This window comes from Oncorhynchus keta, chromosome 6 (assembly GCF_023373465.1).
Source record: "Oncorhynchus keta strain PuntledgeMale-10-30-2019 chromosome 6, Oket_V2, whole genome shotgun sequence".
Classification (NCBI taxonomy): Eukaryota; Metazoa; Chordata; class Actinopteri; order Salmoniformes; family Salmonidae; genus Oncorhynchus; species Oncorhynchus keta.
In genome coordinates, this window is record NC_068426.1 from 18,883,898 (window position 1) to 18,955,986 (window position 72,089).

The window sequence follows — 72,089 nt, forward strand, 5'->3', positions numbered from 1 at the left end:
CCTTCTGCTGTAGTCACTACAGCCACTCACCACTACCTTCTGCTGCAGTCACTACAACCACGCACCACTACCTTCTGCTGCAGTCACTACAACCACTCGCCACTACCTTCTGCTGCAGTCACTACAACCACTAACCACTACCTTCTGCTGCAGTCACTACAACCACTCACCACTACCTTCTGCTGCAGTCACTATAACCACTAACCAATACCTTCTGCTGCAGTCACTATAACCACTCACCACTACCTTCTGCTGCAGTCACTACAACCACTCACCACTACCTTCTGCTGCAGTCACTACAACCACTCACCACTACCTTCTGCTGTAGTCACTACAACCACTCACCAACCTTCTGCTGCAGTCACTACAACCACTAACCACTACCTTCTGCTGCAGTACAACCACTCACCAACCTTCTCAGTCACTACAACCACTAACCACTACCTTCCTGCTGCAGTTACTACAACTGTGAACCACAACCTTCTGCTGTAGTCACTACAACCACTCACCACTACCTCCTGCTGCAGTCACTACAACCACTAACCACTACCTTCTGCTGCAGTCACTACAACCACTCACCACTACCTTCTGCTGCAGTCACTACAACCACTCACCACTACCTTCTGCTGCAGTCACTACAACCACTCACCACTACCTTCTGCTGCAGTCACTACAACCACTCACCACTACCTTCTGCTGCAGTCACTACAACCACTAACCACTACCTTCTGCTGCAGTCACTACAACCACTCACCACTACCTCCTGCTGCAGTTACTACAACTGTACCTTCTGCTGTAGTCACTACAACCACTAACCACTACCTTCTGCTGCAGTCACTACAACCACTCACCACTACCTCCTGCTGTTACTACAACTGTGAACCACAGCTGTAGTCACTACAACCACTCACCCTACCTCCTGCTGCAGTCACACAACCACTAACCACTACCTTCTGCTGCAGTCACTACAACCACTCACCACTACCTTCTGCTGCAGTCACTACAACCACTCACCACTACCTTCTGCTGTAGTCACTACAACCACTCACCACTACCTTCTGCTGCAGTCACTACAACCACTAACCACTACCTTCTGCTGCAGTCACTACAACCACTCACCACTACCTTCTGCTGCAGTCACTACAACCACTCACCACTACCTTCTGCTGCAGTCACTACAACCACTCACCACTACCTTCTGCTGCAGTCACTACAACCACTCACCACTACCTTCTGCTGCAGTCACTACAACCACTCACCACTACCTTCTGCTGTAGTCACTACAACCACTCACCACTACCTTCTGCTGCAGTCACTACAACCACTAACCACTACCTTCTGCTGCAGTCACTACAACCACTCACCACTAACTTCTGCTGCAGTCACTACAACCACTCACCACTACCTTCTGCTGCAGTCACTACAACCACTCACCACTACCTTCTGCTGCAGTCACTACAACCACTCACCACTACCTTCTGCTGTAGTCACTACAACCACTCACCACTACCTTCTGCTGCAGTCACTACAACCACTAACCACTACCTTCTGCTGTAGTCACTACAGCCACTCACCACTACCTTCTGCTGCAGTCACTACAACCACGCACCACTACCTTCTGCTGCAGTCACTACAACCACTCGCCACTACCTTCTGCTGTAGTCACTACAACCACTCACCACTACCTTCTGCTGCAGTCACTACAACCACTAACCACTACCTTCTGCTGCAGTCACTATAACCACTCACCACTACCTTCTGCTGCAGTTACTACAATCGCTAACCACTACAACCACTCACCACTACCTTCTGCTGCAGTCACTACAACCACTCACCACTACCTTCTGCTGCAGTCACTATAACCACTAACCAATACCTTCTGCTGCAGTCACTATAACCACTCACCACTACCTTCTGCTGCAGTTACTACAATCGCTAGCTACTACCTTCTGCTGCCATTACTACATCCTCTAGCTACTACCTCATACATAAAAAAATAATTGGATTATTAAATGTCTTAAACACAAGAGAACAAACAGAGTGGAACATTCTGAACCTAAATGTTGGTAAATGTAAGCATTTAAAAGAATGTATTTGTAATATTGTGAGAGGGTAATAAGATGGAAAGAGAAAGGGGGATACAGTGCCTTGCGAAAGTATTCGGCCCCCTTGAACTTTGCGGCCTTTTGCCACATTTCAGGCTTCAAACATAAAACTGTATTTTTTTGTGAAGAATCAACAACAAGTGGGACACAATCATGAAGTGGAACGACATTTATTGCATATTTCAAACTTTTTTAACAAATCAAAAACTGAAAAATTGGGCGTGCAAAATTATTCAGCCCCCTTAAGTTAATACTTTGTAGCGCCACCTTTTGCTGCGATTACAGATGTAAGTCGCTTGGGGTATGTCTCTATCAGTTTTGCACATCGAGAGATTGACATTTTTTCCCATTCCTCCTTGCAAAACAGCTCGAGCTCAGTGAGGTTGGATGGAGAGCATTTGTGAACAGCAGTTTTCAGTTATTTCCACAGATTCTCGATTGGATTCAGGTCTGGACTTTGACTTGGCCATTCTAACACCTGGATATGTTTATTTTTGAACCATTCCATTGTAGATTTTGCTTTATGTTTTGGATCATTGTCTTGTTGGAAGACAAATCTCCGTCCCAGTCTCAGGTCATGAGTGATCATGGGCCTCTTGGCTGCATCTCTGATCAGTCTTCTCCTTGTATGAGCTGAAAGTTTAGAGGGACGGCCAGGTCGATTTGCAGTGGTCTGATACTCCTTCCATTTCAATATTATCACTTGCACAGTGCTCCTTGGGATGTTTAAAGCTTGGGAAATCTTTTTGTATCCAAATCCGGCTTTAAATTTCTTCACAACAGTATCTCGGACCTGCCTGGTGTGTTCCTTGTTCTTCATGATGCTCTCTGCGCTTTTAACGTACCTCTGAGACTATCACAGTGCAGGTGCATTTATACGGAGACTTGATTACACACAGGTGGATTGTATTTATCATCATTAGTCATTTAGGTCAACATTGGATCATTCAGAGATCCTCACTGAACTTCTGGAGAGAGTTTGCTGCACTGAAAGTAAAGGGGCTGAATAATTTTGCACGCCCAATTTTTCAGTTTTTGATTTGTTAAAAAAGTTTGAAATATCCAATAAATGTCGTTCCACTTCATGATTGTGTCCCACTTGTTGTTGATTCTTCACAAAAAATACAGTTTTATATCTTTATGTTTGAAGCCTGAAATGTGGCAAAAGCTTGCAAAGTTCAAGGGGGCCGAATACTTTCGCATGGCACTGTACCTAGTCAATTGTACAACTGAATGCATTCAAATGAAATGTCTTCCACATTTAACCCAACCCCTCTGAATCAGAGAGGTGCGGGGGGCTGCCATTATCAACATCCATATCTAATAAACTGTCAGAAGGTTTTGTACTGTCTCTCCATTGCAAGATAAACCAATACAGAATGTGTATTTTATAGTTGCTATACATTTTTTATTTAACCTTTATTTAACTAGGCAAGTCAGTTAAGAACAAATTCTTATTTTCAATGACAGCCTAGGAACAGTGGGTTAACTGCCTGTTCAGGGGCAGAACGACAGATTTGTACCTTGTCAGCAAGGTGGTTTGAACTTGCAACCTTCCCGTTACTAGTCCAACGCTCTTACCATTAGGCTACCCTGACACCCACATGTTCAGAACATGCATACATTTTTTTCTGGGCTAGCTTCTTACATAAAGACAGATCTGTACATTCCTATCTGATAATGAGTGAGATCTAGATGATGGGGAGTGAACACACTGACTGCACAAAGATAAGACATTCCCATAGCGCTACAGCATACAGACCCCAAGGCACAACAGAACTGAACAAATGTACAGAGAGCTGTGTAGAAAGTAGGGGAAGTGCCTGAGTCATATGGGGCGGCAGGGTAGCCTAGTGGTTAGAGCGTTGGACTAGTAACCGGAAGGTTGCAAGTTCAAATCCCCGAGCTGACAAGGTACAAATCTGTTGTTCTGCCACTGAACAGGCAGTTAACCCACTGTTCCTAAGCCACCATTGAAAATAAGAATTTGTTCTTAACTGACTTGCCTAGTAAAATAAAGGTTAAAAAAAATCATATATAAGACATGGTTATTTTAAAGGTCGAGAAGGAAAGGGGATGAAAAATAGAACACCAGGTTCAGAAATGTGGATGGGGAGGAACAAAGTGATGTTGCGGGAGAAGGAGAGGTTCACCAGACTGATAAGAGACCAGTGTGGGTTTAGTTCAATGGGTATTTTTTTTCTTTTTTCCCCCTGTTCTTTTATCAGAGCAAGTGTGTTTTATTTACTTATTTCTTAAAAGGGCAGATAGGCGTTCTCTCTGGAGATAGAGGGGGTGATTGGATGAAGGAGGGACTAGAGAAGAATTAGAAAGAGGGGTGATTAAAAAAAGCCTTTAGGAGTGTGGAAGACCAGCCAGACCAGGAATGTAGGGGGAAATTCTGAGAGTATTCAGAGAATAATGGAGATGTATGTTATCCCTCTATTCGATGTGTAGCTGCTATTACCTCAGTGCTGTGTGTGTGTGTGTGTGTGTGTGTGTGTGTGTGTGTGTGTGTGTGTGTGTGTGTGTGTGTGTGTGTGTGTGTGTGTGTGTGTGTGTGTATGACTGTGTCTGTGTCAGAGAGAGAGAGAGAGAGACTTACAGTGGGACCGAAATGATTGACACCCTTAATAAAGATGAGCAATAATGACTGTATAAAATAAATCATTTTAAATACTGAGCTATATTGTATGCTATAAAAAATAACAGACAAGGGCCCCAGGACCAGTGAAAGCAAAATAGCCCCATAACATCAAAGATCCACCACCATATTTTACAGTAGGTCTGTGGTTATTGTCTGCTCCTGTATTCTGATTTCATGGCCAAAGAGCATAATAATCATGTCATCCAACAAATCTAAATGCCTGGACTTCGCTAAAATGCATTGGCACAGATTGGAAACGTTTTGTTGGTCAGATGACGTGAAAATACAGCTCTTCTGCGACACACACCAGTGGTGGGTTTGGCATTGAAATGAGAATGAACCCAATATACCTACTGTAAATAGTGGTGGATGTTTAATGTTATGGGGCGATTTTGGTTCCACTGGTCCTTGCTAAGGTAAATGTAATATTTGTGTTGTGGAGAAATGACCAGGCAGGAGACGGGAGTACAGTTAGTTTTCGTTTACCCCTCGTGCTTTACAGTTCCCGGCACCCCAGTGCGCATGTGCATTTCCTATTAGGTGTAGTAACGTAACACTGCCGTAATGCATTACTGCTTAGTAACAGCACAGTAACTAATATAAGCAGATGTAGATCCCAGATACTACAGTAAACAGCATCATGAACTCCACCACGCTTCTCACAGGAGGCTGAAATTTGGCCTCAAGTGGATCTTCCAGCAAGACAATAACCACAATGCACACATCAAAATCCACAAAGAAATGTTTCAATGGTCACAAAATCTAAATGTTACAATGGGAATCTGAGTCTCTGGACTTGAAACCCATTAAAAACACGTGGTTTGATTTTAAGAGGATGGTCCATAAGTACAGACAAAGGATATCAAGGACCTGGAAAGATTCTGTATGGAGGAATAGTCTAAGATCCATCCCAATGTGTTCTCCAAAAGGCTCAGTACTGTTATCCTCGGAAGGTGAGGTATTGAAAGGTATTGAAAGCAGGGGTGTCAATCATTTTTACCCTTATATTATTTCGAAAAAATTAGATCACATGTTAAACAAAATCTCTTTCTCTGAGTATAAGATAATCACATTTCCAAATGTGTGAGCATACAATATAGCTTAGTATTTATGTTATTTATTTTATACTGTCATTTTTGCTCATCTTCATCAAGGGAGTTAATCATTTTGGACCCTACTGTATGTGTATGATGAAGAACTAGAGCAGGGGTGTCAAACTCATTCCACGATGGGCCTAGTGTCTGCAGGTTTTTGGCTTTTCCTTTCAATTAAGACGACCAGGTGTGGGGAGTTGTGACCTTAATTCATCCGTCAAGTGCAACTGAGGAATGAGAACCTGCTGACACCCGGCCCTCCGTGGAATGAGTTTGACACCTGCGGTTTAGAGGGTTGTTAGAGGACGAAGGCCAGTCTTCCTGTCCTTGGAACCAGGATATCCACTGCTCTATCCGTTTCTCTAGGATGAGGTGTCCCTGCATCCTCTTTAAACTAGAGCTGTTTTATTCCCATGCCCGTAACAAAGAAAAAAATGGACATTGGCAAAACACAGCAGGATTAGTGGGGGAGAGATACATCTTTACCAGCATGTTAGTAACATTCTCTTCCTTAGTAACTGGGAATAAATAAACCCTTTCAAGTTGCTCTAAATTCACCAGTAATCCAAACAATAACATTCTGTGTGTAATGGAGGACATTATGGTTGATGTACTGTAATAAAACAGGCAAAGCGCAGGAAGAGAAGAATGATATGACAGAAGAAATGATGGGTGGCTTGGCATTAACATCAGCAGGGAATGAAGAGTGGGGTAGATTCTAGGGATGAAATAAATCTCCCTCCATTGAAATGTTTCTCTAAGATAAGTTACCAGCTCAGACACAATATTCAATTCCTATCCAGGCCTCTCGTCAAGGCAGCTACACAAATTCGATGACAATAAACATTTCTCAAAACATTTTTATTGTATCAATAATACTCACAATAATGTCACAGAAAAATCACAGAGTGTTTAAGAAAGGTCTGGTCTATGTAAGATATTTTTGTATTATGTTTTAAAACAGCACAGCTTCAAATAAAAACAGTCAGTGGATGAGGAGCAAGACGACAACCTTGAAATTATACTCATGAGGACAGAACACTGAAGGAACCCAAACCTCACTACACATCAGTCTCATTTAAATGTGGCTAAAACTACAACTACTGCCAATCACAAATGCTTCACAATTTTATGAATTTCGTACAATGCAAAAAAGTTGAAAAAGGTATTGTGTTTATCAGTTAGATACAGTACAAAGACATCATTCTATTAGTTTTCCGGTAATTTTGTAATGACGCGGTTCTAAGCACCATCCTGTCGGTTGAAGTTATATTCATTGACTTCTATTCATAGATCATTTATACACAGTTAATGAGGAGGTGACGAGGCAAGAGGGGGTTGAGCACCATGAAAATCCAACCTCCCCCTGTTTGCTCTTCCCCGTCCACCCACAATAGGAAACCTTAAAAATATCTGGTGTCCCCAGAGAAGCACCATCAATATGCAATAAATACATTTAAGAAAACAAACATATACAAGTATAAATAAAGTCACAATTTACAATTCTTCATTTTCTCTGTAACCCAGAAAAGGAGATAGCAACCAAAAAAAGAGGTAAAAAAACTGGGAGAATGATCCCATTAGAAAAAGAAAAAGATAAAAGGGATCTTCTGTAGGGCGAATTGTAGCAATCACATCTCTCTCTACCAAACATTATTTAGGATTATTATGCAAAAAACTAAAATCACATTAAAACACACCAGATTTCCAACCAAGAGTGAAACCAGATTCGTCCTCTAGTTCTAGTTAACCCGTATTTCAGAGAAATTTTGACAATTTCTTAAATTAATATTCCTAATGCTTTAGAAAGTTGTGCCTGCATGTTTGATTTTCTAATTTCCTTTCATCTAAATACAGTTCACAAGGCCAATGTGGTGTACCTTTAGGCTGGTAAAACTTTTGAAATATCTAGGTCAGAATAAATACAATGGAAATAGCACCCCAAGGAGTATACAGACAGGAATGACAAATGTCAGAGTTCACCTGAATAGAAAACCAAACCAAAACAATGGGATTTCAATGAGACTATCAGCTACTTTGCTTGTGAAGCAATTCCCCTGCTGTTACCATAGCAATACGGTAAATTCATGGACATAGAATAACTAGATTGGTGTAAAAAAGTTCCATTGGATTTGCATAAAAGTACCTGAATTAATGCACCATATACCGGCTACTTGACGCTTTTGAATCACAGCAGTGTCCGTTTTAATTAAGACCTGATTTCCAGTGCTAACAATGTTCACATTTTCTGTAGTTGTCCGACATGTTTAATTAACAAATAGTAGTACCAGTCTAGTCATTCTATCTCAAGACTCAAGTCCAATCAGCAGCTGGTAGGAGGGGAAGACAACAGTGAGCTGGAATTCAATTGGCTGATGGCTGATGGCCGATATCTTATTGTGATGTAAACAATACTGAGTAAACATGGTTGGCTGTTCACCAAGTGTTAGCAGTAGTAGTATTCCTTGAAGACAACGTCTGTTCTGCCACTAAGTAGGAGCTTTGGTTATGGCTGCCAGACAACAGGGAGGATGCTTCACTTGGAGCAGGGTGATGGAGTCTGGAGAGAGAAAGAGGAAGAAAAAGACAGAAAGGGGGGTAAATATGATGGACATAACTTCATAGCACATAGAAAACTTGTATGTGTGTGTGTGTGTGTGTGTGTGTGTGTGTGTGTGTGTGTGTCTCACCACACAGATGCTGTCATAGGTTCTCATCAGCTCCTCCATGCAGTACTGCTCCAGCACCACTACTCCTGCCAGCGAGGGGCTCTTGGACACGGTCCGGGCACAGTCCTCACAGTGCACCATGTAGGTCTTCCTGCTGCCAGACTCACTAGTTACAAACAGCAGGTCAAACACCTCCACCTGCACACAGACACAACACAATCACTCACTGCAGAAGTAACCAAAGGCATACACCAACACTCTGTTGGTAAGATGCTCGAGTCATGGTAGTTCATAGCAGGTCTGATACAAGCATACATCCACAGGCTGTTGGTAAGATGCTCGAGTCATGGTAGTTCATAGCAGGTCTGATACAGGCATACACCAACACTCTGTTGGTAAGATGCTCGAGTCATGGTAGTTCATAGCAGGTCTGATACAGGCATACATCCACAGGCTGTTGGTAAGATGCTCGAGTCATGGTAGTTCATAGCAGGTCTGATACAGGCATACACCAACACTCTGTTGGTAAGATGCTCGAGTCATGGTAGTTCATAGCAGGTCTGATACAGGCATACATCCACAGGCTGTTGGTAAGATGCTCGGGTCATGGTAGTTCATAGCAGGTCTGATACAGGCATACATCCACAGGCTGTTGGTAAGATGCTCGAGTCATGGTAGTTCATAGCAGGTGGGCGGATGCAAGCATACATCCACAGGCTGTTGGTAAGATGCTCGGGTCATGGTAGTTCATAGCAGGTCTGATACAGGCATACATCCACAGGCTGTTGGTAAGATGCTCAAGTCATGGTAGTTCATAGCAGGTCTGATACAGGCATACATCCACAGGCTGTTGGTAAGATGCTCGAGTCATGGTAGTTCATAGCAGGTCTGATACAGGCATACATCCACAGGCTGTTGGTAAGATGCTCGAGTCATGGTAGTTCATAGCAGGTCTGATACAAGCATACATCCACAGGCTGTTGGTAAGATGCTCGGGTCATGGTAGTTCATAGCAGGTCTGATACAGGCATACATCCACAGGCTGTTGGTAAGATGCTCGGGTCATGGTAGTTCATAGCAGGTCTGATACAAGCATACATCCACAGGCTGTTGGTAAGATGCTCGGGTCATGGTAGTTCATAGCAGGTCTGATACAAGCATACATCCACAGGCTGTTGGTAAGATGCTCGAGTCATGGTAGTTCATAGCAGGTCTGATACAGGCATACACCAACACTCTGTTGGTAAGATGCTCGGGTCATGGTAGTTCATAGCAGGTCTGATACAGGCATACATCCACAGGCTGTTGGTAAGATGCTCGAGTCATGGTAGTTCATAGCAGGTCTGATACAGGCATACATCCACAGGCTGTTGGTAAGATGCTCGGGTCATGGTAGTTCATAGCAGGTCTGATACAGGCATACATCCACAGGCTGTTGGTAAGATGCTCGGGTCATGGTAGTTCATAGCAGGTCTGATACAGGCATACATCCACAGGCTGTTGGTAAGATGCTCGGGACATGGTAGTTCATAGCAGGTCTGATACAAGCATACATCCACAGGCTGTTGGTAAGATGCTCGAGTCATGGTAGTTCATAGCAGGTCTGATACAAGCATACATCCACAGGCTGTTGGTAAGATGCTCGGGTCATGGTAGTTCATAGCAGGTCTGACTGTTGGTACAAGCATACATCCACAGGCTGTTGGTAAGATGCTCGGGTCATGGTAGTTCATAGCAGGTCTGATACAAGCATACATCCACAGGCTGTTGGTAAGATGCTCGGGTCATGGTAGTTCATAGCAGGTCTGATACAGGCATACACCAACACTCTGTTGGTAAGATGCTCAGGTCATGGTAGTTCATACAAGCATACATCCACAGGCTGTTGGTAAGATGCTCGGGTCATGGTAGTTCATAGCAGGTCTGATACAGGCATACACCAACACTCTGTTGGTAAGATGCTCAGGTCATGGTAGTTCATACAAGCATACATCCACAGGCTGTTGGTAAGATGCTCGGGTCATGGTAGTTCATAGCAGGTCTGATACAGGCATACATCCACAGGCTGTTGGTAAGATGCTCGGGACATGGTAGTTCATAGCAGGTCTGATACAGGCATACATCCACAGGCTGTTGGTAAGATGCTCGGGTCATGGTAGTTCATAGCAGGTCTGATACAAGCATACATCCACAGGCTGTTGGTAAGATGCTCGAGTCATGGTAGTTCATAGCAGGTCTGATACAAGCATACATCCACAGGCTGTTGGTAAGATGCTCGGGTCATGGTAGTTCATAGCAGGTCTGATACAAGCATACATCCACAGGCTGTTGGTAAGATGCTCGGGTCATGGTAGTTCATAGCAGGTGGGCGGATACAAGCATACATCCACAGGCTGTTGGTAAGATGCTCGGGTCATGGTAGTTCATAGCAGGTGGGCGGATACAAGCATACATCCACAGGCTGTTGGTAAGATGCTCGGGTCATGGTAGTTCATAGCAGGTGGGCGGATACAAGCATACATCCACAGGCTGTTGGTAAGATGCTCGGGTCATGGTAGTTCATAGCAGGTGGGCGGATACAAGCATACATCCACAGGCTGTTGGTAAGATGCTCGGGTCATGGTAGTTCATAGCAGGTCTGATACAGGCATACATCCACAGGCTGTTGGTAAGATGCTCGGGTCATGGTAGTTCATAGCAGGTCTGATACAAGCATACATCCACAGGCTGTTGGTAAGATGCTCGGGTCATGGTAGTTCATAGCAGGTCTGATACAAGCATACATCCACAGGCTGTTGGTAAGATGCTCGGGTCATGGTAGTTCATAGCAGGTGGGCGGATACAAGCATACATCCACAGGCTGTTGGTAAGATGCTCGGGTCATGGTAGTTCATAGCAGGTGGGCGGATACAAGCATACATCCACAGGCTGTTGGTAAGATGCTCGGGTTATGTTGGTAGTTCATAGCAGGTGGGCGGATACAAGCATACATCCACAGGCTGTTGGTAAGATGCTCGGGTCATGGTAGTTCATAGCAGGTGGGTGGATACAAGCATACATCCACAGGCTGTTGGTAAGATGCTCGGGTCATGGTAGTTCATAGCAGGTCTGATACAAGCATACATCCACAGGCTGTTGGTAAGATGCTCGGGTCATGGTAGTTCATAGCAGGTCTGATACAAGCATACATCCACAGGCTGTTGGTAAGATGCTCGGGACATGGTAGTTCATAGCAGGTCTGATACAAGCATACATCCACAGGCTGTTGGTAAGATGCTCGGGTCATGGTAGTTCATAGCAGGTCTGATACAAGCATACATCCACAGGCTGTTGGTAAGATGCTCGGGTCATGGTAGTTCATAGCAGGTCTGATACAGGCATACACCAACACTCTGTTGGTAAGATGCTCAGGTCATGGTAGTTCATACAAGCATACATCCACAGGCTGTTGGTAAGATGCTCGGGTCATGGCAGTTCATAGCAGGTCTGATACAGGCATACACCAACACTCTGTTGGTAAGATGCTCAGGTCATGGTAGTTCATACAAGCATACATCCACAGGCTGTTGGTAAGATGCTCGGGTCATGGTAGTTCATAGCAGGTCTGATACAAGCATACATCCACAGGCTGTTGGTAAGATGCTCGGGTCATGGTAGTTCATAGCAGGTCTGATACAAGCATACATCCACAGGCTGTTGGTAAGATGCTCGGGTCATGGTAGTTCATAGCAGGTCTGATACAAGCATACATCCACAGGCTGTTGGTAAGATGCTCGGGTCATGGTAGTTCATAGCAGGTGGGCGGATACAAGCATACATCCACAGGCTGTTGGTAAGATGCTCGGGTCATGGTAGTTCATAGCAGGTGGGCGGATACAAGCATACATCCACAGGCTGTTGGTAAGATGCTCGGGTCATGGTAGTTCATAGCAGGTGGGCGGATACAAGCATACATCCACAGGCTGTTGGTAAGATGCTCGGGTCATGGTAGTTCATAGCAGGTGGGCGGATACAAGCATACATCCACAGGCTGTTGGTAAGATGCTCGGGTCATGGTAGTTCATAGCAGGTCTGATACAAGCATACATCCACAGGCTGTTGGTAAGATGCTCGGGTCATGGTAGTTCATAGCAGGTCTGATACAAGCATACATCCACAGGCTGTTGGTAAGATGCTCGGGTCATGGTAGTTCATAGCAGGTCTGATACAAGCATACATCCACAGGCTGTTGGTAAGATGCTCGGGTCATGGTAGTTCATAGCAGGTCTGATACAAGCATACATCCACAGGCTGTTGGTAAGATGCTCGGGTCATGGTAGTTCATAGCAGGTCTGATACAGGCATACACCAACACTCTGTTGGTAAGATGCTCAGGTCATGGTAGTTCATACAAGCATACATCCACAGGCTGTTGGTAAGATGCTCGGGTCATGGCAGTTCATAGCAGGTCTGATACAGGCATACACCAACACTCTGTTGGTAAGATGCTCAGGTCATGGTAGTTCATACAAGCATACATCCACAGGCTGTTGGTAAGATGCTCGAGTCATGGTAGTTCATAGCAGGTCTGATACAAGCATACATCCACAGGCTGTTGGTAAGATGCTCGGGTCATGGTAGTACATAGCAGGTCTGATACAAGCATACATCCACAGGCTGTTGGTAAGATGCTCGGGTCATGGTAGTTCATAGCAGGTCTGATACAGGCATACATCCACAGGCTGTTGGTAAGATGCTCGGGTCATGGTAGTTCATAGCAGGTCTGATACAAGCATACATCCACAGGCTGTTGGTAAGATGCTCGGGTCATGGTAGTTCATAGCAGGTCTGATACAAGCATACATCCACAGGCTGTTGGTAAGATGCTCGGGTCATGGTAGTTCATAGCAGGTCTGATACAAGCATACATCCAGGGGCTGTTGGTAAGATGCTCGGGTCATGGTAGTTCATAGCAGGTCTGATACAAGCATACATCCAGAGGCTGTTGAGAGGGACTTACGTCACACTCGTTGCAGTAGTAGGCTGGTTCGTCCTTCACACGGCTCTGATAAGAGATCTTCTTCCCTGCAGCAACCAGCTGGTCTCTCAGAATCTGAATGTGCTTAATGGACTGTAGGAGACAATGTCTGAGAGAGATAGAGAGAGAGAGAGAGAGAGAGAGGTAAGGTGTAGCAAGAAACAGACATTCATACTAGATAGATGACGAGGGACATTTACACACACACACACACACACACACACACACACACACACACACACACACACACACACACACACACACACACACACACACACACACACACACACACACACACACACACACACACACACACACACACACACACACACACACACACACACACACACACACACTTGACCATCTTGTAGGTTTCTTGGTCGGTGATCTTGATAGTGCGGGCTACATTCCAGGTGACATGGATCATCGGAACGATGGACTTGACCTTCTTGACCTCATTCCACTCAAAACGCTCCAGAGCCAGTTGATACTGGTATGCTGCAAGGGCAAAGACGACACACACATACTTTACAGTAGAAAAGCACACAAAAGGATTTTGATATGAATTTGACTGAGGTAAAGGATAGTGTAGATACAGTAGCTGCACTGTGTATGACCCAGCTCCCATTTCCTATCTATGTCCTGCTGGACACTGCTAGTGACTCACAGTTGAGAGGTCCCACGTTCCAGGCGATGTTGTTGCACCAGCCCACAGCCTGCACCCAGTGGACGGACCCTGCGTTGATCCACACCAGGTCCCCTGGTCTCTGGATGAAGCGGTACACTGGGATGTTGGAGCAGTACAGGTCCTCCAGAACAGGCCACCAGGACCCAGTCAGGTAATCTACTCCATACCTGAAGGAGGGAGTAGAGATGGTAACAAAGTGGTGGTTGCTGGTTCAAATCCCCTTTGAGTCACTGTTGTTATGCCTTTCAATGAGCAGAACAGCTCAAAATGCTTAACTAATTTGAAAACAGACCCTCACACGAAAACAGAACCATGACTCACTTCTCACAGAAATTGTTGATGTGCTCCCAGTAGTGTTCATGGACTGCAAACCACTCACAATCTCCCGGCCCAATGTTAATGTTCACAGAGCAGAAGTTATTATTCTCCTGGTGGCCTGAAAACAGACATACAGACAGACATATTTAAGCCAATGGACAGAGCCATGTAATATGCATATAAACACACACCAATATAACTCAGACACTGACCAGGTGTACGGCTGCCGGGGACCTTCATGTAGAGCTGGACGGTGTTCATGCCCAGGATGGTGTGTCCCACGTGGCTCAGCATGTTTCCATTGTACTCCACACGCATGAAGGCTGGTAGCTTCAGCAGCTCCTGCAGCTGGGGCTTCCACCTGGTAACACATGCCAAACACTTAACACTTCCTCTCTAATGGTGTCCTTAGCCCTGTCTAAAACAATCAACCACATTGTAAAGCTAATCTCACCTCTTAGGATCAGAGATGTCGATATTGGTTCCGAATTTGATAATTTTCCCAGTTGATTTCGCCTCCGGCCTATAGGAAAGAGGAAGTGTCTTTAATAACGGCAGAACATTGTTTTGATTAAAAGTATTGTGTTTGATTTCATAAGGAGTTGACTGCACAGTATGCTGTGGATACTATGAGGTGACCTGAGTGTGTTAGCAATAGGGGTAGGGCCAACTTTGCTAGGAGTTGCTTTGCTAGTAACCACAGTAGGGCTGGTTTTGCTGGTGCCAGATGCAGTGTTGGTTGATGGGTCAGAAGACAGAGTCTTCTTCTCTTCATCCTCATCCTCACTGTCCTTCTCCTCCTGTAGACACATTTAGGCACATGAACTTAGCTGGGCAAAGAGAGGAAGTAGGGAGGGGGGTATATGTAAGCATTATGTGTTTCTGTGTGTGATACTTGTGTGTGTGTGTTCATCCACAACCTGGAGGCTTTCCTGGAAGCTGGAGGCCTGGTACGCAGCGTACTTGGCGATGGTGGTGTGTGAGCGGCTGCTCTCGCAGGGCCAGGTCTGAGCTGAACCAGTAGCGTCCCAGTTCTCATCAGCAGGCTGCTGTACCTGGGTCCTCACCTCCACAGCATGCTCTGCATTGGCCTCCACCAGAGACTTAGTGGAGAACAGACCCAGGTCTGACAGAGAGGGAGGGAGAGGAAAGAGATACAAAAGTATAGTGAGTAGATGATAAATTATGTTGATGTTTTTACGTTTAGCCCTGAGAAAAATTGAAATGTGCAAACTCACTGAGTCGTAGTGATCCAGCCAGGCCTCTGATGACAGTGACAGGGTTCTTGGGGTCGGTACAGAATTGGAGGAGGACTGGGGAGAAGGCATCTCTCTTACTCTCCAACTGGACACAGACACACAGGACAACACAGGAATACATCAACTGGGCATTGCACAAATACAGAACTGATACATGAGTAATGGATATGAGAATGAAGAAGAAAAGAGGGGGGAAAAAGAAGAAGAAGATTACTTTATGGTCATAAGACATAGAGCTGCATGTCTTTTTGTTGTTGCTTTAACACCCCCCCAAGACACCCACAAAGGCAGGTTGGTGCATAGGGTCAGCCGCAGTGCAGCGCCCCCAGAGTGTGGACTCACATAGATGCTTGGTGTGGGGGGGTTGAGCTTCTCTCGTGGGATGGGTGTGTTGGTGCTAAGGACAGGCTTGACAGAGAAAGCAGGGAGCAGATAGGACTCCCGAAACTTCCCGTTCACCTTCGCCCCCCTAAACAGACAGAGAAAGAGACAGATGAAGTGGGAGAATTCAATAAGATTGAATTAAATACACTTTTCATTGTTTTGTGCCACCACCTCTCTTCCTCCAATGAAATGTCTTGGTAGTAAATATACAGTACCAGTCAAAAGTTTGGACACACCTAATCATTCAATGGTTTTTCTTTATTTTTTATTATTATTTAACTATTTTCTACATTTTAGAATAACACTGAAGACATCAAAACTATGAAATAACAAATATGGAATCATGTAGTAACCAAAAAAGTGTTAAACAAATATGTGTCAAAATATATTTTAGATTTTAGATACTTCAAAGTAGCCACCCTTTGCCTTGATGACAGCTTTGCACACTTGGCAGTCTCACAACCAGCTTCATGAGGTAGTCACCTGGAATGCATGTCAATTAACAGGCGTGCCTTGTTAAAAGTTCATTTGCGTCATTTCTTTCCTTCTTAATGCGTTTAAGCCAATCTGTTGCGTTGTGACAAGGTAGGGGTAGTATTCAGAAGACAGCCCTACTTGGTAAAAGACAAAGTTCTATTATGACAAGGACAGCTCAAATAAGCAAAGAGAAATGACAGTCCATCATTACTTTAAGACATGAAGGTCAGTTCATACGGAAAATGTCAAGAGCTTTGGAAGTTACTTCAAGTGCAGTCGCAAAAACCATCAAGCGCTATGATGAAACTGGCTCTCAACGAGGACCGCCACAGGAAAGGAAGACCCGGAGTTACCTCTGCTATAGAGGATAAGTTCATTACAGTACGTAACTGCACCTCAGATTGCAGCCCAAATAAATGCTTCACAGAGTTTAAGTAACAGACACATCTCAACATCAACTATTCAGAGGAGACTGTGTGAATCAGGCCTTCATTGTCAAATTGCTGCAAAGAAACCACTACTAAAGGAAACCAATAATAAGAAGAGACTTGCTTGGGCCAAGAAACACTAGCAATGGACATTAGACTGGTGGAAATCTGTCCTTTGGTCTGATGAGTCATATTAGAGAGATTTTTGGTTCCAACCTCCGGGTTTTGTGAGACACAGAGTAGGGGAATGGATGATCTCCGCATGTGTGGTTCCCACCGTGAAGCATGGAGGTGGTGGTGTGATGGTGCTTTGCTGGAGACACTCTCAGTGATTTATTTAGAATTCAAGGCGTACTTAACCAGCATGGCTACCACAGCATTCTGCAGCGATACGCCATCCCATCTGGTTTGCAGTTAGTGGGACTATCATTTGTTTTTCAGCAGGACAATGACCCAAAACACACTTCCAGGCTGTGTAAGGGCTATTTGACCAAGAAGGAGAGTGATGGTGCTGCATCAGATGACCTGGCCTCCACAATCACCCGGCCTCAACCCTATTGAGATGGTTTGTGATGAGTTGGACCGAAGAGTGAAGGAAAAGCAGCCAACAAGTGCTCAGAATCTGTGGGAACTCCTTCAAGAGTTCCAAGAGTGTGCAAAGCTGTCATCAAGGCAAAGGGTGGCTACTTTGAAGAATCTAAAATCTAAAACCTATTTTGATTTGTTTAACACTTTTTTGGTTACTACATGATTCCATATGTGTTATTTCATAGTTTTGATGTCTTCACTATTATTCTACAATGTAGAAAATAGTACAAATTAAGAAAAACCCTTGAATGAGTAGGTATGTCCAAACGTTTGACATGGTACGGTACATCACATGTACCGTGTACTCACTTGCAGGACCTGACGACCTCGCTGGCTGTGTGTCTGATGCTGACCTCTTTTAGTGGGATCCTGCGCTCCTCGACCTCGGAGGCGATGAACGTCTCTCGGTTTCCACTCTCCACCTTGATCAGACGGATCTTCAGCTCCTTGGGAGAGCCCATGGACAGAGCCTTCAGCTTGAGGAAATCAGCAGCAGCCAGGGGACAGGGGGTCCTCCTCACTGGGGCAGCAGAGGCAGCCGGGGTGGGGGAAGGGGAGGAGGTGTTGATAAAGCTGGTGGTGGATGCTGTTGCCAATATGTCTGGGTTGCTGCCTGGTGTGGACGTCTTGGTTTGAGGCTCACTGCGCCTCTCATTCTTCATCTCTGTTGATTGTGCCCCCTGCTCAGTGTTTCCTGTGTGCGTCTTGTCTTTCTGTCCCTGGATGTCTTTGCTCTGGAGGCCAAGGTTTGCCTGAATGGGACGGCTCTTCTTAGTGTCTTTGTGCTGCTTGGCTAGGCGACTGAGGTGAGGTGTAGATGAGGACAGCGTTATAGAGGCTGACTTTCTGTCACACTTTTCTTCCACGTTCTTCTTTTCATTTCCTCCACTCCTCTGATGACTGCTGACGCTGTTATCTTGTTTTCTTCTCTTCCTCTTCCCTTCCCCATCTCTGTTTCCATCCGCACCGCTTGGCTCCCTCTTTCTGTCTGTCTGCCTGCGTGCCTCCCTCTGTCCCCGCTCCTCCTTGGTGGTGGCAGGCAGCCGGTGTGTGGTGGTCAGTCTAAACTCAGCGCTCAGAGACCCGGCCGTCTCCCCACTGTCTACACCCTTAGTCTTCTCTTTCTTTCTCTCATTCAGTATCTCCTCCAATCTCGCATGCTTCTGTTTTGTGCGCTCCCCCACGGAGAGCTGTGGTTGGTCGAGGTTTAAAGGAGGCCGGGGTTTGGAAAGCGGATCTGAGGTAGTGTGAGTGGATGATTCGCTAGTGAGTCTTGGGGGCGTGGTGGAGTTGGATGTGGGGGAGGGGTTCTGCTGGTCCTGACAATTGGTTTCGGGATCCATGGCGAGGGATGAAGAGTACTTCACTCCTCCCATGGAGCTAGGAGGAGGACGCCCAAACGGACCGCCGCGATATGTGTACCTCTGGCCCCCCAGGAATGAGGCCAAAGACTTGAAGACATCAGCCACTCCTGTCTGGTGAAGGTGTGGCCGACGGGGAGGCAGAGAGCTGAGCGATGTGTCCCCACCACTGTCCTCCTCGTCCTCGTCCTCCTCTTCCTCCACTCCATTGGGAGTATCAGGCAAGCCATAGAGCTTGGCCAGGTCGCTATGGCGAAGGTCATCAGCACCCCTTCCCTCACCGACACCCTCGGCCTTCTCATTGAGCCCCTCTGAGTTCCCATGGGGGGGTGAGAGGGGCGGGCCGTGGGTTGGGCTGGGCTGCAGGACAGGTCTCCTCATCACTCCTCCCTCCTCTTCCTCTTCCTCACTCAGGGCTGATGCTGGGGAGCCTTGCCAACTGAGAACAGGGGGGCTGGCAGGGGGGTTGTCTCCCATCTCCTCTACACTGCCCACTCCCGCCGCAGGTTGGAGATCTGGGGCCCGCAGGACCCCGCCTTCTGGACTAACACCCCATGTCTCTGTCTGGATCTGGATGGATCCCCCTGACCCAGCCATAGGGGGAGCTGCTGGGATTTTGGATGAGAGTGTGGAGGGTGTCAAATCAGCCTTCCTCCCTGGGCTGCATTTAGAATATGTTGAAGGGCTGGTGGGCTGAGGACTGGTATTACTGGTCTTATTGGTCGTGTTGGTGCTGATGTTGTTGTTGTTGGTGGTAGTGTGAGTGGTAGTGAGTGGAGGACAGGCTGGTAGTGGTGAGTCCTTGACTGGGAATTTGGGTTGAGTTGGGTTTGACTTGTTCAGAGTCCCTCCCCTCTCTGACTTTTTGTGTTTGGATGGATGTGGGGAGGGTGTGGGTTGACTGGGACGGGCTGCAGGCGGGCCAACAAGTGGGATTGTCTCTGAGCTATTTGGAGAGCTGTGCTCATGGGACTTTCCACCTCTTTCTTGGGCCTTCTCCCTGTGTATGTGTTTGCCAGGGGTGGATGGTGTATGGGAGGGTTGGCCTGGCTTACCTGGCATCCCTGGAACCTTAGATCCAGACTTAGGGGAGGAAGGACATATTGACGGAGGGAGGGATGATTTACATAGGGACTTTGAGGATCCCCGCTCTGCTTTTTCCATCTTTTTATCCCTAAGGCTCTTCTCCCTTTTCTCTGTCTTCCTCTCTTCCTCTTTCTTTTTCCTTTCCACTTTGTCCCTCCCTTCTTCACCTTCATGGGTTTTATTCTTCACCCCATCCCCACTTTTCTCTTCTTTTTCCTTTCTCCTTGTCCTCTCCTCCATCTTCCTCTCCATCTTCCTCTTCTGTTCCTTCTTTCCCTCCTCACCTCTTTCTGCTCTCCTTTCCTTACGTTTCCTCTCTGTCTGTTTGTGTCTGTGAGGCTGCAGCTCTGGCCTGTTGCCAGGAGGTCTGTTGTTGTTGACAGTAGGAGAGCTGGGTGGGGTCTGAGGCTCTGAGGCCCTGCTAGGCTTCATCTCTAACCTCTGAACGCCTGAGCCTAGCCATGTGGGGGAGGCAGAGAGAGGGGGAGGTGTGGGACTGGGCGAGGGTGTCCTTGGTCCCCGTTTGTGGGGTGTGTCAGTGCCAATGTCAGGGCTCCTATGATTGGGAGGAGGATCTTTCTTCCCACTAGTTTTACTAGGAGTGGTGGAGCTGGAGAGGCCAGAGGGGCTGGAGGAGCTCAGGGTGGTGCAGCATCCATCTCTGTGGTTGCTGTTGCGGTGTGGAGGCTCTGTAGCAGAGGGCTGGGAGGGGGTCTGATCCCTTTGCTGTCTGTGGGAGCGTGGAGCTGGGGGGCTGTGCTGAGGTACTGAGGGGGGTGATGTGGGATGCTGGTGCTGGCTGTAAGGCACGCCGGTGCGGTTTGCTGGTGAGGAGGGGTGCTGGGACTGGCCATCCACCTCCACTCTGGATCCATGGTGGGGGGGTCTTCTGTTACCACTGGGCTGGGCTGGAGGAGGGTGGTGGGCATAGGAGGAAGGAGGGGGTTCTTGACCATTGAAGAGGTCCTGGGGAACTGGAGAATGGGTAGAATGATGTGTTCTGTATTTGAGACTCCCTAATCCTGACTTGGTGGATTCCTGAAATAACGAGAGAGAGAGGATGGTTCATAGTCTTTAATAAAGCATGGCTTTCTTGAAGTTCATTGGCTATTAACTGACTTACTTGTAACTCTATAGACAAGCTCCTCCTGTCAGCATGGGTGCGAGGACAAGGTCTGTCATATGATTGTTTCCAGAAGCCTTGTTCGGAAGGGGGGTAGTGGGGTGGTGATTGGTGCTGGTCTGGGCCGGGTAGATGCATTGATCCACGGTGAGAGGGCTGGTGAGAGAGAACAGTAATAACAGTCGGTATCCTGGTGATGTATATTTGATCCCTGCCAGAAGGTGGTGCTATTGCATAAATATCACTCAGAGTTGCTTCAAACCACTGTTCCAGGATCAGATAGATACAGTGGCGACACATCATTCAGGGCAGGTGGGGCAGATTTCTACTCCAAAATGCAGGTGTTTCAGCCTAGCTCAGTGCTTTTTGTGGTGGTGGGGCAGGCCAGCAGAAAATAGGAGTATTGCACTGTGATTGGCTCAGTGTTCTGTCACTCATGGAGACACTATGTCACCAGCCTTTAGTAAGGGTAGACATCGAAAATGTGAGCCCTTTGGGTCCTGCATAGACTTAGATTAGAAGTCCCCTTCAAGAAGGATTGGCCACAGATTTTATTTATTTATTTATCCGTTATTTTACCAGGTAAGTTGACTGAGAACACGTTCTCATTTGCAGCAACAACCTGGGGAATAGTTACATGGGAGAGGAGGGGGATGAATGAGCCAATTGTAAACTGGGGATTATTAGGTGACCATGATGATTTGAGGGCCAGATTGGGAATTTAGCCAGGACACCGGGGTTAACACCCCTACTCTTACGATAAATGCCATGGGATCTTTAATGACCTCAGAGAGTCAGGACATCCATTTAACGTCCCATCCGAAAGACGGCACCCTACACAGGGCAGTGTCCCCAATCACTGCCCTGGGGCATTGGGATATTTTTAGACCAGAGGAAAGAGTGCCTCCTACTGGCCCTCCAACACCACTTCCAGCAGCATCTGGTCTCCCATCAAGGGACTGACCAGGACCAACCCTGCTTAACATCAGAAGCAAGCCAGCAGTGGTATGCAGGGTGGTATGCTGCTGGCAAGATAAAATGATGGCAGATAAAATGATGTCAAATCACATGATATCTACAGTAGCTTTGATTGGACTGATCATGTCAACATCTTACTTTCAAAATCTTAGCTAGCAGTCATCATCATGAATCAAGTAGACAATCTACTAAATCCTTTTTAATCCTTGTCATGTGAAGAGAAATAATGAAGATAAATTATAGATAAAACGTGTCGGTGCTCATCGGCCATAAACATTACACAACAAGTTGGAAATCGTAAATTCAACAATGAGTTGTTTGGAAGGAATCGGTGACAGTGGCTAACCGCAAGTATTGCAGCTGGGAAGTCAGACTGGAAAAATACATTTTTAACGGTCATCCAACTTGGAATTGTAAATCTTTCTCTTATGACAAAATGTGCCAATGAAGTACGCACAACAAAGTGAGTCCAGAAATGTCTTATATTCTGCTGCATAAATGATGTAATATGCCATGGAGATATAGTCAGCCATATCAGCTATGTTTTTAAAAAAAGGCAGTAAAACAAGGCTGAATTAACTGTTACGCTGCCAGACAAGGCTCCGCTGATAGCCAGGTGTAGCGGCGTTAAGGATTCACTCCATGGGGCTGAAAAGAAAGCTCTGCTGTTGGGACAGCTTTATGTAGGCCTTAACAGTTTGTGGGTACCGCTTGTCACCGTTGTAGTGCAATGAATGTATTGTTTAGTATTGTGATGTGTAGTGGCTTTGATGGCATGCATCAACACATACATTTTTTTTGGGGGGGGGGGGTTGCCCCACCAAGATTTACATGCTAAAATTGCCACTGGATAGATATTACCCTAGTGGTTAAGGTTAGCAGTAGAGCCATCTGATCCTAGATCAGGTTAGAGAAAACATATTTCTCAAGCACTAATAGCAGAACTAGCTGTGGTGGGGGACCTTCCACTCCTGGAAAACACAGGCACAGGGATGGAAGGAAGAGGTGTAATGTCATGATCACTAGTTCAGGTGGCGACTAATCTCCCCTGGGCAGATTCTGTGTGTAGACTGAAGAATCTGCCGAGACTCAATGGGATGCGTGAGATAACAAGCTGCAGTCATTTCGGTCTTTGGGTTTTTACTACTGGTTATATGGACGTATCAGGTTGGGCCAAGGCTGTGCTTATTAAACTGCTGCACTTCGAGTGCTTTGCACGAGTACCCACATGGATCCTTTTGCGAGGGGGGAGACTTCGATTTAGTTTATTTTTGTATTCTACCCCCTTTTCTTCCCAAATGTCGATCTTGTCTCATCGGGCTCAGGAGGCGAAAGTTGAGTCATGCGTCCTGGAAACATGACCCGCCAAACCGCGCTTCTTAACACCCTCCAGCTTAACCCAGAAGCCAGCCACACCAATGTGTCGGAGGAAACACCGTTCAACTGACGACCGAGTTCAGCCTGCATGTGCCCAGCCCGCCACAAGGAGTCGCTAGAGCCCGATGAGCCAAGTAAAGCCCCCCTAACAAACCCTCCCTAACCCGGATGACTCTGGGCCAATTGTGCGCCGCCCTATGGGACTCCCGATCACTGCCGGTTGTGATACAGCCCGGGTTCGGCCATAGACCACTGCGCTACTCGGGAGGCCCAGAGCTCTTGATTTCTAATACGTATAGACCAAGACGTTAATTACACAGCTGACCAAATTAACATATTATGGAAGATTTTACTTCTGGGTTAACAGAGAATAGGTGGTGACTAACCTGCTCAGGACAAGAGCTCCTGCTCCTTTTGGCAGGGCAGTCTTCCCTGGGAGGGGGGGGATGCTGTGAGGGTGGGGAGCGGTGTGGAAGTTGGTCACGGTGGTAGTTGTGATGGTGGGAGGCCGGGCGCTTCCATGGTCCTAGTTCCTGGTCCATCATCCTGCCCGGGAAGGCCCTGGAGCGATCTGAAGGTGCCCACCTCTCTGCTGAGGAGCCCAGGTCTCTGGGGGGGTCTCTGGGCAGATGGTGCTGGTGGGGACCCCCATACTGGGAGAGACAATTATCATTATTAAAGTAATGCTATCAATCATAAAAAGGATGTAATATATTTATGCAATAAGGCACGAGGGGGTGTGGTATATGGCCAATGTGCCATGGATATGGGCTGTTCTTATGCATGACGCAACGAAGAGTGCCTGGATACAGCCCTTAGCCGTGGTTTATTGGCCATATACCACAAACCCCTGAGGTGCCTTATTGCTATTATAAACTGGTTACCAACGTACACTACCGTTCAAAAGTTTGGGGTCACTTAAAATAAAATCAAAATGATCAGAAATACAGTGTAGACATGGTTAATGTTGTAAATTACTATTGTAGCTGGAAATGGCTGATTTTTTTATGGAATATCTACATAGACGTCCAGAGGCCCATTATCAGCAACCATCACTCCTGTGTTCCAATGGCATGTTGTGTTAGCTAATACAAACGTATAATTTTAAAAGGCTAATTGATCATTAGAAAACCCTTTTGCAAATATGTACAGCTGAAAATTGTGTTCTGATTAAAGAAGCAATAAAACTAGCCTTCTTTAGACTAGTTAAGTATCTGGAACATTATAATTTGTGGGTTCGATTCCATGCTCAAAATGGTCAGAAACAAAGAACTTTCTTCTGAAACTCGTCAGTCTATTCAAGTTCTGAGAAATGAAGGCTACTCCATGTGAGAAATTGCCAAGAAACTGAAGAGCTCGTACAACGATGTGTACTACTCCCTTCACAGAACAGCTCAAACTGGCTCTAACCAGAATAGAAAGAGGACTGGGAGGCCCCGGTGCACAACTGAGCAAGAGGACAAGTACATTAGAGTGTCTAGTTTGAGAAACAGATGCCTCACAAGTCCTTAACTGGCAGCTTCATTAAATAGTACCCGCAAAACACCAGTCTCAACATCAACAGTGAAGAGGTGACTCCGGGATGCTAGCCTTCTAGGCAGAGTTGCAAAGAAAAAGCCCTATCTCAGATTGGCCAATAAAAATAAAAGATTAAGATGGTCAAAAGAACACAGACACTGGACAGAGGAAGACTGGAAAAAAGTGTTATGGACAGACTAATCTAAGTTTGAGGTGTTCAGATCACAAAGAAGAACATTCGTGAGATGCAGAAAAAATGAAAAGACACCATCTGTCAAGTATGGTGGTGGCAATGTGATGGTCTGGGGGTGCTTTGGTGGTGGTAACATGGGAGATTTGTACAGGGTTAAAGGGATTTTGAAGAAAGAAGGCTATCACTCCATTTTGCAACACCTTGCCATACCCTGTGGACAGCGCTTACTTGGAGCCAATTTCCTACTACAACAGGACAATGACCAAAGCACAGCGCCAAACTATGCAATAACTATTTAGGGAATAAGCAGTCAGCTGCTATTCTGTCTATAATGGAGTGGCCAGCACAGTCACTGGATCTCAACCCTATTGAGCTGTTGTGGGAGCATCTTGACCGTATGGTAATGTCGTGTCTTTGGCTATGCCGGATTAAGTGATATGACATGCTATTCTATAAAATATATATATATATTTTTGTTATATTACCTGATTGAGCTAATCCTGTAAATGTAATTAACTAGAGAGTCGACACCACAAAATAATATTTATAGAGCTGTTCTCTTCCGAATAAACTCTTAAAGACCTAGTAATATTTTACATCAATAGCAGTCAATATTAATCGTCATCTTAATTCAGTCTCATCTGAAAGTTGTAAATTCTTAGTTATCTGCACGAACCCTGGCTAACAAGTTGAATCAGCAATACAAAAATTGGGTTAAATTATTTATTTACTAAATACCTAACTAATCACACAGAATTACACATACACATAATTAAATCATAACTTGATTACAAATTACGTCATAAAGGAAAACGTCCCTAGCAGGCGGAACAGATATAACAGCTTGTTACAAAAAGGAAAAGGGCTGGGTTTGAGTGAAAGAGCGAGAAGACTGAGGGACACAGGGAGAAGCTGTGCTATCGTAAATACAGTATCTTATGCATTCTAAATTACCGCCCATTTGGAAAAGGAAAATGCAATAAATATTTACTCTGAGCTGCGCTTCGGTAGGTTGGTGGTAGATGGAAGGCCGTGTTGCCAAACCGAGTCTTTGACCGAGTCTCTGGTTGTCAATTGGATACGTTACAGTAACGTGGTTGGGTGATAGACGGGATACTCTGTCTGTTCTTTCCTAACCCTTGTTGCATCTGCTGTTGCTAACTCAACGGCTAGGAGGTGCCGCTTATATAGGGCTTATATAGGAAGGGAGAAGAGGGCATGTTTGAAAAGTTTTATTGCCCATGTCCCTTCACAGGGGCGGGCCACTGATTGAGCAGCCCTATCTTATGAAAACCCAAATCTCACATTTTAGAAGCTAAAATCACATTTCATCTAATCACGAATAATTTAATATTCAAACATTTAAATTGAACAACAATTCCATGTGAATCCGATAACTCTGATGTGTAGACTTTCCACTGTAGAGTTTATGTCATCTTATCATAGATGAGAACGTCTCAGATGACAACCGAACTGACATCATATTCATTAAGTACCACCGCGTACGTTCAATTGATCGGATTACCAGAATATAGTTAATTTCCCCCCACCTTCTGATGTTCCCAGAATCTCTATGTTAACCAAGGGGTTTGCAAATGTAACCTCAGTAGGGTAGAGAGAGGAAAAAGGGGGGGAAGAGGTATTTATGACTGTCATAAACATACCGCCCAGGCCAACGTCATGACAGTAAGTAAGAAGTGCCCATCAAGCCGATCCAATTTGTGGGAAGTGCTTCAGGATGCTTGGGGTGAAATCTCTTCAGATTACCTCAACAAATTGACAACTAGAATGCCGAAGGTCTGCAAGGCTGTAACTGCTGCAAATGAAGGATTCTTTGACGAAAACAAAGTTTGAAGGACACAATTATTATTATTATTTAAATTAAAAATCATTATTTATAACCTTGTCAACGTCTTGACTATATTTCCTATTCATTTTGCAACTAATTTCATGTATGTTTTCATAGAAAACAAGGACATTTCGAAGTGACCCCAAACTTTTGAACGGTAGTCTAATTAGAGCAGTAAAAATAAATGTTTTGTCATACCGGTGGTTTATGGTCTGATATATACAACGGCTGTCAGCCAATCAGCATTCAGGGCTCGAATCGCCCAGTTTATAAAAATAGTTAAGTACAGTATTTATAGAGTGCTGCCCTCTTCCCATCTCACCCTGGTAGGCTGGTTTTTGTAGGAGTCCCAGCTGGTGAAGGGTTCTTCAGGTCCTGCTTGGTTGCCCCCTTGGTTGCGACCATGATTGTGAAATGACCGTGGGGAGGGCTGGTGCCAGCCATGGGTCTCATAAGCCTGGTCCTTCTGGTCCCAGGGTCGTGGTGCTAATCTCTGGTCCTGCTGAGGGCCCCTGCCCTGGGCATGGAAGGGTGGCCTGCCCCCCCTACGTTCCAGAGAGAAAGAAGGAATCACTACATTAAGGTGACTGTGGACTTTCTACACACAATGTAAGATCTGAACAATTGAGATGTTTCACTCACCTGTCTGAATAAATCTTGTTTAGGTGGTGAGATTGGTTGATTCCTCCATTGAATCTACAGTAGAGAAAGGAGGGTTACCATTGGCTCAGCACAGACTACAGAACAAGAAGAAGAGTTGTGATTGGGTCAGTAGGCAGTGGTGCAAGAAGAGAGCTCACCTATTTGGAGGGCCCCAGGGGCGACTGTTGACGAGGGCCCATGTTCCTCTGGAAGGTCCTCCAGCAGGGTAGGAGTCCCTGGTGTTACGGCCAGAATACTGCTCTGCTGGGTGATACATCCAACCTGGGAAAGGACAAGCACACACTTAACACACACCATGCATACATAATATACACTCGCACAACTGCTTTAGATACTTCAGGGAACAGAATTTCAGAAGTTAATCATTGGAAATACTGTATCTATAAACACAGCAACGAATCTACATAATAATGAGTTAAGATAGAACATGAGCAAACATACATGAACACACACTTTAGTATACAAGCAAGACGAATGACTGACATGGACACAAACACACAAACAGTAAAAAAACAACTGTAAAATAAACAAAAACATACAATTGTTTTTTCCTGCTAGCACTAACTTTATTGAGAAAAAATGTACTTACTAGCTGTGATATGTGGTATGTGGTTGTCTCACTTAGCTATCTTAAGATGAATATACTAACTGTAGACGCTCTGGATAAGAGTGTCTGCTAAATGAATAAAATGTACTGTACACAGGTACAAGGTAGAAATACTCCCCACACTTGGTCTGTGTCTGGAAAGCCCTCCACTATAAAACTGAGGGTTACACAACCCGTCTGTCTTTCTTATACTAGCTCTAATTCACAACCTAGAGAGAGAGAGAAAGGGTGACAGACTGTTCAGTGTTCAGTTGCTAAACTATAAAATAATGTTCTGTTTCTAAACCACAAAAACAACATGTAGAAATCAATCACGAGCCACATCATGCTTGACAATCAGTCTCTGTACAGAGTCTCTACACCAGGGGTACTCAACTCTTACCCTACGAGGTCCAGAGCCTGCTGGTTGTCTGTTCTACCTAATATTTAATTGCATACACCTGGTGTCCCAGGTCTAAAGCAGTCCCTGATTAGAGGGGAACAATGGAAAAATGCAGTGGAACTGGCTTCGAGGTCCAGAGTTGAGTTTGAGGGCTCTACACTGTCAGTGGTGGGAAAAGCACCCAATTGTCATACTTGAGTAAAAGTAAAGATACTTTAATAAAAAAAGTGAAAGCAACCCTATAAAATACTAAATGAGTAAAAGTCTAAATGTATTTGGTTTTAAATATACTTAAGTATCAATGAATATGATGTCAGTTCGGTTGTCATCTGAGACATTCTCATCAATGATAAGATGACAAACTCTACAGTGGAAAGTCTACACATCAGAGTTATCGGATTCACATGGAATTGTTGTTCAATTGAAATGTTTGAATATAGAATTATTGGTGAAGAGAGGAAATGTAATTTTAGCTTCCAAATGAGAGATGTGGGTTTTCATAAGTTTATGGCTCTGCTCAATCAGTGGCCCGTCCCTGTGAAGGGACATGGGTTATAAAACTTTTCAAAACACGCCCTGCTCTCCCTTCCTATAGAAAGCCTTGACGACAATATAACCTCCTGTTCCGAGGATGTAAGGACGACGGTCCGATGTCAGAATGGTTGAGGTAATAATTACAGAACGAAGCCAACATCAGCGTGAGCTTTGGTTGTGAATGGTATGAACTTTGAACTCTTATTCACTACAGAAGTGATACCTCCTAGCCATTCAGTTAGCAACAGCAGCTGCAAACGAGGGTTAGGAAGGAACAGACAGAGTATCCCGTCTATCAAAACAACGACGTTACTACAACGTATCCAATTGACCACCAGAGACATTCTTCAAAGGACAAGGGACTCGGTTTGGCAACACGGCCACCAACCTACCGAAGCGCTGCTCAGAGTAAATATTTATTGCATTTTCCTTTTCCAAATGATACTGTATTTACGATAGCACAACTTCTTCCTTCAAACCCAGACCCTTTTCTTTTGTGTAACAAGCTGTCATATCTGTTCCGCCCGCTAGGGACATTTTCCTTTATGACATAATTTGTAATCAAGTTATGATTAATTATGTGTATGTGTAATTATGTGTGATTAGTTAGGTATTTAGTAAATAAATAATTAAACGCAATTTTGTATTGATGATTCAACTTGTTAGCCAGGGTTCGTGAAGATAACCAAGAATTTACAACTTTCAGATGAGACTGAATTAAGGTGACGATTAATATTGACTGCTATTTCTGTAAAATATTACTAGGTCTTTAAGAGTTTATTCGGAAGATAACAGCTCTATAAATATTATTTTGTGGTGCCCCGACTCTAGTTAATTACATTTACATGATTAGCTCAATCAAGTCATCTTAATTACGGAGAAATGATTTTATAGAATAGCATGTCATATCACTTAATACGGCATAGCCAAAGACACGACAGTATCTTAGATGAATAAGGTGCCCAGAGTAAACTGTCTGCTACTCAGGCCCAGTTGCTAATATATGCATATTATTAGTAGATTTGGATAGAAAACACTCCGAAGTTTCTAAACTGTTTGAATGATGTCTGTGAGTATAACAGAACTCATATGGCAGGCAAAAACCTGAGAAAATATCCAACCAGGAAGTGGGAAATCTGAGGTTTGTAGTTTTTCAACTCATTCCCTATCGAATGCACAGTGGCTATGGGGTCAAATTGCACTTCCGAATGCTTCCACTAGACGTCAACAGTCTTTAGAACCTTGTTTTATGCTTCTACTGTGAAGTGGGGGCGAATGAGGGGAATGAGTCAGAGGTCTGCAGAGAGCCACGAGCTGGCCACGCGCGTTCACGTGAGAGTTAGCTTGAGTTCCATTGCATTTCTGAAGACAAAGGAATTCTCCGATTGGAACATTATTGAAGATTCATGTTAAAAACATCCTAAAGATTGATTCTATACTTCGTTTGACATGTTTCTATGGACTGTAACTGAACTTTTTTACTTTTCGTCTGGACCTAGTGATCGCGCATCATGAATTTGGATTACCGGGCTAAACATGCAAACAAAAAGGAGGTATTTGGACATAAATTATGGACATTATCGAACAAAACAAACATTTATTGTGGCACTGGGATTCCTGGGAGTGCATTCTGATGAAGATCAAAGGTAAGTGAATATTTATAACTATTTATAACTATACATTTCTGACTTCTGTTGACTACACAATATGGTGGATATCTGTTTGGGTTGTATTGGTCTCTGAGCTCTGTACTCAGATTATAGGATGGTGTGCGTTTTCAGTAAAGCTTTTTTGAAATCTGACACAGCGGTTGCAAAGGTTAGTGATTACTTTTATCTATATTTCTGCTTTTTGTGACTCCTCTCTTTGGCTGGAAAAATGGCTGTGTTTTTCTGTGACTTGGCTCTGACCTAACATAATTGTTTGGTTTGCTTTCGTCGTAAAGCTGTTTTGAAATCGGACACTGTGGTGGGATTAACAAGAAGTGTATCTTTAAAATGGTGTAAAATACTTGTATCTTTGAGGAATTTTAATTATGGGATTTCTGTTGTTTTGAATTTGGCACCCTGCACTTTCAATGGCTGTTGTCATATCGATCCCATTAGCGGGATCTCAGCCCAAAGCAAATCAGACGGTACGATTTTCTTGTGTTTTTAATTTACGGATAGCCAGCGGCAAACTCCAACATGTATAATTTACAAACAAATAATTTGTGTTTATTGAGTCTGCCAGATCAGAGGCAGTAGGAATGACCAGGGGTGTTGTCTTGATAGGTGCATGAAAAGCATTAAAAATGTAACGAGTACTTTTGCATGTCAGGGAAAATGCATGGAGTAAAAAGTACATCATTTTCTTTAGGAAGGGAAGGGAAGTAAAAGTAGTCGAAAATATAAAATAGTGATTGTGGAAGGACCAAGCTAACCCGTCTTCAGCCGTCAACATGGGAGTTGTTAAAAGTGGACAAAGAGGCCCGAAAGGACTCTGACAAGCCCGTTCCCTGACTAATCCCGGCACGTCCGCCACCAAAATGACCGAATCCACTCCGGAAGAGGGAGAAATCACACAACAGGGTCGGTGCTATAAATGCCAGTCTCCGGACCATTACGCCCCACAATGTCCCAGAAAGGACAAGTCCATGGCCACCGAGTCAGCGCTGGCCATCCCCGCGCATCCTGGTCAGAGACGGCAGGATTACCCCTGTTGGTTAGCAGAAATAGCCCCAGCCCCAGAGAATCCGGCTCGAATAGAAGGACGAGACGTGGTAGCCATTCTCGACTCGGGAAGTATGGTTACTTTAGTGGAGGAGCAGGTGACCATAGCAACACTGCTGCCAGACAAAGTAGCCGCCTCCTGCATCCATGGAGACACCCACTATTACCCCACCCTGAGTCTGTCCATTCTCACCCCGAAAGGAAGGTGTACAGTCAGGGCGAAAGTACCCCAGCTGAAGGTTCCATTATTGATCAGGAGAGACTGTCCCCTATATAAGGAGCTTCGGCAGGTGACGTTACGCACCGGACAAAGGGGATCAGGTCTTCCTATCACACTCCAAGAGCCGGGCCACCGCAGGGGGGCAGGAATGCAGAGAAAGAACAAAACCAATCCAAGCCTGAGATGATAGTCCTACAAGGAAACCTCGGCCTCGTCCTCTGGAGCAGAGGAAGAAATACAGACACAACGCCATCTCTACGTTCGGTACGTATCCCATGCCCCACGTGCATAAACTCCTGGAGTGCTTAGGAAAGCCAAGTTCATCACCATCCTGGATTTGATGAAGGGCTATTGGCAAGTGCTGGTGGCTCCCAAGGACAGTCCAAAGACTGCCTTCGCCATACCGGAGGAGCTTTTTCAGTATGAAGATGCCCTTTGGACCGCATGGGGCTGCAGCAACTTTCCAACGCCTCATGGATGCCATTCTACAACCCCATCAATAGTACATGGTGGCGTACATAGATGATGTGGTCATCCACAGCGAGGACTGGGATTAGCCACCTCCTGCGACTACGGGCAGTGCTCGTGAGCTTGGAGGGTACAGGGCTGACTGCCAATCCCCAAAAAACACTGCCTGGGTCTGTCTGAAGCGGAATACTTGGGATACACTGTGGGGAACTGAAAAATACACCCACAGGCCATTCGGGACTGACCTCGGCCCCAGACAAAGCGGGACGTCTGGGCATTCTTGGGGATAACGGGATATTATTGCCGTTTCATCCCAAGATATGCAACCATTGCCAACCCCCTCACAAACCTCACCAAGAAAAACCTGCCAAACCGGTTAGTGTGGAAGGACGAGACGGAAATGTCTTCCAGTTGCTAAAAGAAAAAAAGCCTGTGCTCTGAGCCCGTCCCGCATACTCCTGACTTCTCCCAAGAGTTCATTGTGCAAGTAGACGCCTCAGATACGGGGATCGGCGCAGTCTTAGCTCAGGGTGAAGGCGAAGCAGAGAGGCCTATCTCTTTATAAGTTGGAAGCTCAGTGATCAGGAACAGAGATATGTTACCGTAGAGAAAGAGGCCTAGCCATTAAGTTCGTTACTGACCATGCTCCCCTCGCGTGTATGGCCAGCAAGAGAAACAATAACAACAGAATAGCCAGATGGGAATGCAGCCGCGCGACCAAGATGGTGCATCTGGTGCCCGACGCTCCAGTCCGGTCCTGAGGGGGGAGGTATGTGGAAGGACCACCAGAGGGCAGGCTGCTCCCACTGACAGTAGCCCAGCCCGGCATGTGAGTCAAGGTGATCAGAGGCAATTATGCACAGCTGATGGTACTAATGAGCTATTCTCTCCCCCCTACAAGAGAGAGGAGGGAACTGGCAGAGGGGGGAGAAAGAAAAGAGTGTTTGCTTCTCCAAGGGAGAGGACGTACCTTTCAGAAGGGAGATGAAGGGGACAAACTACCTCGATCCGGACCACCACCCGAAGGGACCTCTACACGGACGGATCGTTAAGGCGGTGACACACCCATGATTTGTGTTATAGTTTAAAGATACTGTCCTTATGTTCCTTATTCTTGTAAAGAATATGTATGTTTTCCTTGGGAGATAATCCTTGATTGTGTTGTAGTGTTTAAGAAGAAAGAAATACCTCAAGAGAACTTTGTTCAATTAAGAATTAATTAATGAACAATTACCTCTACCTGACTTGTTTATTCCACCTTTCCGCTTTAGAGAAACCTCAAGGTACTTGGTCCGCTTACATAATGTAAAGTACAGATAGCCCAAAAATATACTTAAGTAAAAGTCATTTACTTCCACCACTGTACATGTTAATGCACCTCCAACACTGCACTACAACTCCCTACAATGGTACACATTATAACTGCTATCGTCCACACGCCTACTTACCTTTAGGCACTGGTCCAAGATCAGCTTTACTTTAACAACAACAAAGAAATTAGTTGCAGCTACACACACAACACTATCCTCTCCTCTCTCCTTTTCTGTTTCACTTTCTCTCCGTGTCTGCCTCCTAATCTGCTTGGAACAGTAGTTTGTTTGGGGTGAGCAGGCAGGCAGTTTATCACCAGTCAACCAGACCTGCACCCTGCATCCAGCCCCTCTCTGATCACCAACTCCCAGCAGCAACTGCAGCCTGTGGCCAGCCACTGATAAAGGCCTGTGTGCCTGGTTCTCTGAAGAGAACGGATCATAGCAACCGCTTTAGTCTCCAACCATTCTAGTCTGGACATAAAGAGGGCCACAGAGATAGCAGGGAGGGAGAGAGAAAAGGGGGCAGAGCTGATTTGCAATTTATAGATGGAATATGCATGTGTGAGACAGCAACAGAAATGGAGAACGTGTGTGTATGAATGTACTTTATCTGACAGTGAAAATGACTTTCCCATTTTTTAAATCTTATTTTTATTTCACCTTTATTTAACCAGGTAGGCCAGTTGAGAACAAGTTCTCATTTACAACTGCGACCTGGCCAAGATAGAGCAAAGCAGTGCGACACAAACAACACAGAGTTACACATGGGATAAACAAAGGTACGGTCAATAACACAATAGAAAAGTCTATATACAGTGTGTGCAAATCTAGTAACATTATGGAGGTAAGGCAATAAATAGGCCATAGTGGTGAAATAATTACAATTTTGCAATTAAACACTGGAGTGATAGATGTGCAGAAGATGAATGTGCAAGTAGAGATACTGGGGTGCAAAGGAGCAAAATAAATGAATAACAATATGGGGATGAGGTATTTGGGTGGGCTATTTACAGATGGGCTATGTACAGGTGCAATGATCGGTAAGCTGCTCTGACAGCTGATGCTTAAAGTTAGAGAGGGAGATATAGGTATTCAGCTTCAGTGATTTTTGCAATTTGTTCCAGTCTTGGCAGCAGAAAACTGGAAGGAAATGCGACCAAAGGAGAATTTGGCTTTGGGGGTGACCAGTGAAATATACCTGCTGGAGCACGTGCTACGGGTGGGTGCTGCTATGGTGACCAGTGAACTGAGATAAGGCGGGGATTTACTTAGCAAAGACTTATAGATGACCTGGAGCCAGTGGGTCTGGCGACGAATATGTAGCGAGGGCCAGCCAACGAGAGCATACAGATCGCAGTGTTGGGTGGTATATGGGGCTTTGATGACAAAATGGATGGCACTGTGATAGACTACATCCGATTTGCTGAGTAGAGTGTTGGAGGCTTCTTTGTAAATGACATTACATTTTACATTTAAGTCATTTAGCAGACGCTCTTATCCAGAGCGACTTACAAATTGGTGCATTCACCTTATGACATCCAGTAGAGCAGTCACTTTACAATAGTGCATCTAAATCTTAAAGGGGGGTGAGAAGGATTACTTATCCTATCCTAGGTATTCCTTAAAGAGGTGGGGTTTCAGGTGTCTCCAGAAAGGTGGTGATTGACTCCGCTGTCCTGGCGTCGTGAGGGAGTTTGTTCCACCATTGGGGGGCCAGAGCAGCGAACAGTTTTGACTGGGCTGAGCGGGAACTGTACTTCCTCAGTGGTAGGGAGGCGAGCAGGCCAGAGGTGGATGAACGCAGTGCCCTTGTTTGGGTGTAGGGTCTGATCAGAGCCTGGAGGTACTAAGGTGCCGTTCCCCTCACAGCTCCGTAGGCAAGCACCATGGTCTTGTAGCGGATGCGAGCTTCAACTGGAAGCCAGTGGAGAGAGCGGAGGAGCGGGGTGGCGTGAGAGAACTTGGGAAGGTTGAACACCAGACGGGCTGCGGCGTTCTGGATGAGTTGTAGGGGTTTAATGGCACAGGCAGGGAGCCCAGCCAACAGCGAGTTGCAGTAATCCAGACGGGAGATGACAAGTGCCTGGATTAGGACCTGCGCCGCTTCCTGTGTGAGTCAGGGTCGTACTCTGCGGATGTTGTAGAGCATGAACCTACAGGAACGGGCCACCGCCTTGATGTTAGTTGAGAACGACAGGGTGTTTGTTGTCCAGGATCACATCAGGTTCTTGGCGCTCTGGGAGGAGGACACAATGGAGTTGTCAACCGTGATGGCGAGATCATGGAACGGGCAGTCCTTCCCCGGGAGGAAGAGCAGCTCCGTCTTGCCGAGGTTCAGCTTGAGGTGGTGATCCGTCATCCACACTGATATGTCTGCCAGACATGCAGAGATGCGATTCACCACCTGGTCATCAGAAGGGGGAAAGGAGAAGATTAATTGTGTGTCGTCTGCATAGCAATGATAGGAGAGACCATGTGAGGTTATGACAGAGCCAAGTGACTTGGTGTATAGCGAGAATAGGAGAGGGCCTAGAACAGAGCCCTGGGGGACACCAGTGGTGAGAGCGCGTGGTGAGGAGACAGATTCTCGCCACGCCACCTGGTAGGAGCGACCTGTCAGGTAGGACGCAATCCAAGCGTGGTCAGGAGGGAGGAGAAGGTGGCAAAGAGCTTCCTAGGGTTAGAGGCAGATGCTTGGAATTTAGAGTGGTAGAAAATGGCTTTAGCAGCAGAGACAGAGGAGGAAAATGTAGAGAGGAGGGAGTGAAAGGATGCCAGGTCCGCAGGGAGGCGAGTTTTCCTCCATTTCCGCTCGGCTGCCCGGAGCCCTGTTCTGTGAGCTCGCAATGAGTCGTCGAGCCACGGGGCGGGAGGGGAGGACCGAGCCGGCCTGGAGGATAGGGGACATAGAGAGTCAAAGGATGCAGAAAGGGAGGAGAGGAGGGTTGAGGAGGCAGAATCAGGAGATAGGTTGGAGAAGGTTTGAGCAGAGGGAAGAGATGATAGGATGGAAGAGGAGAGAGTAGCGGGGGAGAGAGAGCGAAGGTTGGGACGGCGCGATACCATCCGAGTAGGGGCAGTGTGGGAGGTGTTGGATGAGAGCGAGAGGGAAAAGGATACAAGGTAGTGGTCGGAGACTTGGAGGGGAGTTGCAATGAGGTTAGTGGAAGAACAGCATCTAGTAAAGATGAGGTCGAGCGTATTGCCTGCCTTGTGAGTAGGGGGAAGGTGAGAGGGTGAGGTCAAAAGAGGAGAGGAGTGGAAAGAAGGAGGCAGAGAGGAATGAGTCAAAGGTAGACGTGGGGAGGTTAAAGTCGCCCAGCACTGTGAGAGGTGAGCCGTCCTCAGGAAAGGAGCTTATCAAGGTATCAAGCTCATTGATGAACTCTCCGAGGGAACCTGGAGGGCGATAAATGATAAGGATGTTAAGCTTGAAAGGGCTGGTAACTGTGACAGCATGGAATTCAAAGGAGGCGATAGACAGATGGGTAAGGGGAGAGAGAGAGAATGACCACTTGGGAGAGATGAGGATCCCGGTGCCACCACCCCGCTGACCAGAAGCTCTCGGGGTGTGCGAGAACACGTGGGCGGACGAAGAGAGAGCAGTAGGAGTAGCAGTGTTGTCTGTGGTGATCCATGTTTCCGTCAGTGCCAAGAAGTCGAGGGACTGGAGGGAGGCATAGGCTGAGATGAACTCTGCCTTGTTGGCCGCAGATCGGCAGTTCCAGAGGCTACCGGAGACCTGGAACTCCACGTGGGTCGTGCGCGCTGGGACCACCAGATTAGGGTGGCCGCGGCCACGCGGTGTGGAGCGTTTGTATGGTCTGTGCAGAGAGGAGAGAACAGGGATAGACAGACACATAGTTGACAGGCTACAGAAGAGGCTACGCTAATGCAAAGGAGATTGGAATGACAAGTGGACTACACGTCTCGAATGTTCAGAAAGTTAAGCTTACGTAGCAAGAATCTTATTGACTAAAATGATTAAAATGATACAGTACTGCTGAAGTAGGCTAGCTGGCAGTGGCTGCGTTGTTGACACTACACTAATCAAGTCGTTCCGTTGAGTGGAATAGTTTCTGCAGTGCTGCTATTCGGGGGCTAGCTGGCTAGCTAGCAGTGTTGTTCACGTTACGTTGCGTTAAAAGAACGACAATAGCTGGCTAGCTAACCTAGAAAATTCCTCTAGACTACACACTTATCTTTGATACAAAGACGGCTATGTAGCTAGCTGTGTAGCTAGCTACGATCAAACAAATCAAACCGTTGTACTGTAATGAAATGAAATAAATGTGATACTACCTGTGAATGCGACCGGGTTGTTGAGTCCTATTCGGTAGCCGTTGGCTAGCTGTCGGCTAGCTGTCGGCTAGCTGTTGGCTAGCTGTTGGCTAGCTAGCAGAGTGGAGCGGACATCGCCGAAGTCAAGGATCTGTAGGATAGTCAGTTTTATGAGGGTATGTTTGGCAGCATGAGTGAAGGATGCTTTGTTGCGAAATAGGAAGCCGTTTCTAGATGTAATTTTGGATTGGAGATGCTTATGTGAGTCTGGAAGGAGAGTTTACATTCTAACCAGACACCTAGGTATTTGTAGTTGTCCACATATTGTAAGTCAGAACCGTCCAGAGTAGTGATGCTAGAACGGCGGGCGGGTGCGGGCAATGATCGGTTGAAGAGCATGCATTTAATTTGACTTGCATTTAAGAGCAGTTGGAGGCCACAGAAGGAGTGTTGTGTGGCATTGAAGCTCTATGATGTTATGATGTTTATAATAATACTACTCTGTACTAAAGCACAATGCAAACACACATGCACATAAGACATTTGTCTCTTATACGTTCCATATGGACAGCTGTACATTGCAATTTATTACATGTCCCAAATTATCTCTCTGACTAAATTGTGGTTTGCAAATCAGCTCCATTCCATTCAGATGTTTGGTATAGTAGTTACAGTGACAAGGGAAAACAAGGCCAGTCAGCTGTGTGTGGCCATGCCCATGTCTGACCTACCTTTGAATGAGTCTCTCCTTTCTCTCTCTTAATCCTCATCCTTTTCTCTTATCCCTAGATACTATGAGGCTAAACTGAAACGCCAGTTTTGCCTGTTACGGTTTCACTACGTTTCTTATACACTGAATAAATAACTTCAAGCGCTGCCCATCCATAGGATCTGCTCAATTCATACAATTGTGTGTGTGAGTGTGTGTGTATGCTTGCATGTGTGTGTGTGTTTGCGAATGCGTGTTTGGAGTCAAGTCAAATTGAGGTAAACATGCTGCCTTATTATCAGGAAAACCCTAATATTCTGACCCAGGGAACTGGCCTGTGACTCAGTGAATCAGAGTAAACACACATTGTACTCATTGTGTAAAGCAGCCAGAAACACTAATTCCTTCCTTCCTTCCTTCCTTCCTTCCTTCCTTCCTTCCTTCCTTCCTTCCTTCCTTCCTTCCTTCCTTCCTTCCTTCCTTCCTTCCTTCCTTCCTTCCCTCTCCACTGCTTCTTCACTTGTCTGGCCACGCAATCTCACACACCCCTCCCCCAACTTCTGTGCACTTCATTCTGATGAATGGACAATCGCTCTTTCAAGCTGGGGGGCTGCTCAAAGTAGTCCTTGTGCATAGAGTTGTATGGTTTGTTAAACTCTGAAATCAATGGTTTTTGTTTGACATACATTTTAAAGTGAAAGATCTGAGTCAAAGTGTATTTCAGTTACCGTCAAATTGCCCAAAGCGATATAAACTTTAGGTAGAACAAGAACTCAGAACATTTTTTATGAGACAAAGTTATCAAATATATGGTCAGAGTGTTTGTGAGGGCTGCAACTATGCATTATAATATCTTGATTCTATAGTGTTCTTCCAAGTTACATATCCAATAATCTAGCACTTCTGGAGATCTATGCTCCAAGGATGCATTCTTCACCATAATATATGTCAGATCTAGTGAGTCTACAGGTACATGTCTGCCTCCAGTCTTGCGCCATTAATGAATTAGGACAACAAAAGGAGGACAGGTGAGAGGGGCATCAAGAGTGGTAACGTGATATCAGCCCTGTGTGTGTTTTTTTTAATGTCTTTTTTATTTATTTAATCTTTATTTAACTTGGCAAGTCAGTTGAGAACAAATTCTTATTTACAATGACGGCCTCCCGGGGAACAGCGGGTTAACTGCCTTGTTCAGGGGCAGAACAACATATTTTTACCTTGTCAGCTCGGGGATTCAATCCAGCAACCTTTTGGTTACTGGCCCAACGCTCTAACCACTAGGCTACCTGCTGCCCCAATGTTTGTCTATGGAGTGTGTGTGCGTGCACGTGTATGTATGTGTGTGTGCATGTGTGTGTGTGTGTGTGTGTGTGTGTGTGTGTGTGAGACCGCAGAGGGATTATAGTATGTCAGCACACAGGAAATCTCTCTAATTCAGGGGGTGAGAGGGTGTAGGGGAAAAATAGCTATTTTTACATCCTCCTTGTGTCCACAGGCAGAGAATAGACTTTGCTTACTCATCTACTGTAGCTGTCAATATACAGCAAACACTGTATACACACATACACTAACCCTCTCTCACACAGATACCAGTATGCAGCACTGTGCATTGTCTCTCACAGAAACATTATGCACACAAACAAATGCACACACACACACACGCACTCACACACACACACACACACACACATTTAGGATAATAAAGAATGTATTGTTCATACAAAATACATGATAGATAGACCGCTCATACACGGTATATACAAAAGTATGTGGACATCCCTTCAAATTAGTGGATTAGACTATTTTAGCCACACCTGTTGCTAACAGGTGAATAAAATCAAGCACACAGCCATACAATCTCCATAGACAAACATTGACAGTAGAATGGCCGTGAAATGGTAGGCCACACAAGCTCACAGAATGGGACCGCCCAGCGCTGAAGTGCGTAGCGTGTAAAATTAGTCTGTCCTTGGTTGCAACACTCACTACAGAATACAGCGTTAGCACAACAACTGTTCGTCCGGAGCGTCATGAAATGTGACTCGTTTCAGGAAACTAGGCGTATGTCGCGGGTCACTACTTCACTTTCTTTTTAACCAAAATGCGTTTTTTGGCAGAAATGCCTTATGGAACATGTGAACTTTCATGTGCCTTAATAACAGACTTGTATGCCACCTGTAAATACGAATAAAATGGTTAAATTACGAGCCTAGTTGGATTAGCCACAGAAAAAGACAGCAATCTTCCGGCTAGCCATGATTTCGCTGAGATAATGAATGGGCTGGACATGCCGAGAGATGAGTTCAGATTGGTCTGCAATATAACACACTTCTGTCTATTTGAGCTGGTCAGTATGTGTAGGTAATCCTGTCTAACACGGCTTTTTAAAAAAGTATTGCATAGTAGAACTGCATAAGTGTTATTCTCCACTTTCTGAAGGACCAACTTTTGAAATCAGTGGAATTAGAGTATGATAGCTAAGGAGATGGAGAAAACAACTGTCTCTGGATTACATCTTCAAACTAAGGGCAACCATGGCATTTGTGACAGGGAGAGGCATCCATCCATGATGTATAAGGGTAAGATAGTCTAGTTAGCTATATTTTCAGATATTAGACATTACTAATTATGACAGAAAGTCGTTTTCATTTCAAGTTAGTATACTGTTAGCTAGCTAGCTAACATTAGCTGGCGGGCTTGCAAGCCTACATTACATGTATGATCTTATTATTCGTATCTCAAAGCCATTTGCTTTGCTAGTTATAGACTAATGTTAGCTAGCTAACATTGAACCTGGTTGGTTAGCTACCTGCAGATTAATACAGGGTAGTAACATCATGAGTTGGGATTATGGTTCATTGTTGACCTAGCAAGCTAGCTACATGTCTTAACAAAAGACTCCACTATGCAAGTAACCATTTCAATAGACTGTCACTGCGACAACAGTTGATCGACGTAGCTGGTAAATTTGCTCTGGCTATCTACTCCGATTTCAGAGCACTCTCATCTGAGTGTGCCAGAGCGCAGAATAACGGACAAATTTACGAATGCTCAACACGCAATGAATATGGCCGGTGTCAGTAAACGTTGGCATAAAAAGTAAATTGCTAATGTTAGCCAGTTAGCTTTGTTGTTAGACTGTTGTTAGGACAGAACGCTCGGATCAACCCTTAAAGAGATGGGTGGGGCTAAAGCTTAAGAGGGTGTAAACGATGCTGAAACATTCAAAGGCCCTTTTCTCAAAAGTGAGGTTACAAGTTTATCAATTTTTGAAGCAGAATTACTTTCCCATTGTTCCTCAAGTACAGTGTATGATATGCCATTTTGTAGCTCTGTGTCTCTGCTTTTATCCAATGTAAAAAACACCATTTCAAATGTTGCTACATAATGGTGTAAAGCTCACCGCCATTGGACTCTGGAGCAGTGGAAACACGTTCTCTGGAGTGATGAATCACGCTTCACCATCTGGCAGTCCGATGGACAAATCTGTGTTTTGCGGATGCCAGGAGAACGCTACCTGCCCCAATGCATAGCGCCAACTGTAAAGTATGGTGGAGGAGAAATAATGGCCTGGGGCTGTTTTTCATGGTTCGGGCTAGGCCCCTTAGTTCCAGTGAAGGGAAATCTTCACGCTACAGCATACAATGACATTCTAGATGATTCCGTGCTTCCAACTTTGTAGCAACAGTTTGGGGAAGGCCCTTTCCTGTTTCAGTATGATAATTCCTTTGTGCACAAAGCAAGATCCATACATAAATGGTTTGTCGAGATTGGTGTGGAAGAACTTGACTGGCCAGCACATAGCCCTGACCTCAACCTCATTGAACACCTTTGGGCTGAATTGGAACACCGACTGCAAGAAAGGCCTAATTGCCCAACATCAGTGCGCGACCTCACTAATGCTCTTGTGGCTGAATGGAAGCAAATCCCCGCAGCAATGTTCCAACATCTAGTGGAAAGCCTTCCAAGAAGAGTGGAGGCTGTTTTTCGCAGCACAGGAGGGGACCAATTCCATATTAATGTCCATGATTTTGGAATGAGATGTTCGACAAGCAGGTATCCACATACTTTTGGTCATGTAGTGTATCTCATCTCTGTCTGGTCCACATCACACACACAATACAGTATACAGAGTTGCAATGGTCAGTGTGTCTCTAGTGCTTCCTGCCTGGTGCCTGAGATCACCATAGCAATCAATAATGATTCCATTTCCTCCACAAATGCCTCTATCTGTACTCCCCCACTACTATTCTACCCCAAGCCGTGTCTCACACATGACCTCTAACACACACATGCAGGAATTCTGTTTCCAATGCACAGAGAGGGAGTAGAAGGATAGTCAGAGAGAGAATGGGCATTTCATAAGACAAATGGAGAAGTGTACTGTATAGCTGAGTGAGTGGAGGAAGGGGGTGGCTCCACATTTCATCTTTAGTATCTCCAGCAGCACAAAGAGAGGGACAGTCAGTCAGTCAGTCGCTTCAGTCTGCAGCCCTCCATCTGTGTCTGTCACCAAGAAGACTGGTGTCTCCAACCATGTCACTGTCACTAGAGAAATCACTGTCCTCAAACCTTACTATACCTCCACGGTAACTGGTGTCTCTGTCACCAGAGAAATATCCCTCTCCGGGGCAACCTCGGTCTCTTACTGTGACCCCCTGCCAGTGTGTGTGTGTGAGAGAGGAGAAGGAGCATTTTAATCTTACCTTGCTGCTGAGTGCTGTGAGAGAGAGAGAGAGGGGGAGACAGTCTCTCTGGTCCCAGCTGTGTGAAGATGCCACTCACTCAGGGAGAGCGAGACAGCAGCCCACTTCAGCTTCAGTCTGACGTCCTGTTAAACAGAACGGGCATCCACTACCTCTGCTAGCCGGCACACACATACACGCACAGGAGAGAGGGAGGAGAAACCACTGTCAGGTAGGACACAGATGTGAGGACATGAAAGGGGTTATTGTCTGAAAAGAAGGTATGTATTGCCATTCCATTCTTCCATCTGGTCATTCCTCTCTTGTCCTCCCCTCTCCCCCCTCTCTTTCCCGCTCCCTCTCTGTCACAAACACTGTTTTCTCTGGTGTTTCTCCCCTCAGTAGACAGACAAAGAAAGGGAAGGAATGGCTCAGTAGAGAAGGCAGAGAGGAAGAGCGAGAGAAGCGAGAGTGAGGATGGCCCTGCCCCCTTTGACCAACCAGTCGGATTTAATTTATTTTTGCCTTCCTTTCTCTGGCCACTCACATAACGCCTCGTCACATCTCCTATTCCAGCCCCATTCAACAAGACTAATTCCTGTCTACCTCACTCCTTCTCTCACTCTCTCTCTCCACATGTGTCTCTCACTCTCTACACATGTCTGTCTGTCTCTCTCTACACATGTCTGTCTGTCTCTCTCTACACATGTCTGTCTGTCTCTCTCTACATATGTCTGTCTGTCTCTCTCTACATATGTCTGTCTGTCTCTCTCTACATATGTCTGTCTGTCTCTCTCTCCCTCTCTCTACATATGTCTCTCTCTCTCTCCACATGTCTGTCTCTCACTCCACATGTCTGTCTCTCACTCTCTCTACATATGTCTGTCTGTCTCTCTCTCCCTCTCTCTACATATGTCTCTCTCTCTCTCCACATGTCTGTCTCTCACTCCACATGTCTCTCTCTCCCTCTCTCTACATATGTCTCTCTCTCTCTCTCTCCACATGTCTGTCTCTCACTCCACATGTCTGTCTCTCACTCTCTTTTCACATGTCTGTTTCTCACTCTCTCACCACATGTCTGTTTCTCTCTCTCTCACCACATGTCTGTTTCTCTCTCTCTCACCACATGTCTGTTTCTCTCTCTCTCACCACATGTCTGTTTCTCTCTCTCTCACCACATGTCTGTTTCTCTCTCTCTCACCACATGTCTGTTTCTCTCTCTCTCACCACATGTCTGCCTCTCTCTCTCACCACATGTCTGTTTCTCTCTCTCTCACCACATGTCTGTTTCTCTCTCTCTCTCACCACATGTCTGCCTCTCACTCTCTCACCACATGTCTGCCTCTCACTCTCTCACCACATGTCTGCCTCTCACTCTCTCACCACATGTCTGTTTCTCTCTCTCTCACCACATGTCTGTTTCTCTCTCTCTCTCACCACATGTCTGCCTCTCACTCTCTCACCACATGTCTGCCTCTCACTCTCTCACCACATGTCTGCCTCTCACTCTCTCACCACATGTCTGCCTCTCACTCTCTCACCACATGTCTGCCTCTCACTCTCTCACCACATGTCTGCCTCTCACTCTCTCACCACATGTCTGCCTCTCACTCTCTCACCACATGTCTGCCTCTCACTCTCTCACCACATGTCTGCCTCTCTCTCTCTCACCACATGTCTGCCTCTCACTCTCTCACCACATGTCTGCCTCTCACTCTCTCACCACATGTCTGCCTCTCTCTCTCTCACCACATGTCTGTTTCTCTCTCTCTCACCACATGTCTGTTTCTCTCTCTCTCACCACATGTCTGTTTCTCTCTCTCTCACCACATGTCTGTTTCTCTCTCTCTCACCACATGTCTGCCTCTCACTCTCTCACCACATGTCTGTTTCTCTCTCTCTCACCACATGTCTGTTTCTCTCTCTCTCTCACCACATGTCTGCCTCTCACTCTCTCACCACATGTCTGCCTCTCACTCTCTCACCACATGTCTGCCTCTCACTCTCTCACCACATGTCTGTTTCTCTCTCTCACCACATGTCTGTTTCTCTCTCTCTCTCACCACATGTCTGCCTCTCACTCTCTCACCACATGTCTGCCTCTCACTCTCTCACCACATGTCTGCCTCTCACTCTCTCACCACATGTCTGCCTCTCACTCTCTCACCACATGTCTGTTTCTCTCTCTCTCACCACATGTCTGTTTCTCTCTCTCTCTCACCACATGTCTGCCTCTCACTCTCTCACCACATGTCTGCCTCTCACTCTCTCACCACATGTCTGCCTCTCACTCTCTCACCACATGTCTGTTTCTCTCTCTCTCACCACATGTCTGTTTCTCTCTCTCTCTCACCACATGTCTGCCTCTCACTCTCTCACCACATGTCTGCCTCTCTCTCTCTCACCACATGTCTGCCTCTCACTCTCTCACCACATGTCTGCCTCTCACTCTCTCACCACATGTCTGCCTCTCACTCTCTCACCACATGTCTGCCTCTCACTCTCTCACCACATGTCTGCCTCTCACTCTCTCACCACATGTCTGCCTCTCTCACCACATGTCTGCCTCTCACTCTCTCACCACATGTCTGCCTCTCACTCTCTCACCACATGTCTATCACTCTTCACCACATGTCTGTCAAGATCACCACATGTCTGCTTTACTCTTAATCTCCACATGTCTGCCTCTCACTCTCTCACCACATGTCTGCCTCTCACGCTCTCACCACATGTCTGCCTCTTACTCTCTTAATCTCCACATGTCTGCCTCTCTCACACTCTCTCTCATCCTGTATCCTTGGCAACAAATGATATAATTTACCCCAGAGTCAAGATCAAGACTCTGCTTTACAGAGACACCTTTCCTTCACTGTGTGCTTGTGTGTGTGTGTATGTGTGTGTGTGTGAGGGCTGCACCTGACTGTCTGCATCCCCCTGCTATTTGTGTGTGTGTGTGTGTGTGTGTGTGTGTGTGTACACATTTGTGTATGTCTGTGTGTACACATTTGTGTATGTCTGTGTGTTTGTGCATGCATACACCAGTTTCTAGGCAAATGAAAGCATAAGGAAGGTTTGTATGCTCTGGCGGCTGACTTGTTTTTCAATTAGCGTGTGGATTTCAGTGCAGAGGGAGTGTGATTGTGTATCTCTTTGACACTCTCTCTCTCTGTGTGTGTGTGTGTATCTCTTTGACACTCTCTCTCTCTCTCTGTGTGTGTGTGTGTGTGTGTGTGTGTGTGTGTGTGTGTGTGTGTGTGTGTGTGTGTGTGTGTGTGTGTGTGTGTGTGTGTGTGTGTGTGTGTGTGTGTGTGTGTGTGTAAATGGCCCTTGAGATATGAATGTCAATGATATTATGACATTCCCATTATTATTACCCATTCATTAGTTCAGATTTCGTTATGTGGGTTATGAAAAGGGAAAAACGTCTAAAATCTGTTATTAATTGCATCTCCTATTAACATCTGGAAAGATAAACATCTAAGAGGATAAGTTGCCTCTAAACTGTGATGTGGGCCTATAGATGTTCATAAAGAACTGAAGTTCCCCCACTGCTGCAAGAAGCCCTGCTCCAATGACTTATTATTCAATCACACTACTAAACCAGTTACATTCCTTTCCTGAATAACCTTGTTCTTCGTCAACTCCTCCTCATCCACTATCTAGATTTTCCCTCCTCCATCCATTTTTATTTTTATTTCACCTTTATTTAACCAGGTAGGCTAGTTGAGAACACCTTTATTTAACCAGGTAGGCTAGTTGAGAACAAGTTCTCATTTGCAACTGCGACCTGGCCAAGATAAAGCATAGCAGTGTGAACAGACAACAGAGTTACACATGGAGTAAACAATTAACAAGTCAATAACACAGTAGAAAAAAAAGAGAGTCTATATACAATGTGTGCAAAAGACATGAGGAGGTAGGCGAATAATTACAATTTTGCAGATTAACACTGGAGTGATAAATTATCAGATGGTCATGTACAGGTAGAGATACTGGTGTGCAAAAGAGCAGAAAAGTAAATAAATATAAACAGTATGGGGATGAGGTAGGTAAAATTGGGTGGGCTATTTACCGATAGACTATGTACAGCTGCATCGATCGGTTAGCTGCTCAGATAGCAGATGTTTGAAGTTGGTGAGGGAGATAAAAGCCTCCAACTTCAGCGATTTTTGAATTTGTTCCAGTCACAGGCAGCAGAGAACTGGAACGAAAGGCGGCCAAATGAGGTGTTGGCTTTAGGGATGATCAGTGAGATACACCTGCTGGAGCGTGTGCTACGGATGGGTGTTGCCATCGATATCAATGAACTGAGATAAGGCGGAGCTTTACCTAGCATGGACTTGTAGATGACCTGGAGCCAGTGGGTCTGGCGATGAATATGTAGCGAGGGCCAGCCGACTAGAGCATACAGGTCGCAGTGGTGGGTGGTATAAGGTAACAAAACGGATGGCACTGTGATAAACTGCGTCCAGTTTGCTGAGTAGAGTGTTGGAAGTTATTTTGTAGATGACATCGCCGAAGTCGAGGATCGGTAGGATAGTCTGTTTTACTAGGGTAAGTTTGGCGGCGTGAGTGAAGGAGGCTTTGTTGCCCCTTCTCTTCTCTCCTCTCTTCCTATCTCTTCTCTCAAGTCAGGTGCCAGCTCCAGGGGTGAGACTGACCATCCCACTCCTTCAGAATTAGTTTATACTAGAAGAAATGTTGGCCTCAGTGACCAACCAGCCATGGTGCAGAATAACACTGAGCACAATAGACATCTGCCAATGGAAGTCCTATGCTTTCAAATCTCCTATTTTAGTTGCCTCAATAGACAATAGTCTCAAAGTTTGCAGAAATGTTGAGGTTAAAAGCAAAATGTCAAACCCTGGCTTTGAACTTTTCTGAAAATGACTCAAGAACAGTAGTGCCCCTCGACCAAAGAGGCAGAGACAACTGATTCCAATACAGCAATAATCCTCACCTGTTACGCTACACTGACACACTGTGTTTGTATCAGCCTGCTGGTGGCATAGCAACCCAGTGCAGATGTTTTTCCCTCTGTGTGGGTGAACATGGCGGAGCCTCTACAGTCAGTGCAGGAACCACAATGATACTATCTTATATGGGGGGATGAGCTGCACCACCACACCACACCTGGCTCTGATCACACCTACACAAGTAGAACAAACTGACAGAGAGAGAGCTGGGAAAGTGAGGGCTTTCACTTCTCAGCACTTAGAGTTGCAACATTCTGGTAACGTTCTCAAATTGCCCAGGTTTTCCAGAAATCCTGGTTGTAGGATTCTTCCAACTGGGATTTCTGAAAAACCTGGGAATTTTGGAAAATGTACTGACATTTTGGCCCCCTACTTCTCAGTCAGACCTATAATACAAAACTACACAAATCAGCCTGAAATACAGACGGACACGGTAGCAAACAGACAAACTGACACATACACCCTCGACACCACAAACACTGATATGTATGTAGCCTACTGTAGGTAATCCATGTTTTTAAGACAATGTAAAGGCTGATGTTGATCTGAGTTGACACAAAGCAGAAAGCAGGAGATTAATATAAATTGCTTTTCTAAAAATAACTTTCTACAGCTCTGCTCTCCGTCCCCTTCTTTCCCACATCTACCTTCTCCTTCTCTCCAAAATGGAGGCTTCTTCCTCTGTATGCTCCAGAAAGCACAGACCTCAGAGGGGTACTGGAATGTACCACTGCAGGCTTGGAACAGGGGGGACTGAGGTGAGCGTCTTTTTTTTACCAACAGACCAGGTGGCAAGAACACCAACAGACCAGGTGTTATTTCAAAGACGACAACAGTGAAGGAGTGTGTGTGGTTGTGTGTTAGTGAGCGTGTCTGTGTGTGTGTGTGTTAACGTGTCAGAGAAAGTGTGTCTGGGCGAGTACATCCAAATGGCTGGTTGTCATGGTGATAATCACTAGGAACATGTATTGGCAGGGCAGGCACTGTATGATCTGTGACACTGCAGGGGGTGGAGGGGCTGTGTCCTCAGACAGCCATCACACTGACCCCTCACCTCTAAATATCAGCATACTGACCTCTAACCCCAGCCTCTAATAACAAATACAAACATTTACCACTAAATTCCTGCAATGAAACACAAAGACCCACACAAATCTGACCACCTGGAACCTATTTGGGAGGAAATTAAAACAGACAGCTGGTTTGTGTGCTGAACATTAACCTCATAATAGAATCACCATGGTCAGGTGGTTGGGTGTACTGGTTGGTAACCAGTGGTGGACACAGAAGAAACGCACCGATGCCCAGAGTGTGTGTTAGGGTGTTAGTATCCACGTGGGTGAGTTGTTGTGGTTTAACGAGGGGAAACAAGGCTATTCTTTACTCATTCTATTTGCAGCCACCAGAGGAGAGTGAGTCACTGTACTGTATAAATACTGCACTAAATGTAGGTCAACGATGCCCAACCATTTTTAGCACAAGGAAGACACCAGCGTCTTTAGCCCACTATCAGGCTCCCTGTCTGGGCTGTGCACACTAGGAAACCCCCTGGCAAGCTTGAATCTAAAAGGCCTGCATTGTCATTAAACTTCTGAACAATACACTGGGTATATCCAATTCATTTTAACCCCATAACCTTTTAGCAATAAACTGGCAAGCAGCACTCCCTATTGGAAAGCTTTCTATTGACACTATGTTAATCACCTCCAGCACGGGAATATAATGTTACTATCTCTGTTTTACTACCGTGTCACAGCAACCAAACACACTCATCAACACAGACCAAAAACACTGTTGCTGTAAAGTACAAGTCGATGCCTGAGTCTCAACAGAGGCTTAGAGACAAATCAGCTGACTGTGTTTAAATACAGTGTGTGTGTGGGCCTGTGTGCATATGCATGTGTGCATGCTTAACTGTGCTGCACAATCTGCAGAAATAGACAGAATACAGTATGTACAGATTATGCTACATTTTGTGCATTGTGCTGTAGTCAGATATGAACACAGACTTACAGACATGTCCCAACACACAAACACCAGTAGACGTACCATAACAATATTTGCAAAAAGCCATACACAACTACACACCTACTGAACACACATACACACATTTCTTGTTTTACCTGTTATTTCCTTTGTTTTCACACCTTGGCTCCTCTCCCTTTTCCTCTGTCCTCCTCCTCGTCTCCCCCAATCCTCTCCTCTTTCTCTCGTCCCTCTCCTCTTCTCCTGGTTTCCTCTCCTCTCTGATGCTCAGGCTCTAACACCAGACTGATCCACGTGCAGAGACCGGAGGGGCGGGGCCACACACCGCCATTTAATTCACACCGGCCAATGAGGAAGGAGGGTCTCCTGTCAATCATCCAACATTAAAAGGGGGAGGGGACAAAGACAGAGTCTGCAAGTTCGTTTTGCATTGCCTGGTGCCCCGGGTGGGAGAAGTTTGTTCATTTTAGACCATTCCATTGGTCCTTAACTGAAATCTCCTCCCAACTGGGGCACCGGGACATGCAAAACGAACTTCACCAATGAAAGATAGAGGGTGTGTGTGTGGATTTGGAATAAAGCCAACAGAACTAGAAGCTATTTTTAAACCACCACACTGAGGTAGCAAAGACTCCATTTTCTCTCTGGCAGATATTGCCCAAATCATACAGCATCCTCCATAATGACCACTGTAAAGCTTTCCATCAATACATGTATTTAAAGAAGTGACAGCACTGCTCCTACTGTTCCCTTACTGTATTCAAGTGCTGGAATCAGATGTATTGTGCTCCAATCAGAGGGACTAACTCTCTCCTTCCATACTGTATGAGACAAGCACTTTACATTTTAGTCATTTAGCACACTATTATACAGAGTGACTCACAGTAGTGAGGCCATACATTTTATTACTGGTCACCCATTGGCATTGAACCCACAACCCTGTTGTTGGCCAAACCATGCTCTACCAACTGAGCCACACAGGACCCCTTTTTTCATCCAAACACAAGATTCACATGCCCTGAATCTTGTCTCGACTACTGCGTGAGTGCCATGGGAAGCTAATGATTGGGACTTCAATTATGTCAGAGGGTAAGACATTACATATGTTACAATAAATCATTTGCAGACAATATATTGGAGGAATATAGATTCATACTGGCAAAGTAGAAGGCAGCACAGACTGTCCTCTGATTGGCTGTGTAGAAATGTATGTCTGTGTGATTCATCTGGAGAGATGTGATTATGTGCTTGGCTCTGGCAGACAGACATTGGAATGAGGGATGACAAATAAGTAGTAGAGGGCGGCTGACCAGGCCAGCAGCACTGGACCCACAGGATGTCAGGTGACTTCTACATGGTCCGGGGGAGGCGGGGCAGGGGGCACTGGGTTTATGTAGGGAGGGTCTTGGTTACATGACTCACAGCCCATACCCTCTAGAGCTGCCTCTCACTGGCCCCTTCTCCTCACCTCACCCACAATCAACCAATACACCAGAGACACAGAGAGAGAGTAAGAGTAGTAGATAGACACATACCGCCTGAAGGGCAGAGAGAGAGAGGGAGAGTCAGTGAAAAACACAGAAGGAGAGAGAGAGAGAGAGAGAGAGCGTAGATTCCAATGAGTCCAGCTGACTCCCCTTAGCAACAGCCCCAATACTGTCTCTACCCTATTGGCCAGCCATCTACTCACAGCACAACCCAAGTGGGCATATCAGCCAATCAGCAGGCCTTGCCGCAGAGCTGGATTCCATTTTCACCATGGAAACTGAACATTACACTCTCCATGTGTGAGTTGTGTAACATGGACCCTCACCCTGGCACTCACACATACACACAGCTTGAATGGTATGTGTCCCTTTCGACCACTTGGCCATCTTGAAAAGCAAATCCAGTGGCTACTTATTTGTATACACTATACATGCTGCATATAGCATAGTGGCTCCCGTGCTGTGGCTGCATAATGTGGATGGTGAAATGCTGTGAATTCAGACACAGTATTATGAATCTGTGGAGGTGAATATGTTGTAGTAATTGAATAATAGATACTTGTAGCAAGAGATGATTTGTGAATGCGAATGAGAGCTTGCTTCATTTACTCTCATGGATTTGTTTATTTTGGTCATCAATGCTAAAGGATGCAAATAGTGTCTGTGTGTGTACACATGAATGTGGCTCACACAATCATAGACTATTTGAGTAAATATTCATAATTTGGTTGAGCTATCTCTTTAAAGGGATACTGCGAGATTTCAAGATGTAGGTAGTTTTCTACTTACCCAGAGTCAGAAGAACTCATGTATACCATTTTTATGTCTCTGCGAGCAGTTTGGAGATTATTGAAGTTAGGATATCGTTAGCTTAGCGCAATAGCTTGCAGTCTATCGGTACAGTAGCCAGCTCCGCTCAAAAGCAGAGAAATATACCTTTAAACTACTGCAAAGCTGTGTGGTTGGTCATTTATCGTCTTACAAAGCTATACACAGTAATCAATATTTTATTAATATGTTAATGTTTAATCCTGGCTCTTCATCCCTTTGTGGTTTATGTGTCGGTCTCTATTTGCCTGACTACCCAAACTCCTTGCTCTGGCCAAACGCTACATGGCGCTAGTTTCTTCTCTGCAATCAGTCTGGACTACATCTGATTACATCTGATGATTTCTAGAATGAAAATCCATTTTAGTGTCACATCTGCTCCTGCAACGCCCTCTACTGCTCATCCTGTGTCTCCTTGATCTGCTGCCACTCCACCAGTACTCTCTCCCTCTCCCTCTCTCTCTTTGTGTGTGTGTGATTATGTGGGCGGAGACAGGTGTGCTGGAGTCAGAGCAGATCCCCACCAGCTGCAACCTGTTCCATAATCAAGACCTCTACAAATACTCAGCCCTGCCACTTCCACGCTGCCAGATTGTAATCTCTGCTCGGTCAATCTACGTTTCAGCCGTTTGTTACTATTCAGATCCTGTTGTGCCTGTTTTCCTTGCCTGACACTGTTATCCTCTCTGCTACAGTTCTGCCCGCTCTGACTCTGGTCCCTGTCTCCAGTCCCACGTCTCGTCATCCTGCTACTCTGTCCTGGATTTCCCAATCTATTACTCCCTTGGATTCCCCTCCGGACCTGCTTACCCTGTCTCAACCCCTCTCACTCCAGCCTCAGCCTCCGCACCTGGTTTCCAGCAACCCGCCCGAGCTTCCACTGACCTGTACGCCATCTCCCCCCTGTGTGTCAATAAATACCTTGGTTACTTCATCCCAGTTTCCTCGTCTGAGTACTCTTGGGTTCCCCTATTACACTCCGCAAAACTGTACGATCTGGCTGAAGAGATTAACCCAGCAGACTCTACTACTCTCCACCAAAACCTTGTCAGCCAAGGCGCCCTGCTCGAGCAACATGACTAAGCCCTGAAGACCCTTCTGGAGCACATCAAGGAGTTTTCACAGAGCCTGTCTGACCTATAGGGTCGACCCTTCGTCCAGAGCTCTCAACCAGTTCCAAGTCCTTCTCCTCCGTTCGGGAGCCGTTGGTTTCCGATTTCCGAGCGTTACGATCGCAACCTCGGAGCTTGCAGAGCCTTTTTTGGTACAATGTTCAGTAGTATTTGAGCCCTACTCCTATGCTAGCGAACGGGCCAAGATTTCCTTTCTGATTGGCTACCTTCGTGGAGCAGCGCTTTCCTGGGCCATGGCGGTGTGGGAGAGACAGTCCCCCATCTGCTTCTCCTAATCCAGATTCACGGAGGAGATAAAGAAAGTCTTCGACCACCCGGTCTGCGGTAAGGATGCGGTTAAACGACCCTTGTCCCTCCGTCAAGGCCCGCATAGTGTTGCTGAGATGGCATGTGAGTTTCGCACCCTCACCGCTGAGAGAGGCTGGAATGAGGAGGCCCTTCAGGGAGCATTCCGTAACGCGCTTACTGAAACCATCAATGACAAGTTGGTGTCCAGGGATGAGCCTGATGGACTTGATGAACTCATCTCTCTCGCTATCCGCATCGACAACCGTCTCTGTGAGCATCAGGGACAGGGTAGGTAGGGTTGCATGTTCCATAAAATCTGATTCAGTGCCTTGTCCTCCTTCTCTGACTGCATCCCATCCCCAGGCTCATCCAGATCCTGAACCCATGCAGCTCAGCCGGGCCCGTCTCTCTCCAGAGGAGAGGCAACGACGAATCGGCGCTAGGAGCTGCCTATACTGTGGTCCGGTTGGTCCCTTTGTCTCCACTTGTCCCCTGCGTCCAGCAAAAGAGGGGGTTCGGCGGTAGTGTGGGATATACTGTTGAGCCAAATCGCTTGCTCATCTTCCCCCAGACCCGTACTTGAAGTCAACCTTGAGTGGCAGAGGAAAAGCCTGGCTCTGCCACCAGTCTGCTCTCATCGATTCGGGCGCTGACGAGAGCTTCCTGGACCAAGGTGTTATTACCCAGTTGAGCCTGGACACTGTCCCACTTGCATCACCCCTCGATGCCAACACTCTCAATGGACAGCTCCTCGCCCGTATCTGTGAGAAACGTCCCTGTCATCTTGCATCTCTCTGGATAAGATCAGTTTCACACATAATTGACTGTCCTTGCTCCCCACTGGTTCTTGGCCATCCTTGGTTAAAGCTACACAACCCACAGATTGACTGGACTGCCGGAAAGGTAACCACTGAGTTCATTTTGTCACTCTAATAGTTTATTCTGCCCTTCCCCCTGTCTTGTCTGTGCCCCAGTTCATTCCAGCACCTCAGGACCTGTCATCCTCCCGAGTATCACGATCTAGCTCCTGTGTTCAGCAAGGACCACACCCTGTCGCTGCTGCATCACTGGCCGTATGACTGCGGCATTAACCCCCAGCCTGGTGCTCCTCTCCCCAGTAGCCGGTTGTTTAACCTCTCGCGTCCCGAGCAAGAGGCTATGGAGAGGTACATCCAGGATTCTCTGGCTGCAGGACTTATCAAGCCATCTTCCTCCCCGGTGGGTGCTGGGTTTTGCTTTGTGAAGAAGGATGGGTCACTGAGGCCGTGCATAGACTTCCGCGGGCTGAAAAATATCACTGTTAAGAACAAGTACCCCTTGCCACTCATCAGCTCTGCTTTTGCCCACCTCTATGGTGCCATGGCATTTACCAAACTCGACCTTCGGAATGCCTATCACCTTGTCCGCATAAGAGAGGGGGACGAGTGGAAGACTGCATTCAACACACCACTTGGTCATTTTCAGTATTTGGTCATGCCTTTTGGTCTTACTAACGACCCTACTGTTTTCCTGAACCTAGTCAATGACTTGCTGAGGGATGTGATTGGACGCTTCGTTTTTGTCTATTTAGGTCACATCCTGATTTTTTTCCCCAAGGACCCTGAGGTTCACCAGCAACATGTTCTTCAACGGCTGTTGGAGAATAAGCTTTTTGTTAATTAAAGCTGAAAAATGAGAGTTCCATGCTGCCACAGTGTCTTTCCTGGGTTATATTATTGCACAGAGACAGTTACGTATGGACCCCGCCAAGGTCATGGCAGGCACAGAGTGGCCTGCACCCTCCAACCTGAAGCCGCTTCAGCGTTTCCTGGGGTTGGCAAATTTTTACAGACGTTTCATCCGCAACTACAGCCGTCTGGCTGCACCTCTCACCACTCTCACCTCTACCCCCACTCCGTTCCACTGGACTCCTGGGGCAGAGGCAGCATTCCTGGAATTCATGCGCTGCTTCACCTCTGCTCTAGTCCTTATTTAGCCCGACCCAGAACTCCAGTTCATTGTGGAGGTCAATGCCTCTGACACCGGGGTAGGTTCTGTCTCAACGTTCCCCGTCTGATCAGAAGGTCGAACCATGTGCATTCTTTTCCTGTAAGTTCTCATTTGCAGGGGAATTTTGACATTGGAAACTGGGAACTCCTGGCAGTTAAGCTGGCTCTGGAGGAATGGCATCACTGGCTGGAGGGCTTTGTAACCCCCTTCTTCGGGTGGACTGACCATAAAAACCTGTCCTACATCCAGACCACCAAACGTCTGAACTCCCAGCAAGCCAGGTGGGCCTTGTTCTTCGGTAGATTCAATTTCACACTCCCTTATTGCCTGGTTTGAATACCAAGCCTGATACCCTCTCTCGCCACCGATAACACGGGTACCGAGCCAGAAGCAATTGTGCATTCCACCTGCATTGTTGCCGCCGTCACCTGGGAGATTGAGTCCTGTATCCGCTAGGCTCAGCAGAACCAGCCTGCCCTTGGTAATGGTCCTATTAATGTTTGTTCCAGATTGTGGTCGCTCTGATGTTCTTCAGTGGGACCACCTCACCTGTCACCCTGGTATGAACCGGACCCTCACCTTCCTGCGTCAGCGCTTTTGGTGGCCCACTATGGAGAGATGTCCTGGAGTTTGTCTCAGCCTGTCCGATCTGTGCCCGGAACAAAACCTCCACTAAAGCCACTTCCGGTCTGCTCCTTCCTCTTGCCATACCCAGTCGCCCCTGGTCATACCTAGCTCTGGACTTCGTCACTGGCTTTCCCCCATCTAATGGTAACTCCGTCATCCTCACCATTATTGACAGGTTACCCTAAATGGCTCACTTCATTCCGCTCTCCAAGCTCCCGTCCTCCAGGGAGACTGCATACCTGTTAGTATCCCATGTGCTTCGTCTGCGTGGCATCCCCACTGACATCGTTTCTGACAGAGTACCCCAGTTTACCTCCCAGGTATGGAGATCCTTCTTTTCAATTCTTGGTATCAATGTCAGTCTTTCTTCTGGATATCATCATCCAGACCGAACGGTCCAACCAAGAGATGGAGACTGCCCTACGCTGCGTGACTTCTGCTAATCCTTCTTCCTGGAGTGCTCCTCTACCCTAGGTTGAATATGCCCACAACACCCTCACCAATGCTTAATCCACCCCTTCGGCTCGTCGATGAATATCTATAACATCCGGCGGCTTATGGACGTGCTCAGTCGTGGCTGGCAGTACCTGGTGGACTGGGAGGGATACTGGCCTGAGGAGTGATACTGGGTTCCCTGCCATCACATTCTGGACCCCTCCCTCATACAGGATTTCTATACACTCAGATAAGCCTGGTCAGGTGCCTGTAGGGAGGGGGGTACTGTCACATCTGCTCCTGCCGCCACTCCCCCAATACCCTCTCCCATTCTCTGTGTGTGATCCTGTTGTGCCCGTTTTCCTCTCTGCTACAATTCTGCCCGCTCAGACTCTGGTCTCTGTCTCCAGTCCCACGTCTCGTGATCCTGCTACTCTATCCTGGATTCCCCACTCTACTACTCCCTTGGATTGCCTTCTGGGCCTGCTTACCCTGTCTCAACCCCTCTCGTCTCAGCCTCCGCACCTGGTTTCCAGCAACCCGCTTCCCCTGACCTGCACTACATCTCCCCCTGTGTGTCAAACACCTTTTGGCTACTTAATCTCAGATTCTCGGCTGAGTCTGCTCTTGGGTTCCACTCCCCATAACATTTAGTGTCTGATTGGTCCCAGAAACTGTTGGGTTGGGCCAGAACCAGAACACAGGTGGGTAAAGGGGCATTTAAAAAATGTGTCATTGGCGTTGATATTGATTAGTTAATTTTTTTTTTTTTTGACACATCACCATAAACAACTTCAATGATGGAAGTCTCAGACTGAAGTATGTAGAGAACGATATAGATGCGGAAGAATTCCATTTGAGTCATCAGGCAAGGTCTCTATCCCTCTAATGGTCTATACCAATCATAATCCTCTCGTATTCTTGCTAAAGACTAGTTCCACAAATCGCTGACTCCTTAGCTGGGGTCTGATATTGAAGGAGTTTCCCCTTGAAACCCATCATGTCCGTGGCAATGAATTTGGTGGTTGATTGTCTATGGAGGGTGGGCAGACAATATAAATTATATTCAGCCAGTGAGACCTGGCGATCATTTGTTTGGCTGCATGTTTTGCCGTATCGGATATGTAAGGTTTGTTGGTGCTCGTCCCGAAGGAATAAGTATAATAGGAAAATACAGTGCCATTGGAAAGTATTCAGACCCCTTGACTTTTTCCACATTTTGTTACGTTACAGCCTTATTCTAAAATGGATAAACGACATAAAAATCCTCAGCAATCTACACACAATACCCCATTATGATAAAGAGAAAAGCGGTTTTTACAAATGCATTAAAATGACCCTTTGCTATGACACTCGAAATTGAGCTCAGATGCATCTTGTTTCCATTGGTCATCCTTGACATGTTTCTACAACATGATTGGAGTCCACCTGTGATAAATGCAATTGATTGATGTGATTTGGAAAGGCACACACCTGTCTATATAAGGTCCCACAGTTGACGGTGCATGACAGAGAAAAAAACCAAGCCATGAGCTCCGAGACAGGATTGTGTCAAGGCACAGATCCGGGGAAGGGTACCAAAACATTTCTGTAGAATTGAAGGTCCCCAAGAACAAGTGGCCTCAATCATTCTTAAATGGAAGAAGTTTGGAACCACCAAGACTATTCCTAGAGCTGGCCACCTGGACAAACTGAGCAATCGGGGGAAAAGGGTCTTGGTCAGGGAGGTGACCAAGAACCCAATAGTCACTCGGACAGAGCTCTAGAGTTCCTCTGTGGAGATGGCAGAACCTTCCAGAAGGACAACCATCTCTACAGTACTCCACCAATCAGGCCTTTATGGTAGAGTGGCCAGAAGGAAGCCACACTTCAGTAAAAGGCACATGACAGCCTGCTTTGTGTTTGTCAAAAGGCACCCAAAGACTCTCAGACCATGAGAAACAAGATTCTCTGGTCTGATGAAACCAAGATTGAACTCTTACGGTGAAGCATGGTGGTGGCAGAATCATGCTGTGGGGATGTTTTTCAGTGGCAGGGACTGGGAGACTAGTCAGGATCGAAGCAATGGTGAAAGGAACAAAGTACAGAGAGATCCTTGATGAAAACCTGCTCCAGAGCTCTCAGGGCCTCAGACTGATGTGAAGGTTCACCTTCCGACAGGACAACCACACTAAGCACACAGCCAAGACAATGCAGGAGTGGCTTCGGGAAAAGTCTCTGAATGTCCTTGTGTGGCCCAGCCATAGCCTTTATTTAAACTTGAAAATAGCTGTGCAGCAACGCTCCCCATCCAACCTGACAGAGCTTGAGAGGATCTGCAGAGAAGAATAGGAGAAACTCCCCAAATACAGATGTGCCAAGCTTGCAGCGTCCTACGCAAAAAGAATTGAGGCTGTAATCGGTGCCAAATATGCTTCGACAAAGTACTGAGTAAAGGGTCTGAATACTTCTGTAAATGTAATTTTCTATTTTTAATTTGAATAAATTAGCAAAATGTTCTAAACCTTCTTTTGCTTTGTCATTATGGGGTACTGTGTGTAGATTGATGAAGGAAAAAAATGTTTTAATAAATTTTAGAATAAAATAGATCAGTGACAATTTTTTAAAATTTAAATCATTTTAATTTCAGGCTGTAACACAACAAAAAGGGGTCTGAATACTTTCCGTAGGCACTGTATAAAAAGTAAAATCTTCCCTCTGTTTCAAATCTTTACTTAGAAAAACAAAACACATGTCATTCATAAATTATGTATATACAGTATGTATATACAGTGCCTTTCAATTATTCCCCTTGACTTTTCCACATTTTGTTGTGTTACAGCCTGAAATTAAAAATGGATTAAATTAAGATTTTGTGTCACTGATCTACACACAATAACCCATAATGTCAAAGTGGAATTATGTTTTTGAAAAGTTGACAAATTAATAAATTAAAAGCTGAAATGTCTTGAAGTATTCAACTTTTTTTTATGGCAAGCCTAAATAAATAAATGAGTACAAATGTGCTCAACAAGTCACATAATAAGTTGCATGGATTCACTATGTGTGCAATAATAATGTTAAAACATGATTTTCAATGAGTACCTCATCTCTGTACATCAAACACAATTATATGTAAGGTCCCTCTGTCTAGACAGTGAATTTCAAGCACAGATTCAACCACAAAGACAAGGGAGGTTTTCCAAATGGAGGGAACTAACTGGTAGATGGGTAAAAAAAAAGAACACATTGAATATCGGTTTGTTTGCACATGGTGCAATTATTAGGAAGGAAACTACCTCATCCCCATATTGTTATTTATTTTTGTTATTTTTCACCCCAGTATCTCTATATCTGCACATCTATCACTCCAGCGTTAATGCCAAATTGTAATTATTTCGCCTCTATGGTCGATTTACTGCCTTACCTCTCTAATCTTACTACATTTGCACACACTGTAAATAGATTTTTCTATTGTGTTATTGACTGTACGTTTGTTATCCCATGTGTAACTCTGTGTTGTTGTTTTTGTCACACTGCTTTGCTTTATCTTGGCCAGGTCGCAGTTGTAAATGAGAACTTGTTCTCAACTACCTTACCTGGTTAAATAAAGGTGAAATAAAGCAATTAAAGAAATTAAAATTAAAATAGAAGATAACTGAGGACGGATGAACAGCACTGTAGTTACTCCACAATACTAACATTAATGACAGAGTCAAAAGAAGGAAGCCTGTACAGAATAAAAATATTCCTAAACATGCATCCTGTTTTCAATAAGGCACTCAAGTAATATTGCAAAAAATATGGCAAAGATATTAACGTTTTGTCCTGAATACAAAGCATTATGTTTTGGGCAAATCCAACACAAGACATCCCTGAGTACCACTCTTCATATTTTCAAGCATGGTGGTGTCTGCATCCTGTTATGGGTATGCTTGTCATCGGTAAGGACTAGGAAGTTTTTTTTAGGATAAAAAGAAACAGAATACAGCTAAGCACAGGCACAATTATAGAGGAAAACTTGGTTCAATCTGCTTCATTCTGACAAATTCATCTTTCAGCGGGGCAATTACCGAAAACACAAGGCCAAATATACACTGGAGTTGCTTACAAAGATGACACTGAATATTCCTGAGTGGACTAGTTACAGTTGTGGCTTAAATCGGCATTCAAATCTATGGAAAGACTTGAAGACGGCTGTCAACTAACAACTAACTTGACAGAGTTTAAAGATGTATTTTAAGAATAATGGGGAAATATTGTACAATCCAGGTGTGCCAAGCTTAGAGACTTGCACAGAAAGACTCACAGCTTTAATCGGTGCCAAAGGTGACTCTAACATGTATTGACTCAGGGAGTTGAATACTTATCTAATCAAGATACACTATATATACAAAAGTCTGTGGACAGCCACACTCGTTGCTGACAGGTATATAAAATTGAGCACACAGCCATGCAATCTCCATAGACAATTGGCAGTAAAGCTCAGTGACTTTCAACTTGGCACCGTCATAGGATGCCACCTTTCCAGCAAGTCAGTTCGTCATATTTCTTCCCTGCTAGAGCTGCCCCGGTCAGCTGTAAGTGCTGTTATTGTGAAGTGGAAACGTCTAGGATCAAGAACGGCCCAGCCGCCAAGTGGTAGGCCACAGAAGTTCACAGAACGGGACATTTTCTCTGTAGTGATGAATAGAACGCTACATGCCCCAATGCATAGTGCCAACTTTAAACGTTTGGAGGAGAAATAATGGTCTGGGGCTGTTTTTCAAGGTTTTTTAAATCTTAATGCTACAGCATACAATGACATTCTAGGCAATACTGTGCTTCCAACTTTGTGGCAATAGTTTGGGGAAGGTCCTTTCCTGTTTCAGCATGACAATGTCCCCGTGCACAAAGCAAGGTCCATACAGAAATGGTTTGTTGAGATCGGTGTGGAAGAACTTGACTGGGCTGCACAGAGCTCTGACTTTAACCCCATCGAACACCTTTGGGAGGAATTGGAACGCCGACTGTGAGTCAGGCCTAATCGCTCAACATATGTGCCCGACCTCACTGATGCTCTTGTATTTCTTTCCCCACTGACTTGTTGAAGTATAAATCTTCATCCAAATCGAGGTTAGTGATTGCTGTTCTGATGTCCAGAAGCTATTTTCGGTCATAGGAAAGGATGCCGGAAACATTATGTTCAAAAGTTAAAGATCAGCCCCCCAAAAAAACACAAAATACCATCTATCCATTGCAGCGCCATTCTTTGCAGCACATTGGCGTGCACTGACTGGAGTCACCTTGTTAGTCAGGGTGTGTTTCCCCTGGGCAGGCCCAGCTGGTATTTAAGACCTGCTGGCCTTGCACATTAGGTGGAGAGGAGACGATTTACAGCTTTTCCACTTTAGGTAGCTAAACAAAGCCTGAGTCTGGTGTTTTCCACTGTTTAGTTTGGTCCATATCCTTTGTTACTCTCTATCCTAAGTTTGAGTGGGTTTTTCCTTCAGTTTATCTTTTCTGCGGCACATTTAGTGGTGGGTGTCTTTTACAACCCCTTTGCTAGTTGTTTTGCCAACTTAATTTTTTTTTCAGAAACACTTATAAAACCCCTTCTTTTTTTGTTTGTTTGTATAAGTGACCCTTTTGTTTAGTTCCCTTTCCTTCTGAGCGATGACATTTTAGGTTTGTCTTCGGGGATAGAGATTGCAATGTTGCATCTGTCTCAATAGCTCTGCCCATGAGCTCACAGACGCCATAACGTGATCTCTATAAATGTATGCGACAACAGGGAAAGAATGAGGGGGAGGATAGAATCTAATTTCTTATGTAGTGTATTAGTGTAGTGTCAACAACACAGCCACTGCCAGCTAGCCTACTTCAGCAGTACTGTATCATTTTAATCATTTTAGTCAATAAGATTCTTGCTACGTAAGCTTAACTTTCTGAACATTCGAGACGTGTAGTCCACTTGTCATTCCAATCTCCTTTGCATTAGCGTAGCCTCTTCTGTAGCCTGTCAACTATGTGTCTGTCTATCCCTGTTCTCTCCTCTCTGCACAGACCATACAAACGCTCCACACCGCGTGGCCGCGGCCACCCTAATCTGGTGGTCCCAGCGCGCACGACCCACGTGGAGTTCCAGGTCTCCGGTAGCCTCTGGAACTGCCGATCTGCGGCCAACAAGGCAGAGTTCATCTCAGCCTATGCCTCCCTCCAGTCCCTCGACTTCTTGGCACTGACGGAAACATGGATCACCACAGACAACACTGCTACTCCTACTGCTCTCTCTTCGTCCGCCCACGTGTTCTCGCACACCCCGAGAGCTTCTGGTCAGCGGGGTGGTGGCACCGGGATCCTCATCTCTCCCAAGTGGTCATTCTCTCTTTCTCCCCTTACCCATCTGTCTATCGCCTCCTTTGAATTCCATGCTGTCACAGTTACCAGCCCTTTCAAGCTTAACATCCTTATCATTTATCGCCCTCCAGGATCCCCCCGGAGAGTTCATCAATGAGCTTGATACCTTGATAAGCTCCTTTCCTGAGGACGGCTCACCTCTCACAGTGCTGGGCGACTTTAACCTCCCCACGTCTACCTTTGACTCATTCCTCTCTGCCTCCTTCTTTCCACTCCTCTCCTCTTTTGACCTCACCCTCTCACCTTCCCCCTACTCACAAGGCAGGCAATACGCTCTACCTCATCTTTACTAGATGCTGTTCTTCCACTAACCTCATTGCAACTCCCCTCCAAGTCTCCGACCACTACCTTGTATCCTTTTCCCTCTCGCTCTCATCTAACACCTCCCACACTGCCCCTACTCGGATGGTATCGCGCCGTCCCAACCTTCGCTCTCTCTCCCCCGCTACTCTCTCCTCTTCCATCCTATCATCTCTTCCCTCTGCTCAAACCTTCTCCAACCTATCTCCTGATTCTGCCTCCTCAACCCTCCTCTCCTCCCTTTCTGCATCCTTTGACTCTCTATGCCCCCTATCCTCCAGGCCGGCTCGGTCCTCCCCTCCCGCCCGTGGCTCGACGACTCATTGCGAGCTCACAGAACAGGGCTCCGGGCAGCCGAGCGGAAATGGAGGAAAACTCGCCTCCCTGCGGACCTGGCATCCTTTCACTCCCTCCTCTCTACATTTTCCTCCTCTGTCTCTGCTGCTAAAGCCATTTTCTACCACTCTAAATTCCAAGCATCTGCCTCTAACCCTAGGAAGCACTTTGCCACCTTCTCCTCCCTCCTGAATCCTCCCCCCTCCTCCCTCTCTGCAGATGACTTCGTCAACCTCTTTGAAAAGAAGGTCGACGACATCCGATCCTCGTTTGCTAAGTCAAACGGCACCGCTGGTTCTGCTCACACTGCCCTACCCTGTGCTCTGACCTCTTTCTCCCTCTCTCTCCAGATGAAATCTTGCGTCTTGTGACGGCCGGCCGCCCAACAACCTGCCCGCTTGACCCTATCCCCTCCTCTCTTCTCCAGACCATTTCCGGAGACCTTCTCCCTTACCTCACCTCGCTCATCAACTCATCCCTGACCGCTGGCTGCATCCCTTCCGTCTTCAAGAGAGCGAGAGTTGCACCCCTTCTGAAAAAACCTACACTCGATCCCTCCGATGTCAACAACTACAGACCAGTATCCCTTCTTTCTTTTCTCTCCAAAACTCTTGAACGTGCCGTCCTTGGCCAGCTCTCCCGCTATCTCTCTCTGAATGACCTTCTCGATCCAAATCAGTCAGGTTTCAAGACTAGTCATTCAACTGAGACTGCTCTTCTCTGTATCACGGAGGCGCTCCGCACCGCTAAAGCTAACTCTCTCTCCTCTGCTCTCATCCTTCTAGACCTATCGGCTGCCTTCGATACTGTGAACCATCAGATCCTCCTCTCCACCCTCTCCGAGTTGGGCATCTCCGGCGCGGCCCACGCTTGGATTGCGTCCTACCTGACAGGTCGCTCCTACCAGGTGGAGTGGCGAGAATCTGTCTCCTCACCACGCGCTCTCACCACTGGTGTCCCCCAGGGCTCTGTTCTAGGCCCTCTCCTATTCTCGCTATACACCAAGTCACTTGGCTCTGTCATAACCTCACATGGTCTCTCCTATCATTGCTATGCAGACGACACACAATTAATCTTCTCCTTTCCCCCTTCTGATGACCAGGTGGCGAATCGCATCTCTGCATGTCTGGCAGACATATCAGTGTGGATGACGGATCACCACCTCAAGCTGAACCTCGGCAAGACGGAGCTGCTCTTCCTCCCGGGGAAGGACTGCCCGTTCCATGATCTCGCCATCACGGTTGACAACTCCATTGTGTCCTCCTCCCAGAGCGCTAAGAACCTTGGCGTGATCCTGGACAACACCCTGTCGTTCTCAACTAACATCAAGGCGGTGGCCCGTTCCTGTAGGTTCATGCTCTACAACATCCGCAGAGTTCGACCCTGCCTCACACAGGAAGCGGCGCAGGTCCTAATCCAGGCACTTGTCATCTCCCGTCTGGATTACTGCAACTCGCTGTTGGCTGGGCTCCCTGCCTGTGCCATTAAACCCCTACAACTCATCCAGAACGCCGCAGCCCGTCTGGTGTTCAACCTTCCCAAGTTCTCTCACGTCACCCCGCTCCTCCGCTCTCTCCACTGGCTTCCAGTTGAAGCTCGCATCCGCTACAAGACCATGGTGCTTGCCTACGGAGCTGTGAGGGGAACGGCACCTCAGTACCTCCAGGCTCTGATCAGGCCCTACACCCAAACAAGGGCACTGCGTTCATCCACCTCTGGCCTGCTCGCCTCCCTACCACTGAGGAAGTACAGTTCCCGCTCAGCCCAGTCAAAACTGTTCGCTGCTCTGGCCCCCCAATGGTGGAACAAACTCCCTCACGACGCCAGGACAGCGGAGTCAATCACCACCTTCCGGAGACACCTGAAACCCCACCTCTTTAAGGAATACCTAGGATAGGATAAGTAATCCTTCTCACCCCCCCCCCCTTTAAGATTTAGATGCACTATTGTAAAGTGACTGTTCTACTGGATGTCATAAGGTGAATGCACCAATTTGTAAGTCGCTCTGGATAAGAGCGTCTGCTAAATGACTTAAATGTAAATGTTAAATGTTATGATTATCAGTCAAATGAACCCATCATCAATCATCTCTAAACTGCATGCAGAGACAAACTCATGGATACAATTTTTATCTGACTCTGGGTAAAAAAATACAAAAATACTTAAATCTCAAAATCTTGCAGTATCACTTTAACTTGTGATAATACATCCCTTCCCATTGGCTTAGCAGATTTGGACACCTATCTCATCCTGAAGGCTATGCATCGCTCTCTGCTATTGGCCAACAGAACGCACTACTCGATTGTAGGTGTCTTATAGGGTGTATACTAAAGCTGAGACATTTTTCACCTCTCATTACCTGCCATCCACTGTCAAGAGAAAATAAAAACCTATTAGCATGTGTCAATAGCATTCAACTGACTAGCAGGGCTTCCCAATTCTGGTCCTGGAGTGCCCAAAACACATCTGGTTTTTATCCACTCTTTCTAATCAGGGACTATTTCAGACCTGGGACACGCAGTGACAGCAATTAACTTCCAGGTAGAAACAAAAACCAGAAGTGTTCTGCCCTTCAGGACCAGGATTGGTCAGGCCCGGGTCACTAGAGCAAACATTGCATTGTTAATTTAATCAGAGAGTAACACATAGAGAGATGGGTCGTGTTCAGGAGGGCACAATGGCAGAAGCCTCATGTCTGTTCCAAGCCCTACTGATCGCCACCCTGGAGTCCATTTGATATGACAAACATACAGAGAAGTACTAGATTGACACCTGGTTAGAATTCCACTGACTGAACATACACTATCTACAGCAGTATCTGATTTGAGAAATATGGTTCAACTGGTCAATGACCAGTGACTGAGAAATGTAGTTAAATTACAACCATTAATTGAGAAAAAAATAAACAATAATCTAAATTAGACAATAATCCATAATATATTATTTACACGAAACAGACCTACATGTAACTGTATAACAAATGAACTCTATTCCTCGACACAAAAGTAGGTTGTTATATCCATGTACAGATATCCCCACCTTGTGGACAATAATCCATATTGCATCACAGAAACGAAACGAAAGGTAACAATGGGGATGTTTCTGTGTGTGTGTGTGTGTGTGTGTGTGTGTGTGTGTGTGTGTGTGTGTGTGTGTGTGTGTGTGTGTGTGTGTGTGTGTGTGTGTGTGTGTGTGTGTGTGTGTGTCAATTCTGTATTCCTCTTATTTCCCAATTCCCGCTTTAACTTCAAGTGATATTTAACGGTGATAACATTTTCATAACGAAATGGACATATTGAGAATGGTAATAAATTCATATTATTGGGTAAGTAATAGCCAACTAATTAATTTTTATTTTTATTTTTTACACCGTCAGTAGCATGCATGGAAATGTCCTCTAGTTCTCTTTTTGTGGTGTACATTAGAAACATAATTAGCCTAATTTACGTTTAAAACTACAGAATGATAACACAGCATCTTAGACATAAATGTGTTGGCGTTATAGGCTAAATTGACATTTTATGTAACTTTAATGAATATGCTACATTTTATAGCCTAATTGTAGATCCCAATATACAATAAATCCCTTACATTTTAATACATGTATATTTTTGTCATTTAGCAGACGCTCTTATTTCTTCTCATGCACAATTGAGAGCATCCTGTCGGGCTGTATCACCGCCAGTTATGGAAACTGCACCCCAGGGCAATCCAGAGGGTGCCCGACACCTACAGCACCCGATGTCACAGGAAGGTCAAAAAGATCATCAAGGACATCAACCACCTGAGTCACTGTACACCCCCTATCATCCAGAAGGCAAGGTCAGTACAGGTGCATCAAAGCTGGGACCGAGAGACTGAAAAACAGCTTCTATCTCAAGGCCATCAGACAGTTAAATAGCCATCACTAGCCGGCTACCTCCCAGTTACTCAACCCTGCGCCTTAGAGGCTGCTGCCCTATATACAAAGACATGGAGTCACTGGCCACTTTAATAATGGAACACTAGTCATTTTAATAATGTTGACATACTGCTTTACTCATCTCATATGTATATACTCTATTCTACTGTATTTTAGTCAATGCCCCTATGACATTGATCGTCCTAATATTTATATATTTCTTAATTCCATTCTTTGACTTTTAAACGTGTGTATTGTTGTGAATTGTTAGATACTATGGCACTGTTTGAGCTAGGAACACAAGCATTTCACTACACCCGCAATAACATCTGCTAAATATGTGTATGTGACCAATAACATTTGATATGGATTTTATTATACAATTGTTTCAAGTCACCACCAGATGGCAGTATATTGCCAAAACCTCATAAAAATAATACCTTACAAGTTCTATTCAATAATATGTGTTTCACTACTTATTTACTGCATACACGAGTGGTCAGTCAGAACTGATGCTGTTGACTGATTTCCTTATATGAACTGTAACTCAGTAAAATCTTAGAAATTGTTGCATGTTCCATTTATATTTTTGTCCAGTGTTCATACTATTAAATTGTCTTTATATTAAAAATGTTATAGTTCACAAAAGTTTTGGTCCCACAGGCTGTCCCAACACATAATGACATGGAAGTGAATTATGATGGTGTAAAAAGCCCTTCGTTTACTCTAAAAAGTTGTATTCTATACCCATTTGAAGATAAAAACGTTATTAATGTGTTAGATAAGGTTCAAGACTCTCTCAGGGGAACCTATTTATATTTTAGGATAGCCCACATGGGTTCCGGACCCAAAGTTTGGGAACCACTGTACTAACCTCTCTCCCTGCTTGCGTCAATGCGCCCCCTCTCTGCGTAACTCTTTTGCCTTCTTCATTGCAGCCTGACTCACCACTGTCTCCTACTACTCTCAAAAAAGAAAATGTCATTTGTTATGAGAACTTATAGTAGCCCATGTTTTGATTGAAGCTAGCTTCATTTCAGTTAACTGCTCCTGCAAAGGTCAGGTCCTGTTCAACATGAGCTTCAAACTTCATTCTTTAACCAGCTAGTTATAGCTAGCTACCTAGCTATAGGTAGACATCTGACTGAAATATCAGCGACCAGTTGTACACGTTTAATTTCTCCCTGTCGTGGGCAAAGTTTCCCGTTGGACAGGACAGAATGGTGAGTGAATGCGCTGCGAACAAGGCAAATACGGGGGAGCAGGGCAACATAACGAACATACATAAATGATTCATGATTCCACTAGTTCGCAGATGTATAGGGGGGTTATATATCTGATCAAGCAGCCTTCTGATCGTTGATCAACGGTGTGAACGCAATACGTGGGTACACGATAATTAACACAATAAAAAAAAGGTGAGTAAACGGCGTTTACTTCGTCCCTTGATGGGTCTGGCAAAACCAATTAATTGTGAAGTTTGGCGACGCCTAATCAGTCAGTTCTGTACCTGCCTGGCTGAGTGGCAGTGTAGGTGGAATGAGTGGGATCTCCTGGCAACCACATCGCGAAACACGTGAGGAAATAATAGTCGGCAGTCTGCCTAGAAATTAATTTGCAATACCAATACATTTTTCATATTAACATATTTGATCATTTTCTGTTCTCCATTCATTTTAATTCAAGTACTTTTCAAGTACCAACTTCATAAAATGTCAGATTTTCAATGTATTGCAGTACTTAAAATTCAGAGTGCCAAATTCAAGTACTTTTAAGAACATTGTGCGAACCCTGCCAAAGGTCTAAAATGCTAAAATGTTCATGCAATAAATAAGGCATTTGTATAAATACAAAACAAAACACAAGAAAAGCATTTGCTGGCTGTCTCCAAGTCGCACACAGCCATAAAACAAGTTGTACTTAGAATACTCACAATTAGCACTAACAAACACACCAAGACTGAAAGAGGATTGTCAGCTACAAACTTGAATGTTATTTCTCAGACTATGGCTGGTGACTTGGACAGATACAGCTGCAATTCTGTTCTTGTGAAATTCTAATTTGGGAAGAAGACAATCCTCTACTTAGTCCTCTCTCCTCCATGACCCTGAAACTGATAAGTGGTCGAGGAGAATATAATTTCAGTTAGTAGGCGAATGAAAGAGTGTCTTCCCCACAGAGTTAGATAGAGAAATAATCATTATATCGGTCCCATTATGGCATCTGTGTGCGCACTGGCAGGTCATATCAATTCTCTTCTCTTTTGTGTTTGATAAATGCATACATATTATTTTGGTGATTTTACCACCACCTGCATTTCTGGAGTACATAACACATTCTGTGTCATTCATTTGTGGCCACTAGATGGCGGCGTTAAAGCTTTTTGCAAAGCATAGCACCCAATTTGAAGAAGAAGATATTGCTGTGGGCCTCCCGGGTGGCACAGTGGTTAAGGGTGCTGTACTGCAGCGCCAGCTGTGCCACCAGAGACTCTGGGTTTGCGCCCAGGCCCCATAACCGGCCCCGACCGGGAGGTCCGTGGGGCGATGCAAAATTGGCCTAGCGTCGTCCGGGTTAGGGAGGGTTTGGCCGGTAGGGATATCCTTGTCTCATCGCGCACCAGCGACTCCTGTGGCGGTCCGGGCGCAGTCCACGCTAACCAAGGTTGCCAGGTGCACAGTGTTTCTTCTGTCACATTGGTGCGGCTGGTTTCCGGGTTGGATGCACGCTGTGTTAAGAAGTTAAGAAGCAGTTGGGTTGTGTATCGGAGGACGCATGACTTTCAACCTTCGTCTCTCCCGAACCGTACGGGAGTTGTAGCGATGAGACAAGATAGTAGCTACTAACAATTGGATACCACGAAATTGGGGTGAAAAAAGCAGACTGCTGTGATCATTGGCTGATTGCTCCCATTCCATAGGAATCTCCACCCAGTTGACTACTTTAAAAATGGTGGAAGCCCTCAATGGCAATGTCCATGCTATAACAGGTTACATAGAGGGTGCTAATGGTTGGCTATTCATTTTCTATCTCAAGGTCAATTAATTAAAATGGTATTCAGGTTACTTCACTTTGAAGGCAATGCACATATTCCCTTATTCACAAGATGCCTGAATTTCAATCAAAATTCTAAGATGTATTTTTCCTCTATAGAAGTATTACACACAAACCCTGTCACACCACATCGCTTATTCCCTTTTCAATTGTCCTTCCAATTGAAACTCAATTCTAATTCAACATGCTATAGTTAAGGAGTACATAGAGAAAGCCTATGTACTCCTGATTTAAAAAAAAAAAAAAACTGTAGAAGCAAAACAGGGTTTTCAAATAACCTGAAAATGCCAACTGTAATTATTAGTATTCAAATTTCCATCATACCATAATCTTGACATGACAACAGTGAATGCTCAGTAAAGACATACATAAAACGTGTTGCAGCCCAGCCAGCAGGGCATAACTGTCTACAAGTATCACTACTCTCTAAAGCAACAGTCTGAGAGCACATTTGATTGTCCAAGGAGGACTGTGCTCAGGGATAAGTGGAACAGTCACTTTTGAGGAAATTAGTTTAGCCTAATAATGGCCTCATTTGCATTATGTAACACGTCAGTGTGTTTTAGCAACGGAGGTCAAGAAGCTAGCAGTGGGCCGGAGGTCAAGAAGCTAGCAGTGGGCCAGAGGTCAAGAAGCTAG

At 45.6% G+C, this 72,089-nt stretch overlaps 1 protein-coding gene and 1 long non-coding RNA gene across 9 annotated transcripts; one reads left to right on the forward strand and one right to left on the reverse strand.

The window, feature by feature from the left end:
* Positions 1-6,688: 6,688 nt before the first annotated feature.
* Positions 6,689-50,991, reverse strand: LOC118385164 (lysine-specific demethylase 6B-like). 5 transcript variants are annotated; one of them, XM_052521059.1, is made up of 20 exons: positions 50,832-50,991; positions 43,754-43,907; positions 27,960-28,083; positions 27,802-27,855; positions 27,482-27,704; positions 23,986-24,252; positions 21,245-21,400; positions 17,984-21,159; positions 16,140-16,266; positions 15,777-15,882; positions 15,459-15,664; positions 15,178-15,338; positions 14,993-15,061; positions 14,751-14,899; positions 14,542-14,656; positions 14,200-14,387; positions 13,889-14,030; positions 13,515-13,641; positions 8,537-8,713; positions 6,689-8,406 (listed from the first exon to the last, which is right to left on the reverse strand). In XM_052521059.1, the coding sequence occupies exons 3-20, from the start codon at positions 28,076-28,078 to the stop codon at positions 8,383-8,385; spliced, it is 5,586 nt and encodes a 1,861-aa protein (XP_052377019.1). In that variant the 5' UTR covers positions 28,079-28,083; positions 43,754-43,907; positions 50,832-50,991; the 3' UTR covers positions 6,689-8,382. The 5 variants fall into 5 exon arrangements, 4 of the variants coding, with proteins under 4 accessions (XP_052377019.1, XP_052377020.1, XP_052377021.1 ...); XM_052521060.1 differs by having other exon boundaries at positions 43,754-43,910; positions 50,832-50,974; XM_052521061.1 differs by lacking the exon at positions 43,754-43,907 and having other exon boundaries at positions 50,832-50,967.
* Positions 8,720-12,575, forward strand: LOC127930746 (uncharacterized). 4 transcript variants are annotated; one of them, XR_008139216.1, is made up of 5 exons: positions 8,720-9,073; positions 9,272-9,791; positions 9,987-10,181; positions 10,685-11,151; positions 11,347-11,991. It is a non-coding gene; the product is annotated as an uncharacterized LOC127930746 (long non-coding RNA). The 4 variants fall into 4 exon arrangements; XR_008139218.1 differs by lacking the exons at positions 9,987-10,181; positions 10,685-11,151; positions 11,347-11,991 and adding exons at positions 10,555-10,619; positions 12,118-12,575; XR_008139219.1 differs by lacking the exons at positions 9,987-10,181; positions 10,685-11,151 and adding an exon at positions 10,555-10,619 and having other exon boundaries at positions 11,217-11,991.
* Positions 50,992-72,089: the final 21,098 nt, after the last annotated feature.

Excerpts from the sequence above, each read along its gene's own strand:
- LOC118385164 (XM_052521059.1), bottom strand. The coding sequence starts at position 28,078 with ATGTATCACCCAGCAGAGCAGTATTCTGGCCGTAACACCAGGGACTCC. Across the intron at positions 15,883-16,139 it reads CCCCCACACCAAGCATCTAT|TTGGAGAGTAAGAGAGATGC; the intron begins GTGAGTCCACAC and ends GTCTGTGTCCAG. Across the intron at positions 8,407-8,536 it reads CCTATGACAGCATCTGTGTG|ACTCCATCACCCTGCTCCAA; the intron begins GTGAGACACACA and ends TTCTCTCTCCAG.